The 59114-nt window shown below is 46.9% G+C and overlaps 2 protein-coding genes across 2 annotated transcripts in view; both read left to right on the top strand.

Moving 5' to 3' along the window:
- The first annotated feature begins 19988 nt into the window (after nucleotides 1-19988).
- Nucleotides 19989-38416, top strand: Hdhd5 (haloacid dehalogenase like hydrolase domain containing 5). Its single transcript, XM_020184806.2, has 8 exons — nucleotides 19989-20129; nucleotides 25500-25703; nucleotides 29021-29133; nucleotides 30610-30703; nucleotides 31982-32015; nucleotides 34009-34183; nucleotides 37206-37394; nucleotides 37570-38416. The coding sequence occupies exons 1-8, from the start codon at nucleotides 20013-20015 to the stop codon at nucleotides 37901-37903; spliced, it is 1260 nt and encodes a 419-aa protein (XP_020040395.1). The 5' UTR covers nucleotides 19989-20012; the 3' UTR covers nucleotides 37904-38416.
- Nucleotides 38417-56578: 18162 nt separating this feature from the next.
- The window catches only part of Tmem121b (transmembrane protein 121B), a 4659-nt gene continuing 2123 nt past the window's right edge, over nucleotides 56579-59114 (top strand). The window contains exon 1 of the mRNA XM_020184802.2: nucleotides 56579-59114. This exon is cut by the window's right edge and continues 2123 nt beyond it. Within this exon, the coding sequence (XP_020040391.2) occupies nucleotides 56678-58438 (1761 nt within the window). The 5' untranslated portion in view covers nucleotides 56579-56677 and the 3' untranslated portion in view covers nucleotides 58439-59114.

Raw genomic sequence — 59114 nt, 5'->3', positions numbered from 1 at the left:
TTAAAGGGTTTGCCACCTCCTGGTAGCACCATGGGCTGGGGACCAAGACTTCAACACAGACCTTTGCAGGAACACTTAAGATCCAAACTGTATGAACCCCTGAATAATTCACAAAAGGCCAAACACAGCAAAGGAGGCTGGAGCAAAATGGGCCTATGCCCCAAGGGGGAGAAGAAAGAGGGTGCTGCAAGCTCTGAGTGAGTGCTGCTTCTCCACTGCAAGACTGTGCAGTGGTAAAACAGCACTCAATCTGCTGTCTGCTGTCGTGTGCCAAGCAAGGCTATGACATTGTAGGAATAGGTATGAAAAACCCCAATACTGGTATTTGCTACACCTTCTTGTGACTTTCAGCCAAGCCAAATGTGAAGAGAATCAGCTCTGGGGTAAGCCAGTGTCCCAGGTCGGCTTTTATTAGTCACAGACCAGACACCAACAAGGCTACTTAAGAAGAAGAGCTTGCTTTTGTATTCTATTTATTTATATTTGGTGGTCCTGGGGTTTGAACTCAGGGCTTCACGCCTGAGTTCTACCCCACTTGAGCCACTCTGTCAGCCCTTTTTTGTGATGAGTATTTTTGAGATAGGGTCTTGAGAACTATTTGCTGGAGCTGGCTTTGAACTGTGATCCTCCTGATCTCACAGTTCAGGAGGATCTGAATCTGTAAGTAGCTAGGATTACAGGCATGAGTCACTGCACACAGCCTAGAAGATGTTTATTTAGTTTACAGTTTTGGAGGTTAAGAGCATGGCACCTGCTTCAGCTTGACTCTAGTTGAGGCGGGCTAGAATTAGGGCAAGTTTGGGACTCAGAAAAATATTACATCTCAGATTAACCATTCTTTTGGCTCAGGACCACCCTCACCTGGCAGAGAACCACCCACTCTCCTCCCCACTCATTGATTATTGGATGGGAATCACGTGGTTCTGCCCTTCCCATGGGTTAGCGTGGGTTTTGAAAGCACCTGAAGAAGAGAAGCATGCACTCTCTGCCTCCACATGCCACCTGCACCCTGCCATGCTCCCCTTTGTATTTCCTTTCCTAACTTTTAATAAACTCCCTTTACACCCACGTGTCCTGCTACAGATTCTTCCCATGAGACACAAAGAATTATGAAGTCTTCTGATCACAGACTGCACAGCACCATTAACATTTGTGGCGAGGCCAGCCAGGAGAAATAGTGAGCCCCCAGACCTTCACTTTAGAGGGTCATTTTTACTCTTTTTCTATTCTTCTTCCAAACAGCCAAGGGAATGGGCTGAGCTCCACACTCAGGAAAAGCAGCTGGGAGATGCCAGTTCCATGGAACCCAGTGTTGTCCACCTGATATGTGGGCCTCCCCGAAGGTTGCATTGTGGAGGTGGGCAATCCACAGAACCCAGCTGTGTCTGTCCACCCAATGCATGCTTCCCCCACAGCTTGGGATTCACGTGAACAGGCAGGATGCCATAAAGCTGCAACACCCTTCTCTCTTCCTCCTCTCAACCCCTCATTCCTCCTTCACCCTGTGCCATGCATGCAGCATGTGTGCCCGCGCTCTGGGTCTCTTCACCTAGCAGCCTATAGGCTTGCTCGCCAAAAATGTGCTGTGTGGAGAGTGTGCCAGGGTCTCTAAACCCCAGGCCCAGGTAGCCACATGGCCCAGGAGGCATGCTAGCCATAACGGCCATCTCTCCTGCCCCTCAGGTTGGATTCCCTAACCTGTCCCATGCCATGGGCCTCCAAGTGGGGTCTTGGAGGGCAAACGAAGGCATGCCCCACCCAATTGCCCCCAGGCCTTAAACTGCCTTCGAGGTGCTACCGAAAAAAATGGGCTTCACTGTTCTTGCCTCTGACAGAAGAAAATTAAGTAAAAGTGACAGTAAAGTTTGTTGGGAAGCGAATGTGCTTTTAGCAGACTGAAAGTGGGTTGTCTCTAAAGTGAGAACAATCAGGTCAGGTTTTAAGATTAAAATATTTACTAAGAAACTCTTAGCTTTGTATTCTTTTGGCCCCTGGGGTGATTTTCTGAGTGTGGGACATTGTCTTATTAAGAGAGACACTGAGTAATCTGCCAGTTCCTGTTCTAATTGAGAGAGAATTTCTGATTCCTAGCCTTTGCTCTGTCTAGCTCCTGGCTTGGGGTCTTTGTTTTGTTGTATTGTAGAGAGTGAATTAGACTTTAGAGCAGCAGCTAATGTTAGAACTTCCTGTGATGGTCTCTGGGCTCGGGCTACCTGATCTTGGATGGAGATTGGTGGAGTTGGAAAGTAAAGTGATTTCTTCCTGTGGCTGCCATTTATGCCTACTTGTGTCAGGAAGACAGATAAGAGAGATAATGAGTGGAACAGAAAACAAACAAACAAAAAACGGATTTAAAGAATGTCACCTGGGGCGAGACCAGAGAAGGGTCACCTCATCCCAGAGGTTAAAATGGCCAATGAACTAGTATGTGACCATGTATGGGACAAGTTGCACCCCCCCGTTTCTGTAACCTGCTCTAAATGATATATAAGGAAAGCCCCCTTTGATCTTGGAGCTCAGCCTTTGGACTCTAGTCCACTGAGTCACTGCCGGCCTGCTTAATAAACTTGGTTCCTGAAAGCTTTGGTGCCCCATCTCTCTGTCTGAGACATCCTATAACACTTCTGGGTGCTCATTTGGGATTCCACAGGTGGTATTTTCACCTTCTTGTTGCTGGCTCAGTGTCTTTGGCCCATCAGGAAGGCTGCACCACCAGACATGTTGATCCAAGGGGAGGAGGCCTCTGTCCTGGAAAACCAAGGAGGTGAGTTTTGGTCACACAAAGGAACCTGGAAAGGCTTGGGAACCAACTTGGGAGTCCTGCTAATCAGACTGATAAGAACCTGAGTTCTAATTCAGGCCTGCCTCAGAAGGCAGAAGGGGAGTCTGATCAACTCCCTGAAGAGACACCCTAGTAACTGCCTTTGGGGGTGAAATCATGTCTCTCAGGTTCAGGGAATAGGGTAGAGGTACTGTGCCATGTGAGAGTGTGTGAAAGTGTGAGCCTGAGATGCAGCCCAGCTGCAAAGCAAAAGTGGAGTCCCCATCTGCAGGTCTGTGGCAAACTCACTTGGTTCAGGGTGAGCTCTCACAGGGCCTCTGGTCTGGGATTTATATTGACTTACTATAGCTAAGAGATGCAAAGGGAACAGCTAGAGATGGATGAAGCAAGTTGTTTTCCCCTGTGTGCTGGAGAGGAGGACTCCTTACCTTCTCTCCACAGCCCTCATCCCTTCCGTCTCTGTCTTTGTCTTGATGTCTGGTAACAGGAGGAATGGGAGGAGGACAGACTAAGAACACCCCCCTAGAGTGCATGCTTAAGAACTTTAAAAGAGGATTTAATGGAAATTACGGAGTCAAGCTGACTCCTGCCAAACTTAGGATCTTCTGTGAAATAATTAGCCTGCTTTTGGTGTAGGATGGCCCTTGGAGGGGTCATTAGATAAGGTCATAGTCAATAGAGTTTTTGAAGTGGTAGTAGGGGAACCTGAACACCCAGAGCAGTTTCCTTATATTGACTGATGGCAGGATGCAGTCCTCAGTCAGCCCACGTGGCTAAAGCCACACCTAGAGGAAGCATGTAGGGTCATGGTAGCCAGGGTGGCAGCAAGTGCAGGGAAAAATGTACAAAACCAGGAAAACCCATATTAGTGGGGGACCCTGAGGAGTCCCCGTCCCCTTATGTGCCACTGTACCCACCACCTTCTGCCCCTTCACCTCCACCCTTGGAAGGGGAAACAGCATCAGAATGTGAAGCTCCACAGCAAGTAACCTACAAGGCTGGGCCCAGGAGTCCTTGAAACAGCAACAACCCCACCTTCCTCAGGCTCCATGAACCTCATGCTCTTTTCGAGCTCATCAGTCCTCACTTGGCAGCTCTCTGTGAGACTGGCCCCTGGGTTCAACCAGGAACATTTGAACAGTGATAATATGGGCCTAGCCTCTTCCCTTGGACCACCATCCTGCAGATGCCCCTAAGAGAGGTCCAGGGCTCAATATATTATGACCATCACAGTCAGATACAAGGAGGAAGGTGGACATTTCTCTACCAGCTTTTACCACCACAGCCCTCCTAAACTGGAAGGACTCTACTCTCTCCTTCACTGAAAAGCCTCAGGTTCTGATTGAACTAATGCTGTCCATCATCAAAACTCATAAGCCCACCCAGACAGACTGCAGACAGCTTCTTCTGAATCTGAATACAATCTTGGAAAGCATGAAGTAAGATATGAGTATCTTTACTTTCCTGATTGCCTTGTGGCCTTGATGGGCAGAGACTTGTGCAAACTAAGGGCACAGATAACTTTTGACTCTGATGGCATGGCAGCCTTAAAGCTGAGAGGGCCTGAGGCCAAGATTCTAACTCTCACAGTTGTGCAGGAGAAGGAATGGCAACTCTGTGCTTCTAAGAAAGAGATTCCTGAGCTTCCCTTTAAGATTCTAGGAATATGGGCTGAGGACAGCCCCCCTGGACTGGCTCGGAACATACCTCTGGTGGTGGTAGAATTAAAGCTGGGAGGTACCTGTTAGCCAGAGGCAATACTACATTCCTCTCAAGGCCCAAATTGGGATCCAAAAGCATCTTGACTGACTCCTAAAGTATGGAATCCTTTGGCCTTGTCAGTCTCTCTAAAACATTCCCTTACTGCCTGTCCAAAAACCAGGGACTAAAGACTTCAGGCCATTCCAGGACCTCCATGCAATCAACTCATCAACGGTTACTTTATACCATGTATTACCAAATCCGTAAGTGCTTCTGGGCCTTATCCCAGCTGAGGCAAATTTCTTTCCCTGCCTGGACCTTAAGTATGCATTTTTCTGCATCTGCCTGGCTCCAAGAGTCAACCCATCTTTGCCTTCCAACAGGAAAGTCCTAGTACTGGAAAGAAGGGACAATTGACTTGAACTTGGTTGCAAAAAGGCCTCAAAAAAACTCTCCCACTGCCTTGGCATCCAACCTAAAGGGTTTCTCAGCTGACAAGCATGGCTGCACACTTCTCTAGTATGTAGATGACGTTCTTGTTGGCTGGACCAACTCAGGAGGATTGTATGGAAGAAACTCACCTTCTTCTCTCCCTTTTGTGGAAGGCAAGATATAAGTTTTCCAAAAGAAAGCCCAGATTTGCCAGGATATTGTCAATAACCTTGGGTTTCACCTGTCATAAGGACAATGCAGACTGGGCCTTGAGAGGAAACAGGCCATCTGCTCCATTCCAGCCTGCTCTGGGCCTGCTGGATATGATGATGTCCTTCTTCTTATATGTACATGAGAGACTGGGGACAGCTGTTGGGGTCTTGACCCAGCTGCTAGGTTCCCAGCACCACCCGGTGGCCTATTTATCAAAGCAACTTGATGCAGTTTCCCGAGGCTGGCCACCCTGCCTGTGCACCCTGGCAGCCCCTGCCATCTTGGTGGCTGAAACAGACAAACTTACTTTGGGATGAGAACTCACAATCCAAGTTCCCCCTCTGTTTTGAAGTATGGACAAGAAATTCTGGAATTGCTAGAAGCTGTATGGGCTCCTAAGTGAGTAGCCATCATTCACTGCTGAGGGCACCAGAAGTGGGAGACAACAGCTGTTCAGGGAAACTGAAAAGCTGATAGGGAAGCCAAGTGAGCAGCCCTCACAGGAGGACAAACCTCAGCCTCACTGACAGCTGCCCTGTTCCCATTCCCTTTATCTGAATGAGACCCACAGTACACACCACAAGAATAGGCTTGGTTTAAGACTGAGGAGGGAAATTTTCTACCAGACAGAAGGTAGAAGTTTGCTGACAGCCATATTGCAATTCCCAAATTGCTAGCTACTACATTTGTCAGGCAGTTCCACGATGGAGTTTCATTCAGTGAAAACAGCTCTCAAGACCACCTTAGCCCAGCATTTTTATGTCTCCAAGCTCTCCAGCATAAGTAAGACAGTATGTGAAAGATGTAGCCTATGTGCCAAAAACAATCCCTGACAAGGATCAAGAGTGCTACCCCAAGTGCAAAGTGTTGGAGGAACTCCTTTTGAAAACCTGATTGTGGACTTTACTGAGATGCTATTTACCAGAGGATGTAAATATTTGCTGGTGTTTGTCTGCATCTTCTCAGGATGGGTGAAAGCCTTCCCGGGAAGTGGCCAGGTGTCTGTTAAAGGAAATCATCCCCTGGTTCAGAATACCTGTGTCTATGGGATCGGACAATGGGCTGGCCTTCATGGCTGAGGTGGTACAGTTGGTGGCTAAGGGCTTAGGAATAAATTGGAAGCTACACACAGCTTTCTGGCCCCAAAGTTCAGGGAAAGTGGAATATATAAACAGGACTTTAAAATTGCAATTGGGAAAACTATGCCAGGAGACCCACCTACAATGGAATCAGTTATTGCCCATAGCCTTGGTCAGGATTAGATGGTTTCTCCCCTTTTGAAATTCTTTTTAGGCACCCACCCCTTTTAGTCAAGGGCCTGCTAGGGGACCTTAAGGAAATGGGTGACCTCACCCTGAGACAGCAGCTGTAGGCCCTTGGGTTGACTCTCTTGAAAATCAATGACTGGGTAAGAGAAAGACCCCCGTTAGCCTGATAACTCCCACACACCCTTACAAACCAAGGGATGGTGTTTAGGTAAAGGAATGGAATGTTCAACTGCTGATGTCCCACTGGAGGAGCCCTTTTGTTGTTTTATCCACCCCCACTGCAGTTAAGGTAGCAGAGATCATTCCCTGGATCCACCACAGCTGAGTGAAGCCAGCTTCCCTCGAGTGGGAGTGCATCCCTGACCCAGCCTCACAGTGCAAGATCACCCTCCTGAAAGCCTGCACCCTTCCCTGGCAGGACCCCACTTCCCAGGAGACAAGCAGGACGCTGTAGTCACTCCAGAAGCTGACTAGTCTATGCACGGTGGAAGCTTGAGGAGTCACCCATCTCACCTTTGAGGATGAGTCCCTTCTGTGTTTTCTTCTTGCTAATCTTGGTCAGCTCTCTACCTGGGGACCCCCCAGGCCTTGGACTGTGACTCATGCATGTGTACTATCTGAGCAGGAAGTGTTGTTACCAAAACTTTGGTTTTCCATATTTATTATTCTTATGCAGGCACAGTTGTTGGGTCATGCACCCACAACCATACCACCTACTCAGTGTGCTTTCATGATAGTATATCTGTTTTAACCCCATCTTTCCCCCTCGGGAGCAATGGCTAGAGGTCCGAAGCTTCCCCAGCATTGGGGAGCTTATTACCTGGACACGGGTTTATGCCCCCAAAAGGCCACTATCTATATACTTTGATGTGTATACTGTAGTAGCTAAAAACTCCATCTATTGACCTCAGGGTATTGGAAACACCTGCGGAGGCCTAGCCTGGGAGAAAACTTACGTGTCACATGATAGTGTGCCTGGAATATAGCTGCTCATATAATGATGCTGTGGAAATATAAACCTCTAGATCAAGATGATGCTCTTTGACCAAGAAGAGGATCTGAGCATCAAAGGGGGGAATGCAGCAGGCAGGGGAAAAGGAGATAATAGAGACAATGAGGGAGATAATGAGAGATAATGAGTGCAACAGTGAAACAAACAAACAAAAATCTGGATTTGAGGAATGTCAAGTGGCACCTGGGGCGACACCAGAGAATGGTCATCTTGCCCCAGAGATTAAAATGGCCAATGAAATAATACGTGACCATGGGACAAGCTGTACTCCCCTATTTTTGTAATCTGCTCTAAATGGTATATAAGGAAAGCCCCCTTTGTTCTCGGGGCTCAGCCTTTGGACTTGAGTCTACTGGCCTGCTTAACAAACTTGCTTCCTGAAAGCTTTGGTGCCTTGTCTCTTTGTCTGCGCCCTCCTACAATGTACTTGCCGCCTACAAGAAGAACCAGGGACCTGCCTGTGTCCCAAGTATCTGGCCCTGCCTATCAGTGCCAGCTTGGGAGTGTCAGCTCGGAGGCTGGGAGGCTTGCGGCACCAGCGCAGGTCCTGCCAGCAGCAGCAGCAGCAGCAGCATCTATGCACCCACACCAAGAACCTGCTGCCACTGTCAGGAGCCATGTGGCCTAGTGGGCCAGAGGGAGTGGTGCCAGCACTGGGTGTGCCCTATGACCTGTCACCCACCTAGCCTAGGCTCCATGGCTGCTGTGACACCTCCACTGCTAAAGGCACCAGCTGTGCAGCTGCCATCCATCTGCAGCCTTTGTCTTCTTCCCCTCTGTCTGGCTCCCTTGCCTGCCTACCTGCCATGCCTGGGCACCTGGTGCCAGCTCTTGCCCATGCTCTCCTTGTCCCCATGGCCTTCAGGAGTCATGGAAGTGCTCACTCCAAGGTCACATTCTCCTGCTCCGGGGATACATGCCCTGGGTCCATCAGTAAGGGGCAGGCATCCTTCACTGATAGGAAAAATGGAATTATTTGCCAGATTCTAAAGATAGTTTCTAAGTCTTCTTTCTTTCTTTTTTTTTTTTAATACTTGAACAGAATTATTTGATTTTTATTTAAACTTGGGTAATGTTCTGCATGATTTTCTCACTTTTCAGCAGCTTCTCCTTTCTTTAGGGAAGCTAACAAGGACTTGCCTGTCTAACAAATGTGAGGCCATGAGTTTGCTTAGTTTGCTTCAATTTGGCCCTTTCATTAGGAAGACAAAGTCATATGGACACCTGTCTATATGAGGGGGCACATGTCTGTCATTCCTATAACAGATTGCTATTTTGAGACATGTTACATCCAACAAGTCTTTATGTTCCATTTGAGAAACCCTTTGGAAAGACCATGTGGTCACTGAAAAGGCTACCACCATGATGAAGCCACCACAGGTACAGCACCAGCTTCCCACTCCCTAGGGATAGGGACTCACGGATGCCAGCATCTTGCTATCCTCCAGGAAAATTATAACTGACTTGTGATGAAAATTCTCTAAATTAATATGGTTTTGCTATATTAATCTGTTAAGGATTGAACAAAAAATAGGATATTTGTATTAAAGATCTTTTATAAACTAGGAATTTAGCTGACTAACCTACTAAAGATAATGACAAAAAATAGTTTGAGTGTGCTCTGAATTAATGTCATTGTTTTGTGTGCCAGTGTTTTCTGTGTATGTCTTAGTTTGTCTCCTACCTATGTACTTGTAGCCACTAAATTTTTGAGCTCATTCATGCACGCTTGCATTTGACATTTTTTTTGGCATGCCTAGGTCAAAACATCTGTGTGTGTAGATGTCTTTAGGATGGTTCTTAAGCTACTTTTATAAAGTTAATATATACAGCTGCCTTAAAAGTTATCTAAAGTCCTAATGCAAACAGGTATAATTATCTGTTTTATTCTATTGTGAGTATAATTTACATTTAACTCTTTTATAATAAGGTTTATTAATCCATGTGTTCTTGTAGATTATTATAAATTTAATTTTCTTCCTAAATCTTTTAGGGTATATGCTTGCTAAGAGTTTTATTAAAAATAGTGTTATCTAAATTCAGGTTTTTGCAAAGGTTGTTTAAGATATAAATTAAAGTCTTAAAGGTTGTAAGTTTATATATGTGGAATTGGGTTGGCTACAGTTTAAAGTTTGCCTAGAGAGTTTTCTAAGGTCAAAATTTAATGTACTAATGCGTATTTAAAAATGTGTTTCTATTTTATCAAAATAACTGTCAGGGACTTTTGGTGCTATGGGCTGATGCAAAATTTTACCAAAACCAAACAAACTTCACCCTCCAGATGGGATGGTAGAACCTTAAGTTTTTAAGAGTCTACTAAAAGGTGATTAATCCTAGAATACTAAATTATGGTGTCATTAACTCCCAATGACTGAGCCTGCAATTTTGGGCTCTAGGGGCTGCATGCAGGTCCACAATAACCCTGCTGTGTGACCCAAGCCATTCTGTTAACATCAGCAGTCTAGGATGTGATTTCTTATCAATAGCCAAGCCATGACTCTCAGACATTGGGTTTCCTAACTTTATGCTTACTCCCTTATCATTGTCTCTGTATCTAATAATTTGAGACATTAATCTTATTGGTTTATTATCTTTTTAGAAAATATACATGTTCCTTTATTCTTCTCAGTTTATAAGCTGACTACAACCCCATGGTCTGATGTGTGTACATGCTGCTGGCTCTTTCTTCTCAGCCCAAATCCTGAGCATTCTTCCACATATTGTTACTGTAGCAAGCAAAGGACACAGGTCTTAGGGAAACTGACCATGGGCTGTGGCTTTGTATCAGCCAAGCTTACCTTGGTGTGATTTGGATTCTGTACTGGTTACAAAAGTTCATATTAAGATGTTTCCCTTTTAACAGTCAACAGATTGTTTTCCTTTATATTGTTATCTTTTCATTTTACATGTTGTTTTTGGTAGCAACCTCTTTGCCAAGTGTATAATAGTTCTGATACTCTAATAGTTGGGTTGGCGTTAAGGATCAGTGTCCCATTTAGAAACCCTCATGCAGGGGTGGAAGAGACTGACACTTTGGAGAATGGTAGGAGGTCAGGGTGCCCCACCACTTGTTCTGGCAGAGACATCTGTAGGAAGCTTTTTAGGCAAGCCAGTTCTAAAGGATCTGCAACTGAGACTTCCAAGATCTTGCTCTCTCTCAAAGAGCAATCTTCCTCCTACCCTTTCCCTCTCTCTCTCTACTAGCCAGCATAGGGAATTCCATTTAGAAGCCCTCATGCAGGGGTGGAGAGACTGATTTCCCTCTCCCCCCTTCCCTCTCTCTCTTTCCACCAGCCAGCATAGGGGAAGCCCACAAATCCACTTGTCTGTATCCTTAAAGATTGGGAGTGCTTTGATCCTGCTAACAACAACAACAGAAAGGATGACTAATTCTCTTCATAGCCCATTTAAAATTATTTAGTATTCTTTGCATCCTACCTAAATTAGTCTCTTGCCAAATGAAAAAACCTTAAGGTATTTTTCTGGTAACACTGAGAAAACTAAACTTAAACTAAGTAGAAATTCCTTTAAATGATTCTAATACTGCTAGTGCCTTGTACGTGTATCTAAATGTTATAAATCACAGAGTTAAAAGTGTACACATGTAAACAGCTATAGCTCTTTTATCTAAGGTACATTCTATCTAATAAGGTCTTTGACATTTCTGCTCTTTATGACAAATGCTAAAAGGTCTACCATTTAGGCCTGACATCTGTTTGTCAGATAAACATTTGTTTATCTAACTTTGGCTAGATAAACATTGTTTTATATATATAATATGCAATTGAGCATCATAACAGGGCTATTTGGAATTACTGACACTGCCTTCCCTTAACCATTGGAAAAATTTGGGTTTTAATTGTCAGTACTGTATTGACAGTACTGATAACCACTAACTTGTTACTTTACCTAACCAAAATTCAAGGTTTAAACTGTAATGCTGCTACTGGCTCCTTTATATGTTAGGTGTCTTTGTGTTTTTTAAGTATATAAGCCTTCTAAAATAAATATTAAAAGGCACTGTACTAAGCTGGTGTCTTAGCCTCTTTTCCAAATTGTAGTTAAGAAAAGTGTAATACTACTATACTAGTATATTAATTGCTAAACTATTAACCATGGCTATTTAAGTTTTGTCACTACAGTTCTGATCCTTCAGGAACATTTACAGGCAAGCCCATGAAAAATGACTTTGACAAGTGCTTATCTATCATCCAGGACAGACATTCTTAAATATTGGGCTCATTTTGTATTTTCCTTGTAAAAACTTTATAACTATTGTCTGCTGACACTATACAGCAATTTCAGGTGTCGGTAAATTTCCTATGGGACAGACAATTAGATTTAATGGAGCCCAGCCTAAGAGAAAATTTTAAAAGAAATCTCTTTGTTCCTTAACTTGGCCAGAAAGGTCACATTGGCACTGACTTCTGTTCTGTTTGATGTGTCACTTCTCCTCCTCTATGAAACAAAATCTAACTTTCCAGGAGAAGCTACTTCTGCTCCAGGTGACAAAACTGACAAATTAGCAAAATCTTCTAAGAGAACTGTTCAGAAAAACAGTTTAAGAGGACACGGCCCCTGAGTGGTCATCATCGTCCAACTTCTTAGAGGAACAAGTGGCATTCAGCCACCTGAAACAGTTCAAAAGGACTGCACAAATGAGAGACTTCTGCAGATCCAGATGGAGTCAATTATGCCAAATCTCTAAAAATAACCAAAGCCGAGAGATTTTAAAAAGGGGACTCTTACACATGTGCTCTAATATTTAAGCCTTCTAGGCTTCTGGAAAAAGACAAACTCATGTCTTTGCCTAAAGCCTTCTATTTAAGCAAAGGCAATATCACTTTCAATGGCGTCTCACTTCTGCCAAGGGACACTGTGAGTCATCTTTCTGTACAGAACTGACTCATTGATGTTTATCCTCTAATTAGATTGGCACCTGCTCCTGGTACACCTGGCCTTTAATGTAGATATTATCCCAAACCATCAGTCCTTTACTGCCCACTACAGTGGCAGTCCAAACAGAGGGCCATTCATGGGTTTAAAATAGCTAGAGGTATAAACACCTATAGGAAAAGTAACCATAAAACTCTGTCACTTTTCAAAATGAAAAGTTAGATTTTTTATCCTTCCTGCTATACCTGGCAGGGCCCCTTCTTGATGCTCCTGTCATTGTTCATGTTTGGGTCATGACTTCCAAACCAGATTTCTCTCTTCCAGTATAAAAGCCTTATGACCCAAATCATGAGGCAACAGGGCTGGCAATCTCTGCAAACGAACGAGATCTCCACGAGCAACCCAGATCTCCAGGAGAAACCTTGGCTGTGCTGGGCAATAATTCAGACAACTGTGTCCAAATGAGCCCCAAGGGAAAGAAGTAGGAGAAACAATTTCCCCTTATAGGTAGGGTCTACTGCCCCTTGTCAGCTCGAAGCAGATTCAGAGGAAAAGAGAACTCCAGCCTTTCAGCAACCTCAAAATGATTTTTTTGGGATCTTGTGTCTCAGAGGGAATTTGAGGCAGGCTAGAAATTAGGGAAAGTTTGGGACTCATAGAAATATTACATCTCAGATTAACCATGCTTTGGCTCAGGGACCACCCTCACCTGGCAGGGAATCACCCAGGCCCCTCCCCACTCATTGATTATTGGGTAGGAATCACGTGGTTCTGCCCTTCCCATGGGTTAGCTTAGGTTTTAAAAGCACCTGGAAAAGAGAAGCACGTGCTCTCACCCTTCAGATTCCACCTGTGCCTACCATCCTTCTCTGTGTTTCCCTTTCCTAACTTTTAATGAACTCTCTTTACACCCATGTGCCCTGCCATGGGTTCTTCCTGGTGGGACACAAAGAATTTGGAAGTCTTCTGATTACAGTGCCATTAACATGGTGAGCACTTCATGGCAATCATGGGGGCCAGGGGTTCTTTTTGTTTTTTTTTCCTTTGGTGATACTGGGGTTTGAACTCTGGGTCTTGCACTTGTTAGGCAGGAGAATCAAGAGTTCAAGGCCAGCTCAGCACTGGTGGCTTATGCTTGTAAAACTAGCTACTTGGGAGGATGAGATCAGGAGGATCTTTGTTTGAGGCCAGCCTGGGCAAATAGTTTGTGAGACACCCCCATCTCCAAAATAACTAGAGCAAAATGGACTAGAGGTGTGACTCCTGCTTTGCAAGCATGAAGCCCTAACTTCAAACCCCAGTTACACACACACACACACACACACACACACACACACAAAGAGTTCAAGGCCAGCCTGGACTACACAGTGAGTTCCAGGTCAACTTGGGATACACGACAAGACCTTGTCTTAAAAAAAAAAAAAACAGGGGTTGGGGGTGTCTCTCAGTGGTAGAGCACTTGCCTAGCATGTGTGGGTTCAATCTCAACAGAGAGAGAGGAGAGAGAGAGATGAGACAGGCACAAGATTAACATTTCTGTTCCAAAAGGGAGAAGTAAGAAGAAAGCAAGACCCAGAAAGGCAAACATCAACTATAAACCTCCAAGCCTGGCCCCCTGGTCACATGGTGGGTGGCAGGCAGTCACTCCCCTGTGGCTTTGCTAGTTGCACTCACATGGCTGTCCTCTGGGCTTTTGGATTGGCTCGGGTTAATACTCCAGAAGGTTAGAGGCAAACAGGGCAGGGAGGTCCTGGTGGCCTGTGGGGATGGGGTTAAGTTCAGGTTCCCACGTACATTCAGGAGGGTGAAACAGTCTTGTTGGTCTCTCCTCTGTGACCTGTCCACAGATGAGCAACAGGAGCAGCAGACAAATGGCGGGGGCATTAGTCAGTGTTCCCTGACTGTATACCTGAGATAATCAGCTTATAAAGAGTAAAGGTTTTTTTGGCTCACAGTTTTGCACATTTTAGTCCATGGTCAGTTAGTGCTGTTGCTTTTGGGCCTGTGGTGAAGCAGCATGTCATGGTGTATGTAGTGAGAGCAGGTGACAGGAATGCCTGTTCACCTCGTGGCGGGAATAAGAAAGAGCACAGTCCCACTATGCCTTTTCTCTTTCTTTCTTCCTTTCTCTCTCTCTCTCTCTCTCTCTCTCTCTCTCTCTCTCTCTCTCTCTCTCTCTCTTCCTCCCTTGTTTTCTTCCTTCTTTTTTTTTGTGGTACTGGGGCTTGAACTCAGGGCCTACACTGTGAGTCACTCCACCAGCCTTTTTGTTATGGGTTTTTTTCAAGATACAGTCTTGTGAACTATTTGCCCAGGCTGGTTTTGAATCACGATCCTCCTGATCTCTACCCCCTGAGTAGCTAGGATTGCAAGGTGAACCACTGGTGCCTGGCTTTTCTTCCCTTCCTCCCTCCTTTCCTCCCTCCCTCCCTTCCTCTCTTCCCTTTCTTCCTTCCTTTCCTTCTTTATTTTCCTTCCCTCCCCCTCCCTTTCTTCTCTCCTTTCTTCCATTCCTCTTTCCTTCCTTTTTCTTTTGAGACAAGGTCTCACTGTGTAGCCTAGGCTGGCTTTGAACTCACAGTCCTCCTGCCTCTGCCTCCCAAGGGCTGGGATTACAGACATGTGCTACCATCCCAGGCTCCTCACTATGCCCTTGAAGGGCATGCCTTCAACCACTGAAAGACCTCCCACTAGACCCTACCTCTTAGGTAGGGTCCTCTTAGAGTTTCCACCACTTCCCAATTGCACCAAGCTGAGGAATAAGCCTTTAACACAGGGCTCGTTGGGGGAAATTCCAGATCCAAACCATAGCAGGGTGTCACTTGGAGTCAGGGAATAGGAGGGACACCAATGGCACTGGGTAGCAACTCTGTCTGTTTAGCCACCATGAGGCCGAGCTCTGGAGATCCCTGAGATTCCCAGGAGCCCCTGCCCTCCTGTGGGGCCTGGGGACCTGCAGGAGTAGAGCCCCAGCCTGTGTGCCTGATCCCCCAGGAAGGATGGGTTAGCTGGTTGCTCTCAGAGGCAGCAACCCCCCCCACCCCCACCTCTCAGGACTGAGCTGAGTGTAATTCCCCATGGAGGAGAGGCCATAGGCAGGGCCAAATTTGGAGCATCCTGGCTCTGCACTGACCTGGAAGAGCTGCACCACCTGGGGAAGGGCCGGAGTTTACAGGTGTAGGAGGAGCAGGTAGTAGATATAGGAGCTGCACTTGTATGTCACATGCTTCCTTTTTTTTTTTTTTTTTACAACTTCTCTGCTCATCTCTTGCCTCTTTCTTTTCTCTCACTTCTCTCTTCTTTTTATTGCCCTTCCTCCCTTTCAGAAATCAACCTACATTCAACAGGACATCAGGAGAGAGCAGGCCTGGCAGAAGAATGAGGGGGTTCCTGTGTCTCCCAGCAAGGGGCTCTGACTTTTGTCCTCTGACCATTGCATCTCATGTGCCTTGGGCCATCTATCTCTGGAGCAGGTGGTAAGGGGGTTGGGAGAGAAAAGACACAGACAGCCAATGAGGAGACGTGGCAAAGGCAACAAGAGCCCTAGCAGGAGCATAGGTTGAAGGGACTGGGTTAGTCCTTTCAGACTCAGACTTCCTAGCTCTTGATTTTCTTCTACAGATGGGTAAAGATATGAGAAAGTGAGACCCCCCCCCACTTCATGCCCACTGGGGGGAAGGAGTGCAGCAGTCCAGGGTGGGTGGGCTTAGTGACAAAAATGCTAGTTTGGGTTTTTAATATCTTTTCTATAAATGTCACCTGGCTAGCGGCTCATGCCTGTAATCTCAGCTACTTGGTGGAGATTTGCGGATCATTTCAGGCCAACCTGGGCAAAAAAGTTAGCAAGACTCAACAGGCAAGCTGGGTGTGGGAGACAAAATGGGTTTGCAGACGCTACCCCAGGACCACACTTACCCGCTGGTCACAGGCACAGGTGTAACTCCTAGACCTCCTCGTTGTGTGCCCTCTTCCAAGCTCACCTGTCAGGTGTGTCGCCCTTCCTGTTGGGGACTGTGTGTGTGTGGAGGGGACTGTGGCAGTGGCATTATTCCTAGAGGTCCTGAATTCAGGAAAACACAGAGAGTAGAGATTGTGGAGGAAGAGTGTGTGTGTATCAGAGAGAGAGCGAGAAAGGAAAGTGAGAGAGAAGACAGGAGAGAAAAGAAAAAGACAGGAGAGGAGGAATGGGGAAGAGAGGAGGAACGGGAGGAGGAGAAGAGGAGAGAATATCTCTGTAGGGCCTGCAAGGAAGCCATAGGTGACTCAGAACCCTGCCCTGCAAGAGCCGCGAGTCTGAGGCACTGAGCTTGTCCAGGTGTGTGGGGCAGTCGGATGGGCACTCTTAGAATGCACCTTGTGCTCTGTTAACTTCCCTGCAAAGAAGGAAGCTGCCAGAGGAGCTGCTGTTTTTTGACATTCAGGCCACAATTGAGGCCAATAAATGAGGCTGACCCGGGAGCAAACTATGGAGCAGCTGAGACAAGGCAGGGACCCAGTTCTCAACCAGGGACATAATGGACAGACTTGAGTTCTGGCATGCAGAAGGAGACTAGAAATAGAGGGCCAGAAGTTCATGGTCTCCAGAACTTAGCTGGTCCAGTGTCGCTTAGACCCATGCTGACCCAGGGCAGCATTCTCAGGCCCATTTTAAATCCACCCAGGACCTGCTTAAATCAGACATGCTGCAGGTGGCCCTTTGTCTGCAGTATGACAGTCCTTCAGCTCATTCCCACACCTGGGCAAGTTTGAGAGCCCCTGATCCAGAAAATCCTTGACCTGTAAACTGAGACAGGAAGGGGAGAAAGGCAGCACCCAGGAGGCTGGGCCCTGAAGCCTCTCTGGGATTAAAAACAAATTTAACTGGGTGTGGTGGCACTTGGCTCTTGCGGGACCTACCAAGACAGGAGGACTGAGGGTGAGGAGTGTAGGAATGATGTGGTTGGGTGCTGGGTTAAGTGGCTCATGAGGGTTTTAGTCATGGTGTCTGCTCAGGATCTACCTCCAAGATCTTTCTTGTGACTTGGGTCTTTCAAAAAATTTCTTAGCCTTGGAAATCATGTCACTTCTTCCTCATTGTGTTTATTAAAAGTGAATTAAGTCCAGCCCACAAACAATGGGAGGAGAATTAGACTCTATTTCTTTTTACAATTACATATATATATACACACTTTGTGTGTGTGTGTCTGTTTGTGGTACTGGGATTTGAACTCAGGGCCTACATCTTGAGCTACTCCAGCAGATCTTTTTTTGTGTGTGAAGGGCTTTTTCGAGATAGGATCTCTCAGAACTATTTGCCCAGGCTGGCTTTGAACTATAAGTATCCTGATCTCTGCCTCCTGAGTAGCTAGGATTATAGGTGTGAGCCACCAGTGCCCAGCAGAATTTTTTATATTTTTACTGGGGTTTTAACTCAGGGCTTCACACTGCTATACCAGCACTCTACCTCTTGAGACATGGCTCTGGTTCATTTTGCTCTGGTTATTTTGGAGATGACTGGCATTGAACCTCAATCCTCCCGATGTCAGCCTCCCAAATAGCTAGGATTACAGGCATGAGCTACTGGTGCCCGTTTTTTCTTTTTCTTTAAGGGATAAACCTAGGGCCTGGTGTATGCTAGACAAGTGCTCTACCACTGATCCACACCCCACCAGCCTCCTCTTCAGAAAGGGGATAAGGAGATCCTTTGCCAAAGGCATGTTCTCTTAGGGGAGGTTGTCACTACCAGAAAGGATGTGGACATATTTTAAAATCATCTCACTAGCAAACCTTATCACTAAAGCAGTTTCTAAGAATCCCAATTCTGGAAAGCATGTCTTCTGGTAGGGTTTATGTGTTGGACTACTGTGAATTTGGCTAATATAAGTTAGTTTTCCAGATGTGATCAACTATGCTTGCACTGACTTACGAACTTGGCTTTCGAAGCTGAGGACCAAAACATATGACTAACTTCTTTTTTTTAAAATTTTTATTTTATTCATATGTGCATACAATGTTTGGGTCATTTCTCCCCCCTGCCCCCACCCCTCCTTTACCCCCCCCACCCCCTCCCTCTCCCCCCATACCCCCTCGCTACCCAGCAGAAACTATTTTGCCCTTATCTCTAGTTTTGTTGAAGAGAGAGTATAAGCCATAATAGGAAGGAACAAGGGTTTTTGCTGGTTGAGATAAGGATAGCTATACAGGGAGTTGACTCGCATTGATTTCCTGTGCGTGTGTGTTACCTTCTAAGTTAATTCTTCTGGAACTAACCTTTTCTCTAGTTCCTGGTCCCCTTCTCCTATTGGCCTCGGTTGCTTTAAAGTATCTGCTTTAGTTTCTCTGCGTTGAGGACAACAAATGCTATCTAGTTTTTTAGGTGTCTTACCTATCCTCATACCTTCCTTGTGTGCTCTTCCTTTATCATGTGCTCAAAGTCCAATCCCCTTGTTGTGTTTGCCCTTGATCTAATGTCCGCATATGAGGGAGAACATACAATTTTTGGTCTTTTGGGCTAGGCTAACCTCACTCAGAATGATGTTCTTCAATTCCATCCATTTACCAGCGAATGATAACATTTTGTTCTTCTTCATGGCTGCATAAAATTCCATTTATACCACATTTTCTTAATCCATTTGTCAGTGGTGGGGCGTCTTGGCTGTTTCCATAACTTGGCTATTGTGAATAGTGCTGCAATAAACATGGATGTGCAGGTGCCTCTGGAGTAACCTGTGTCACATTCTTCTGGGTATATCCCCAAGAGTGGTATTGCTAGATCATAATGACTAACTTCTGAGTTAGCAGAATCCCTGGTTCCTTCCTCTTTTCTTCCCTTTGAGTGCTAAATATATTGTAGGCTCACTGATTCTCAGCATGACTGTATCAAGGGCAGGTCAAAGGTCTGAAAACGTATCCTACATATTTTAAATAGTGGGAAATGAGACTTCTTCCTGCAGGAGAAACCCCCTTAAGTCCAGGGACTGCCAGTCCCAGCTCTGCCTAGATCCTTCGCTGGGCTCAATGACCAAAGTTCATTTTTTCCCAATTTGGGCAGAGTGCTCAGCTGTGCTCTATATGTGCTTGCTCAGTTAGTTATCTGACCCTCTCTCGGGAGAGTTATTTTCTACCTTGTGTTCTATACCTGTCTCAACCTCCCTAGAAAGTGTGAGTTTGAGGGATTTATTCTCATAGTCTTCCCAGGCGTTAGCTCCTAGCCTGCAGGAAGTAGAAACTTCAGCGAATATTTACTGAAAGAATACAAGAATTGGCACCCGGCCAGCATTCCTTGATTGAGTGGGACTCAGAGAACTTGAGCATCAACAGAAAGGTCTGCCTCCCCAGGCTGGCCTCGAAGTCAAGGTTATGTTCAATCCGCAATCTTCCCGGTCCCTAAAGTCACCGTGTCACCAGGAGCCGGGACTTGGGTCTGACATCCATCCACCTGGCCCTGCCAACCGCGCCCTCATGCCTGCGCACCCCATGTCCTTTGGCTGCGAAGCGAAGGTATCCCGCGCGTCTTCGCTGCACCAGAGCTGAGGAACAAAGCAGTACGCACTCTCTCAGCTCGGCGCGCGGTGGACTCCCTTCCGGCTCGATCCGCCCTCTCCCGGACTTCAGACTACAACTCCCGAGAGGACGCGCGCACCGGAGGCCGCTGATTGGCTGCACGGCGGGGCGGGGCCTCGGACCCGGAGCAGTGTGCGCGTGCGCGCGGCAGGAGGGCGTGCGGCCGATGGCTGGGCTCTGCGGAGCTGTGGCGTTCAGCGCGGCGCGCTGGCTCTGCCGGCAGACGCCTGTGGGGCTCCGGGGCAGGTGGTCCGGGAGGGGCTACGCCGTGGGCCGCGCTGAGGTGAGAACGCGGTGCTCATGGCTGCCGGAGCCGGCCCCCTAGGAAATGGCCTTGAGATTTGCTGAGCCTGGGCGCACTTCGTCCTCCCTGCCTCAGTGCGGCTCGGTGCCTGCAGGCGGAGAAGGTCGCACGAACCCCATTCCCCCTCGGGACGGCTTTTCAGCCTCCGTCACATCTCTCGAGTCCCGTGTGGTTCCCCCTCCTCTTGCAGTTTCACCACCAGACATTTAGATTTTGATTTTCAAGGATGTTTGAAAGATCGCGGGATCGCGGCGCAGCTGCACCAGTGCAGGTGGACTGTGCGGAGATCGCGGGGCCTCGCTTGCCACGAGCAGCTGGTAGTGCGGGACCGTGCGGGAACAAGAGCACGGGCGCTTCCCCCCGTTCAGAGTCTCAGCGACCTCGCAGGCATGGGGACCCTGGTGGGGTTTGAACTCAGGGCCACTCAACCAGCCCTTTTTCGTGATGGTTTTTCTCCGAGATAGGGTCTGGCAAACTATTTGCCTGGGCTGGCTTCGAACCGCGATCCTCCTGATCTCTGCTCCTGAGTAGCTCCTTTCTTTACTTTCTTCCTTCCCTTTCTCGCTTTCTCCCTTCCTCCCTTTCTTTCCCTTTCTTTTCCTTCCCGCCATTCCTCCCTCCCTTTCTCTTTTTTCCCTTCCTCCCTTCTTCCCTCCTCCCTCCCTTCCTTCTTTGAACCCAAGGCCTTACAGTTACTAGCAAGTGCTCTACCACTTGAGTCACAGCCCCTGGCCCTATTGCCTTTTCTTTTTCGTGGTACTAATCATTTTGTCTTCTAAATCCAGTCTCTATGTGATAATGACAATATCGCTCATGGCAATCCTTTTATGTATTTTTGTGATTAAAAAACACATATTGCTTACTCTGTGACAGGTATTACTCTAAGTACCTAGCAATCATTAATTCGTATAATTTTCATAACAACTCTAAGGTAAGTACTATTATTATTATTCCCACTTTACAGATGGAGGAACTCAGGCAGAGAGGTTAAGCAACTTGCCCAAGGGCACACAGCTGTAAGTGGCAGAATCTGGAACTCAGGTTGTGTGGAGCCAGAGTGCAAGCTGTTAACAGTGTTTGTCAGTTATTTTTGCCTGTGGTGCAGCGAAGGCTCAAAGAAGTTATGTGTCTTGGCTATTGTTAGAGCTAGCAGTGGCTAAACTGAAAAATGGGACATGTAGATGAAGGACTTTGTAAACTAGTGACTGATGCTTAAAGAAGATGCCTCTGGCATCTTTGCAGGTCCCAAGTGACTTTTCTGGTAGAATAGAAAACAAAGAAAGAGTTGTGGCTTTAGAACCGAGTCCTGGCTGCACTGATTATTAGCTCTTTGGCTTAAAGCAATGACTTACTTGCCTTGTAGGCATCAGATTCCCCATCTGTGTAATGGGAATATTACCATGCAGTGTTTTTGTGAGAATAAATAGGGTGCTGAATGTTGGGTACTGTGCAGTGGCGGTTGTGTAATGAGTCCTCGAATGTGGTCACAGCTGTAGTTGTAGTGATTGTTATTGCCATTGAAAATGTGCCAAGCCACAGAGCAGCGTCTTAGTGGTCCCTTCATTTCAACTAATGTTAAATATCACACACTTTTTCACCACCACAAAAAAATTTTAATTTACAGGGTCTGGCCTAATACCTAGGAGTAGTTAAAAAGAAAAATCAAGTGATATATAAGAAAAGTCAGAATACAGGCACAGAAGAGGATAAAATAAAAAGGGAAAGTCCAGGCCTTTGCTGTAGGCACTTTCACTTAAAAAAATTAAAGACTGTGTTAGAGCAGTTCAGGTGTACAGAAAAACTGAGCAGAAAGCAGAGTTCCCATGCCCTCCCCCACCATCGCCGGTACGATTTTCCTACTATTATTAACATTATTGTGCTAGGACTGGAACCCAGGGCCTTGCGGCATGCTAGGCAAATGCTCTTCTGAGCCCCAGCCCCCAGCCTGGTCTCCCCTGTTATTAACATCTCGCATGGTACGTATGTTACAGTTGAAGTGTATGTGGATGAGCACCTGCTTCTCTGTACATTCTGAGGTTTGGAGAGGGGATGTAGTGATAGTTGAGGGAGCGCCAAAGTTATTGCTGAAGTGTCCTGAAAAGCCATCCTAAGTAACAGGAGCTGAGGATTCTTATTTTTAAGAAAGCAGATCTTGTGATTATTTAGGATATGACCAGTAAGACATGTCTTCTTTCTTTCTTTTTTTCAGTCAATCTTTTTTTCTTTTTCTTTTTTTTGGCAGTGCTGGGGTTTGAACTAAGAGCCTCACACTTGCTAGGCAGGTGCACTACCACTTGAGCCACACCTCCAGCCCTTTTGTTGTATTGGGTACTTTTTGAGATAGGGTCCCAAGAACTATTTGTCCAGGCTGGCTTTGAACCTCCTGATCTCTGGCCTGACTAGCTAGGATTATAGGCGTGAGCCGCTGGTACTTGACCCTTCTCTCCATTCTTATTACCACTGCCCTAGGTGAAGCCACCCTCATCTCTATCTTGGATGCAGGTGGTCCTACCTGGTCTCCTTCAAGTAGACTCCCTTTAGTCCTCTCGATCGGCTTTTCTCAGCAGCCCAGATTTTCTTACAGGGTGGGTTGGATGATGCCGCTTTGCTATTTCAGCCCCTTGCCCACAGGACGTGTGACAGCCAGGCCCCCACCTCTGGGTGAAGTGCCCTGGTTCAGGCCCTGCTAACCCCCCATGACTCACCTCTTGGTGGAGTGCTCAGAGTCCATGGCCTGCAACTGCTCATCTCAGGGTTCTCCCTACTCAAGTGTGAACAAGAATGGTGTTTTCCTTTTGCCTGCCTGTCTAGTCTGGCACCGATGGGGCTTGCAGGAGAGTTTCATACAAGCAGCATGTATCTTACTCTTTGATTGTCTCGCTCAGAATTTCCTTCCAAGTAACCACCTCTGTTTAATTCTGGGTATTTACTTAGAACTTACGTACTTAGAAGCGATTCGTACTTACAAAAGTGCTGCATTTTAGTAGCTTGTTCTCTAGACTGGCTGATTGGTCTGTCAACCCAGGGAAGAAAGGAGAAACTGGAGCATTGTTTAAACTGTATCTCTGGCTGCTCTTCATAGATAGAGCCCTGTGCATAGAGTAGGAGTGGCTTGACCTAGAAAAATAGCAGACAGGTTGGGTTAGGTTTTTTGTTTTTTTGTTTTTTTTTCCCCCCTTGGCAGTACTGGAGTTTGAACTCAAGGCCTTGCACTTGCCAGGTAGTTGTTCTACCACTTGAGCCTCGTCCCCAGCCCAGTTCAGCTGTTCTTTTTTTGCAGTACTGGGGCTTGAACCTAGGGCCTACACCTTGAGCCACTCTACCAGCCCTTTATTTTGTGGTAGGATTTATTGAGATAAGGTTTCATGAACTCTTTGCCTGGACTGGCTTTGAACTGTGATCCTCCTGATCTCTGACTTCCAAGTAGGTAGGATTACAGGCATGAGTCACTGGTGCCCAGATAACTGTTTTTGACAGTTGAAAACATCTTGTGGGTTAATAGTTTATAAAAGAAGAAATGGACTGAATTTTCAAAAGATATTTTTTAACCTTATGAATCAAGAAAATGCAGATTGAGGTTTCTTTTAACATTGAAATTAATAAAATGTTTGATAATTAACAGCTGTTTGATATAAGTGAAAATCAGAATTGTAAGAGTAAGGTACAGTGCCAGTGGCCGGGTAAGTTGATACATGGTTTTAGAAAACTGTGTCAGTAGGTGTTGGGTAATTACAATGTTCCTACTCTTCCACTCCCACTTTTTTGTTTATGTGGTACTGGGGTTTGAAGTCAGGGTCTCATGCTTTCTAGGAAGGTGCTCTGTGAGCCTTTCCTCCAGCTTTTTTTGCTTTAGTTATTTTTCAGATAGGGTTTTACATTTTTACCTGGGACCAGTGTCCCACACAGCAGGGATCACAGGCGTGTATCACCATGTCCAGCTTATTGATTCAGATGGGGTCTTGCTGACTTTTTGCCCAGGCTGGCCTCAAACTGCAATCCTCCTGATTTCCATCTCCCAAGTAGCTGAGATTACAGGCATGAGCCACTGTACCTGGCCTGTTTCTTCTTTTGTGATAGGGCCCTGCTATGTAAGATTCTCTTGCCTCTGCCTCTCAAGTCTTGGAATTACAGGCATGCACCACGATGCCTGGTGCAAAGTTAGTTCTAGTAGTGTAATTATATGCTTGAATAAACATGAAAAAGGAATAATTCTTTGTTATTGCTGGATTTGGTCAATCAGAAATCGCATGCCTTGGTACAGCTCAGTGTTAAGAGCACTTGGCCTAGCACATACAAGGCCCTGAGTTTGGTCCTCAGCACTGCAAAAAAAAAAAGAATGCCATTTATTGGCGGGGGCACTGTTTTTCGCTCCCTTCCTTGTTGGAGTGAGCTTTCGCTCCATGGTTATTACTGAACCTAACTGGGCTTAACTAGGAGCGACTGGAGATTCAGAAAAGACATAGGATAGACAGACAGAAAGTGGGGTCAGGTGGAGACGCACAACCCTTATTGCTTCTTTTCTCTATCTTCATTTTTTAACTCCCTGCAGTTCTATAAAACCTTGCTTAAAACCTCTTTCCTGAGACTCACTCTGTCCTATGTTTTCTCTTAGCTTATCTTTAGCTTAATCGCTCTTAAAGTCTTTTGCCCTGAGGCTTGCACTGTTGCCATCTCTGTTTAGGTCTCTCAAAGCCTTGGTGCTCACACTTGCAAAGTCTTGGTCCTCTATCTTGCACTGTCCCATGTTCTCTTTGGCTTTTCTTTAGCTTCTAAAGCATGTGTTAAAGTTCTTTCTTTGGGTTAGCTTTCTAAGGCCTATGTTAAAGTTCTCGGTGCAGACTTTCTATCAACCCCTCTTTAGCCATTCTTTTCCCTTCAGCAATTTCCCTTTAGCAATTCTTTTCCCTTCAGTAATTCTTTTCCCCTCCAAAAGCTTCCCACACCAAAGAGCCAAAGGCAAAGAGTAAAAAGCCTCAAACCCTCCTTCCGTGGGCCTGTTATAAACAGCAGCAAACTGGTGGAGCTTAGGCTCCCGGTGAGGGCGTGACATTGGAACTGGAGAAACCTGGTAGGAGATGCAGCTGTTCTGCTTTTTTGGCAAGCTTAGGAGATGCAGCTGTTCTGCTTTTTTGTTTCATGGACGGGGCTGTGCCTATCTTGGCCTACAGGTAAAAGCAACTAAGTCGCATCTTGCCTTGCTTACGTCCATTTCTCATAGGCTTTTCAATCCGCTCTCCATAATTTCTCAAGGACCCTGGTAGCTTGAGGACAAGCCTTTCTCAGTAAGGGTTGTTTCTCTTTTCTTGTGCCTCTTGACTCGTGATGATAATTTTCTTCTCTTTGGTGCAGAGCCCACCAACCTTTGGGTTCCTGTTGGACATCGATGGCGTGTTAGTACGGGGTCACAAAGTGATCCCAGCTGCTCTGGAAGCATTCGGCAGGCTGGTGAACTCCCACGGGGAGCTACGGGTGCCTGTGGTTTTTGTCACAAATGCTGGGAACACCTTACAACACAGTAAAGCCCAGGAGCTGTCAGCTCTGCTGGGGTGCAAGGTAAGAGGCAGTCAGAGGCAGTGATGTCCAAGGATGGGGATCCTAATGGAACCTCTACTCCAGCTCTACGTCTCTTTTCCGGGTCTGCATATAGTGTGGATAAGCCCTAGGTCATGGCCAGCTGCGTCAGTGGAAATCTTTTAACCCTTTGGGAAGAAACTTGAAGTTTGGGTTTTTTGGTTTTATTTTTGTTTTTTTGAGAGAGGGTTTTGCTATGTAGCCCAGGCTGGCTTCAACTCATGATCCTCCTATTCAATCTTCCAAGTGGTGGGATTATAGAAGTGAACTACCATGCATGATCTAAGGGAAAAATAATTTAAAGTTCAAGCCTAGCTTTACAAGTAGACCCCTCACTTGTAGGGTCTTTTACACACACACACACACACACACACACACACACACAGAGTTGAGTGAGCACACACACACACACACACAGAGTTGAGTGTGCACAAAAATCTTCCCCTTGTTTTGGCAGTTTTAGTTTATCATCTTCATGTCCTTTTCTTCTGGGTATCAAGGTTGACTTAGAATTTTAGCCCCTGAAAGACTGGAGGTATAGTTCAAGTAGTAGAGCACCTGCTTACCAAGCATGAAACCCTGAGTTCAAACCCCAGTGCCCCAAAACAAACCCCAAAAAGTCAAAAGAATTTTAGTCCCTGGAAAGCAAGGATCACATTTGTTTAACACTGCACATCCTGGATGGGACTGTGCATTAATATCTAGTTTTTTTCATAAACAAGAGAGGTATAAAATGATGTGGTAATGCATGCCTATAATCCTAGCACTTGGGAGGCTGAGGCAGGAGATTGTGAGTTTGAGGTCAGCCTGGGCTACAAGTGAGTTGAAGGACAGCCTGGGCTATCTAGGGAGACTTTGTCTCAAAAACAAGCCAGGTGCTGGTGACTCACCCCTGTAATCTTAGCTACCCAGGAGGCAGAGGTCAGGAGGATCATAGTTTGAAGCCAGCCTGAGCAAATAGTTCATGAAACCCTATCTTGAAAAAAAAAAAAGCATCATAAAAAAAGGGCTGGTGGAGTGGCTCAAGGTGTAGGCTTTGAGTTCAAGCCCTAATACTGCAAAACAAAACAAAAAAACAAAACAAAACCAGGGGACCCAGTAAGAGCTATTGGAGCCAGTACCTCTGTAAACCAAGGTTTCAGGTAAAAACATTTGCATAACCATATGTGTTTCTGTACATTAATAATAAACAACACAAATGTGAAATCAAGAAAGCAAGTACTTTATAACACTACCAAGAAACCTAGCATGTAAGAGTCCTTGGGTTTTATCCAACACTGCTAAACAAACGAGTGAGAGAGGGTATGTTGGGGGAACTAAAGTACTTAGGAATAAATTTAACACAGGAAGCATCAGGTCTGTACCCTGAGTGAAAACTACAATCACTGTTGAAAGCAAGTGAAGAAATTCCCAACTATGAATTTCCTTCATGGTTGAAAGTAAATGAGAAGCTATCACATGTTCATGGATTGGAAGTCTGCGTGTTAAGATAGCAACACTCTCCAGTTGGTCTGCAGATTCAATGCAATTCCTATTACAACCCCAGCTGACGGTTTTGCAGAAAGTGACAAATGGTTCCTAAATTCATATTCAAAAATAGCCAGTTTTGAGCAGGGCACTGGTGGCTCACACCTGTGACCTTAGCTACTTGGGAGGCTGAGATCAGGAGGATTTCAGTTTGAGCCCAGTCGGGGCAAGTAGTTCTTAAGACCCATCTCCAAAATAACCACAGCAAATAAGTGTGAATCCCTGGGTTCAAACTGTAGTCTTACCAGAAAAAAGCAAAAAAGAAAAAAAAAGCCAATTTTGAAAAGGATAAAGTTGGTAGACTCACAGTCTTAATTTCAAACTTTTTACACGGCCATCAATATCAAGACACTGTGGTACTGGCAGAGAATAAGCAGGTAGATCAATGAATAGAAACGATAGCCCAAAACTAAAGCCTAGTATTTATGGTTAATTACTCTGTGACTAAGGGGCCAAGACCAGGGGAAAGAACAGACTTTTCACCAAATGGCGCTGGGACAACTGCATATCTGCTGGAGAAAGCATGGATTTGGGCCCCGCCTGAACTAACACACTAAAGAGTTACTTTTTTTTTCTGGTGCTGGGGATGAACCCAGAGCCTCCTCCTGCATGCTAGGCAAGTGCTGTACTACCAAGCTGGAGCCCCAGCCCGATGGTGAGCATTTGTATATCTTTATATTCTTTGGAGATACATCTAGCCAAGGCTTTTGTTCTTTTCTTTCTTTGCTGGGTCTGGAGTTTGAACTTGGCTTCATGCTCTACTGCTTGAGCAGGTGCTCCATCACTTGAGCAGTACCTTCAGTCCTATTTAAGTCGTTTGACATGAGATGATACTTCACATCCACTAGGATTGCAAGAATAAAGAAGACACCAGTTGTTAGGGAGGATGGGATAGGCCTAAATTAAGAGCTAAATCTACAAAACTCTTTAAAAAGAGAACACAAGAATAAGTCTTCGTTACCTTGGGTTAGGCTGTGATTTCTTAGACATGACACAAAAAGCACAAGCGATAAAAGAAAATAAATGGATTTCACGAAAATTAGAAAATTTTGGGCTTCAAAAGATATCAGTAAGAGCTGCTACAGTAGATTACTTCTGTAATTTCAGCTGCTTGGGAGATGGAATTGGGAGGACTGAAGTTTGAGGTCAGCCTGGGCAAAAAGTTACCGAGACCTCATCTCAACAAATAAGCTGGGCATGGTGGTATGTACCTGTCATCCCATCTACATGGGAAGGATAGGTAGGGGGACATCTGTCTAAGGCCAGCCCTGGGTAAAAATGAGACCCTGCCTAAAAAAAAGAAAAAAAAAAAAACCCAACTAAAGAAAGAGCTTGTGGTTCAAGTTGTAGATCACCTCCTTAGCAAAACAAACTGGGTATAATGGCACATGCATGTAATCCCAGCACTCAGGAGGGAGGAAGGAAGGAAAGTTGTGTCTTTAAGTAGAACTGAAAACAAAAAGTCAAGGTCCAAGGCAAATATCTATGACAGAACATAAATGCAAAGCCTGTGGTTCCCAAGTGGAGACTGGGAAACTCAAAGAGGTCTTAGCTGAGCCCAACAGGACTGGTGGGCAGTCAGACTGTGTCTGATGACATTTCTTGACAAGAATCAAACTAGGAAGCTTCTCATTCTTATTTGGATAAGTTTTAGAGTGTCAGATGCTGGAAAGGGTTTCCCCCTTCATTTTCTGGATGTTTGGTTTTTTTTTTTCCTTTTCTCCGCCTTTCTCTCCATTATCTTCTATCAACTGTGTGTCTTCCTCCTCCAGGTGGATCCAGACCAAGTCATTCTCTCTCACAGCCCCATGAAGCTCTTCTCCCAGCACCATGACAAGCGGATGCTAGTGTCAGGGCAGGGGCCCATGGTGGAGAATGCCCGAGCGTATCCTTTTGTCTTCTTGCTATGGTTGGAGAGGAAGGGGCAGGACTACGACTTCTCCCTTGGCCATGCGGGAACCAGAGTAGGGAGTGCTGTGGCCCATGGTGAGCTCTTGGGGAATGAGGACAGCTCCTGCATGTGGTCAGTCCTTGCACCTGGTGGTTCCTGAAGGCTAGTCACATGCTGCTGCATCAGTCTTATGCTGAGCTCAGAGTCCTGGGCCTTCCTCTTGGGGAGTCTTGATTCACTAGATCTAGGATAAGAGTTAAGAATCTGCATTTAAACAAACAAACAGCTCTCCCAGGTGATTCTGTAATTGGGTTTGGAAGCACACAGCTCCAGACGCCTCCTTGGGTGCTCTGCTGGCTTCTCAGCACCTCCTGTTAGTGAAAAGTGAGCTCCTCCTTTTGGACATGCATGTACTTAGGAAGCAGAGCTCCCTGTTCTAGGCAGCTTGTTCATTTGTGCTTGTTCAGTTGTGTGTTTCCTGGGCGCCATGCTGGGCTGTGTACTCGGAAGCAGGCGGGGGACCAAGTAAGAGCATTTGGATTTTGGCCCAATCAAGGCGTCCATACTTGAGAAGGCAAGAATAACACACCCATGAACAGTAAAGGATAGTTAAGATAGCATATGAAAGGCTGGAGGCAGCTCAGTAGTAATACTTACCTAGCACATTTGAGGCCTTGGTTTGGATCTCTAGCACCTCAAAGAAGAAGAAAAAGTTAGCATATGAGTGAAGGCTACAAAGAATGAGATAGGTTCTAAGTTTCATGGGTGTCGAGGGAAAGAGATTCTCCCTGGGGTAGGAGTGGCCTGTGGCTTCATGGAGAATTTGTACCCCAGGAGGTAGTTAAGGCAAGAGAGGTAGAAGGTCAGGACTGGATAGGGTGAAGAATTAGAGAACAGAAGAGTGGACTTAGGTGGGAACCTTGGAGCAAACTCGGGGCAGTAGGGCATCATTGTTACTGGGGGATTGGATGGGGAAGTTCATTTTGGGCATCACCCAAAACCATGTCCAGTTAAGATTGCAGGTTGGAATTGGGGACAGAAAAATGGAGGCAGGTCTTAGAGGAGAAAAGGCTGGAGCTGGCTTAACTTTCCACATGGCCTTCCATTCTTTGCTGAATTGGGCTTGACCATCAAGGGTTTAGCTCCTGTCTAAACCCTTTGTGACTGCCAGGCTGCCCAGCACTGAGGCAGAGCTGTTAGTGGCCACACTGTTGATGGATGGGCTCTGAGCATGGTGTAAGCTCCTGGAGGACACCCTGGGTTGTGCCTGGCATAGGACCTGGCACATGGAATGTGTCCACTGCTGAGGGTTACTCTCGCATGGCTTTTGTCCACTCTGCCTATGCAGTCACAACCTGCCTACTGGCCCCTGCAGTATCTGGGTCCGGTTTCCCTCGCTTGTAATCTAATGCTTTAGAAATGCATCTTCCTTCAGAACTGTGGAGTTTTACTTCCCTGATCTTGCTCCAGACTGGGCTTCCGAGACGTGGTTACAGTGGATGAGCTGCGAATGGCCTTCCCAGTGCTGGACATGGTGGATCTCGAGCGGCGGCCAAAGACCACGGTAATGAGGAGTACAGGATGAGCAACGCTCTTGGGCTATGTGCAGCTCTGACCTCCTGTTCCCTGATAAGAGTGCACTGTGTCTGTGCTTCTGTAGTGTGGTCTCTTTGGAGAGGGACATCTGGGCAAGGATTATGTTCTTGGATAAATGTGAGTAGCCCAGAGAAGCAGCGACTACAAGTCCTTGCTTTTCTGCATTGTTTTTAGTTAGCTTGGAACTCCTTTCAGAGCCACAGCATCTCTTCCAATGATTAGTTATGTATTTACCAGCTGACTTTCCCAGTGTTGCACAGGGAGCATTAACTTTGTTTAATACTCACTGCTGCTCCTGAAGCATGGGCCACAGAGTTGCCCTCTTGAGAAGCAGCTGCTTGTAAAGAATGCTGGAGGTTTTGCATGTCTTCCCACATGCCTTTTGGGTTTAGCTCAAATTTGAAACCTCGTCTTGATTTCTTTTTGCAGTTCTGAGGATGGAACCTGGGCCTTGTCCATGTTAGGCAGGCACTCTGCCTCTGAGCTGCACCCAGCCCGTGATGTCTTTAACTCTCATGATCAGCAGCTCCAGGCCTCTCACTGTTCCTCTAGAGTGTGATTGCCCACATCTCCTGAGGTCTCTGTTGGCGCATTGCTTCTAGATATCACATAACTTAAGTTTTAAGTTAGGCAATCCTCCGAATTTGACGAAATATAGTTATAAACAAGTAGACTTGCTTTCATTTATGTACATAGCATGTCCTTTCACGTCCTCTCTTTTGAGAGCTTTCTTTTTGAATGATGCAAAGTCTGTGGAGAACCAGCAAACAGAGTGGGAACAGATCTTAGAATAGCTCAGCACCCCATGCAGAGGAAGTGACCCACCCCAGGTTACGTAGCCATTTGGTGGTAGGGCCAAGACTAAAGAATGGACCCTAAGAGGCTGGTTAAGTGCAGGCTCCTTCTTCACAAACTGATGTCAAGACAAAGGATCCATCATACCCTGAGCTCTTTTCTCTCTATAGGCCACCTGCATCTTTAGCTACCTGATTCTAGAGGCTCTTGCTTTCTGGTATCTTGCTTCCTATCCTGCTTTGCTTGTGGTATCCCTCAGCCTGTGCTGGCACCAACCTGGTCACTGTCTTTTCTCCTTTCTTTATGAATCATCTTCTTCAGCCCTGTCCAGCTTCTTGGCTTGGGTTGCTCAGTGAGCATGGTCTCTGACCCACCCACCTCTAGAGACTGGATGCTCCTGGAGTGGAAAGTGACTGTGGCATTGATGGGCCTCTTCTTTGTCTTTTGGCAGCCCCTTCTGAGGAGTGACTTCCCAGCTATTGAAGGTAAAAGAGATGCTGCTCATGTGTGGGTGCTTTCAGGCCTCAGGCTGTTTTAGTGTGACTGTTTGCCTAAAGGCTGCTAAAGTGACAAGGTGGCATTGTGCAAGACACGTGGGTTCTTGCCCCAGATCTTCACTCACTACCTCTGAGAAACTTGGTAATTTTTCTTTCCCCACATCACTCACCTTGTTATACAGAAAAATTGTAACCTTAGAGACTCTTGCAGTGGAAAGGTATTGAGAGGCAATCTAGTCCAGTGCTTCTCAATTCTCCCCTTGTACAACAAAAATATTGTAACATCCCTTTATATCCTGAGATGAAATGTGACCTTCCCATGTACATACATCAAAAAGTAATTAGTGCCAGGCATTGGTGGCTCATGCCTGTAATCCTAGCTACTCAGGACGCAAAGATCAGGAGGATCGCAGTTTGAAGCCAGCCTGGGCAAATCGTTCTGAGACCCTATCTTGAAAAAAACCTATCAGAAAAATGGGCTGGTGGAGTGGCCCAAGGTATAGGACCTGAGTTCAAACCCCAGCACCACAAAAAAAAAAAAAAGTAATAGTGCAGTGTAAAGCCCTAATGCAATGGGGGAAATAAAATGAAAATATTTCAGTAAGAGGATTATGTTCTACACAAGTTCAGGAGGTGGAGGTGGCTCCCGTTTATTTTTATTTTGTCTTCTCTTTTTTTGGTGTTGGGATCGAACCCAGGGCCTCACGCATGCTAGGCAAGCGCTGTACCACCGAGCTACATCCCAGCCCCAGTAAGAGGATTATGATGTGTTCCAAAACATAATAATTACCTGAGAAGTGAAATGATTGTCCTAAGGACAGAATCACAGACTGACTGTGTTCATAGGTATGATACAGGTGTGTGTCATTGGGGCAGTGTTGCCACTTGTGAAGTGTTTTCCAAAATAGAGAACAACTTGGTGAAGTTTTAAGAAAAGGTAGTATTCTCTTCACTTACGTGCTCATTGTATTTTTGGAAAAACTCAGTGTTTATTAAGACTGTGTAAAAATGCTTTGTTATTGTATATAAAATGGAATTGGCTCAAATAATTATGAATAGGTGTTCACCTACATGACTATCAGAAGAGACATTCGAATGCTGTAGTAGAGCACCTCCCTAGCAAGCATGAGGCCCTGAGTTCAAACCCCAGTACCAATGGAAAAAAAAAAAAAAAAGAACAAATGCTGTTAGGATGGGGGATTTTTTGATTGTTCAAGACTGTCCTTATCTGCCCAGTGTGTCTGTGGTTCTGGGGGTGGACCCCAGGACCTCACTCATGTTAGGCAACCCCCATGTCCTCATCTTCCAGTTTCTAAAGCACCTCCCACAGCTCACTGGTCTTGGAGCTGACACTGGCAGCTGCTGTTTGCTAAGTGCTTACTGTGTCCGGCCCTGAGTTAGGTGCTTCCCATATCTTATCCTTACAATACTATAAGTAGGTGTTGCTATTATGTAGCTGAGGAAACTGAGTCTTTCAGGTAAGTCACCACAGTCTTGCAGGAAACTTGGCAGAGTCAGGATTAGAATTCGATGCTCTCTTAGTCTAAGCCCCTGCTTAGACATTAGGCTGTATTGGCTGCTGGGGCCAGAGACCAGATCGAAGGAGGGAGAGCCCCCTGCAGAGCATATGTGGAGCAAGGAGCTGTGGGGAGAGCCCCATCAACAGGAGGAAGCAGCCTGAGACTTGCCACTTTCATTTTTTTGGCTTTTCTGTGATGCACCAGTGGACACAAGTTAAGATGGAGCCCGTAGGGCACTCCTTGCTAGGCCCTAGGCTCTGTTTACCTAGGGTATACTGGCAAGTGGCTTGGCCAGGACTGGCTCAGGGAATAACACCCTTGCCCAGGTGCATGGACCATGATGAGCTCTGGGTGGATGGTACCACTTGGCCTCACTGCCTCCTGAGGCTTCCACCTGCCTACCTCCCAAAGGGCAGACTCAGTATCCTGCATAACTCACACATGTGCCTTTGCTCTTTAAGGGGTGCTCCTCCTTGGGGAGCCTGTCCGCTGGGAGACAAGCCTGCAGCTGATCATGGATGTCCTCCTCAGCAATGGGAAACCTGGGGCTGGCCTGGCAATGGCCCCCTATCCCCACCTTCCTGTCCTGGCCAGCAACATGGATCTCCTTTGGATGGCTGAAGCCAAGATGCCCAGGTAGGACTTAGGCTCCTGGTTTTGACTCTGGTGGCCCACTTCCAGCTGCTGCCTTGGTAGCCCTGAAGACAGCTTGCTACCTGACATTCTGGGTGATTGGAACCCATCTAGCTGGGCTATGTAGCTGCCACAGTAACTTGGCCTCTGGGAGGACTTTCAAAGGTCACACCACATGTTAATTATTAAACTAAAACTACCAATTATTGAGTATGAAGATGTATGGAGATTTTTTTTTTTTTTGGTGGGACTGGGGTTTGAACTTAGGGCTTCACACTTACAAAGAAGGAACTCTACTGCTTAAGCCTTACCTTCTGTCCATTTTGCCTGGATATTCACAAGGGATCTTAACTCTTCGCCCAGACTGACCTTGAACCTCGATCCTCCTGATCTCAGCCTCCCAAGTGGCTAGGATTACAGGTATGAGTCTCCTGTGCCCAGCTTGGAGATGATTTTTAATATATGTCTCCTGCCCTCATAATCTAAATAGAGATGCTCTTGTCTAGTGGAACCCAAATGTACAGTTTTTGAGGTATATCAATGCAAATTATTTACCACCTCTTCCTTCCTGGCCTCCAGCCTATTGTACTGGTTCTTTTACTTCCTTGTTTGCTCTTATCCTTGAGATGCAGGGGCAGGGAAAGCCAGAACTATTTAGTGGCATATACCTGAGAACTGAAACCCAGTGGATAAGGCACACAGGCACTGAGCAAGTCCACACTCCCTGCTCAGCTATGAGGATGACTGTCCTTTTCTGGCTGATGGGTAGCTCTTTTCTATCCCTTTGGCCCTTGTCTACTGCAAGGCCAGCAGACAGCTGCTTTGTGCTGTTTGGCTGCTTTTATCTGTGACGTCAAAGTCTTGGGTCATCTCATCCTGCATTGCCTCCTAACGGACTCTGTGAGTGTTTGGGTCAACAGCGGAGGGGGGCGGGGAGGTCAGGGGCCAAGACCCCCACAAGTCAAATGGTGGCTTATGGCTATTATCCTAGCTACTCAGGAAACAGAGATCAGGAGGATCATAATTTGAAGTCAGAAAATAGTTTGTGAGACCCTATCTAGAAAAAACCCATCACAAAAGGGCTGGTAGAGTGGCTCAAGGTATAGGTCCTGAGTTCAAACTCTAGTACCCCCTGCCAAAAAAAAAACATTTTAAAGTGTATTTCTGTAGCTTGATAGTTTATCTAAAATATTCCTAGAGTTTAGGGTATGCTGACACCAGATGTAGGGGTTTGGTTATGTAACTGAATAGCCAGGAGAAAATATCAGTGCATAAGCCAGATTTGAGATTAATTTTTCACTCAATAACTTAAAAATTGAAAATAGATTTCTTGATATAAATAAGCAACAGTGAAGTGTAACTAATATGTAGCATAGTATTAATTAGAATTTGGCTTAGCAGCCAGGGATGAAAACCCAAAACACAGTGTCTTTAACAAGGCAGGCATGGTAGTACATGCCTGTATTCCCAGATATTTGGGGGGTGGAATAGGAGGACTGTAGTCCAAGGCCAACCCTGGCAAAAGCATGATACCCCATTTGACAAAATAACTAAAAGTAAAGGATTTAGGCTATGGCTCAAGTGTTAGAGCACTTGGGTAAAAGAAGTTGGGTTGCTGGGCGGGCGGAATGACCCAAGTGGTAAGAGCACTTGTCTAGCAAGTGTGAAATCTTGAGTTTAAACCCCTCAGTGCCACCAAAAAAAAAAAAAAAAAAGTTGTGTTGGCAGTCAAGGGCTTGTATGGAGGCTGTTTGTTAGGGACATAGGCACCTTTTGACTTCTTGCTGCATAATCCTTAGTCTTTCACTACATAATCCAAAGTGGCTGCTAGAACACCAGTCATCACTTTAGGTGGCATTTTAGTAGTAGAGGAGTATTAGTAAGCTTGCATCACTGACAAAATACCTGAGGTAAGCAATTTAAAAGGAGAAAGATTTTTTTATTTTGGCTCAGTTTCAGTGCATGGTAGGCTGGCTGTATTTCTTTTGAGCTTGTAGTGAAGCACACTGTGGAGCAGAACTGCTCACTTCATGGCACCTGGGAAGCTGAGAGCCAGACAGGAAGTGGTGAGGCTCCCAATAGCCTCTTCAAGGACACACCCTCCTACTAGGCCCCATCTCTTAAAGGTTCCAACACCTCCCAGTGACACATGAGCCTTCTACACATGAGCTTCAGGAGGACATTTAAGATCCAAACCATAACAGGGGCAGAGAAGAACACCCCTTCCCCAATTTTTTTAAAATTTAAATTTTGATTATTTTTTATTGTTGTGCTGGGGGGGTACATTGTAATTTTTTTTTCTTGACAGTACTAGGATTTGAACTCAGGGTCTCATGCTTGCTAGGCAGGTGCCCTACCATTTTAGCTATTCCACCAATCCTTTTTTGGGGTGGTATTTTTGAGCCATGTCTTGTGAACTACATATCAGGAATATATGTTCCGCTTCGAACCATGAGTCTCCTGATCTCTGCCTCCTGGATTATAGGCATGAGCCACTGGCACCTGTTCCCCTTCCCCAAATTCTAAGGACACTTAGTAAAAGTTAAACTCAGTTCCTCTCCTTAGTTGCATGGCCACAGCTAGCTGCAAGGGAGGCAGGGAATATACTCTGTACATTTAGGGCAATAGGCTTGGCTGAAAATTGATGCTAGCAAAGAGGGGAAGGATGTCAGCCAGCAGCCTGCCCCAAATCTGGAGTAGATTTAAGTTTAGGTTTCTTCAGTCATACCACCTGGGTTATAATCTTAGCTCTACTACTAGGGCAAGTTGTCTCACTAGGCCTCAGTTTCCTCATGTGTAAAATGAGGATAAAAGCATCTGCCGTGTAGGGTTTCTCAGAAGGTTAAATGTTACATGCTGTCCCAATGCTAGGAGAGTATGCATTAAGTGGTTGCTTTTACTAAAAGTGATTTAATGGTGGCCCATTGCCTCATGGGTCTGGAGTACAAGGTAGGGATACACAGGACTGCTTAGAGGATGGCAGAAGGTCTAGAAGGCTAGGCTGCTGAGTGCTTTTCTTGGGCAGGTTTGGCCATGGCACTTTCCTGCTGTGCCTGGAAACCATCTACCGGAAACTGACGGGCAAGGAGCTGAGGTACGAGGGCCTGATGGGCAAACCCAGCATCCTCACTTACCAGTATGCAGAGGACCTGATCAGGCAACAGGCGGAGCGGCGGGGCTGGGCTGCCCCCATCCGGAAGCTCTATGCTGTAGGGTAAGTCCTGCTGCATCTCATCCCTTTCACAGCTTCCCTTCCTTATCTGCCCCCACTGCCCTTGTTTCTCTATCGCTAAGACACTTCTCCCCCCCAAACTGATCTCCCTTCTCTTTGTCTTGTGACACTGAACTTGGGTTTTCTCCTCTTTCCTTTCCCGGTATGCCCCTTCCAGTGATAACCCCATGTCTGACGTCTATGGTGCCAACCTGTTCCACCAGTACCTGCAGATGGCGAAATGTGGCAAGGCAGAGGAGCAAGAGGCTGTGGGCCTGTGGAAGCAGCGACCCTCAGCAACCCAGAGCTGCACCTCCATCCTGGTGTGCACTGGTGTGTACAGTTCCCAGGTCCTGGGGTCCACACAGCCTTCCCTGGGAGGAGCAGAGCCTCCATTCCATGGGCACCGGGACTTCAGCTTCAGTCCAGAGCTCATGCAGGCGTCCCACATTGTGAACGATGTGAACGAGGCTGTGCAGCTGGTTTTCCTCCAGGAGGGTTGGGCTGGATAGTGAGGGGCTGCATTGGAGGCAAGGGGCCTGAGGAAGCCTGGGCCACAGAGAAATCCTATCTGCTGGGCCCTGGCCTAGGTCATGTGTCAAGTCACGTCTGGTTCCCTTGCCACTCTCTTCCTGGGATGTACTGGTCAAGAGGACAGTGGCGTATTTTTTTCCTGCTGGGCGTAGCCACAGAAATATCCCTTGGGCAGCATTTCATGTGGAGCTGCTGGAATTTCTGGGCAAAATTGCTATGTGCCTTGCCCTGCAGTCTGAATTCATGCCAGTCCCTTTACCTCTGTGCCTCAGTTTTCTCCTCCTCGCAGCAGGGACTTCTAAACAAAGGGGAGGCAGTATGGAATAATGTGGAAGCTTCTGCAGAGCCTTTGCTCAATGAAGTAACCACTGCATGTAAGCAAGGTGTGTAACGCTTACATGCTAGTTTTTACTGTATTTTAGTTTATTACCCAGAGACTTTGGGCTTATTTTTTTAAATTAAAATCATCCTAATAAATATTCGTTGTGCTATCTCTTGTGAAGCTGTCTGGAATGTAATAAAGTCCCATGGGGAGCAGACAGTGGGTGAGTGGTACCCATGGGTAATCTCTCTGGAGGCATTTCACTTCATAAGGTGTGGGGTGTCCAACCACTGTCTTTCTGCCCCTGCCCTGAACCCACACCCAGCCTGGGCTGCTGACTTTACCTGAGCATAACTATCCAAAACCCAGTGCACCTGAGCTGACTCTTCTAGTACTCCGAGCATAACCCATTCTCTCCTGTAGTCTTCCCTGGGCATCTCCTCATTGTCCCCAGTGACATCACACTGCTCTTGTCTTGTCCCCCATATAAACTTTGCCTTCAGAACTCATCCAGCATGGGAGCACTTTGCACCCACAAGTCACCCGCCTGCCTGGCCCTAGCATGTCCTACTTGTATCATTGTGGTCCTCTCTGACCTGCCCTTCCTGTCCTGTCTGGTCCCTCTCCCTCCCACTGTTCTCTATTCCTTGGCCTATACGTCAGTCCAAATATAAGTTGATGTATTTGGCGGTTAAACCCTCCTGGACTTCCTGTCTCACTGAGTAAAAGCCAAAAGTTTCTCACCACCTGCCAACTTCCCATCCTGTCATCCTACCACCTTCTGAACTCGCTTGCTGTTTCCCTCTGTCATTGTCAGTTTATGCCCACCCACCAGCACCCTCTGCTGTTCCAAACACACTCCTGCCTTGGGGCCTCTGTGCCTGCGGTTTCCTTCCACACTTGCCTTGTTCCATCCCTTTCTGTTTTTCCATTACTTCATTTTTTTTGTTGTTTTTGGGCTGTTTTTGTGGTGGTACCTGAGTATGAACTCAAGACCTTGTGCTTGTTAGGCAGGCACTCTACCACTTGAGCCATGCCTGGGGCCAAAAAAAGTGATTGGTCCTCCTACCAATCCCTTCCACATAGCTGGGTGGGGTTACAGGCATGTACCATCATGAGTAGCAAGTTTGGTGAAATGGGATTCACTTAACTTTTTTGCCTGAGTTTACCTTGAACCGTAATCCTCCCAATCTCTGCCTCAGTAGCTGGCATTACAGATGTGAGCCACCTCGCATAACTTCCTAAAGATCTGGTGGGCAGGTGATCTCATTGACTTATATGACTTCCTCTAAAAACAGCCCCTTCTATCTCCCTCTGCTTAACTTTTTCAAAGTTCTTACCACTTGACATACATACATACATATTTATTTTGTGTCCTTTTTGTGTCCTTTTTACTAAAATAGAAGCTTCGTGGTTCTGTCCATGTGGACTCGTGGCCACACTCCTGTGTGTGGCACTTAGCCAGATTCAGTAGATGTGTATGGAGTAGATGGCCCCTGGTGGCCTGCAAGTCGTCCTATAGTTTCCTTACTGACAAACATGCTTGTCTTTTCTTCTTTTCACTTGGGGAGTTTGCAGGCCTGAAATGGAAGCCCAGCTCTGCTACTCACTACCTGTGTGACCTCGTACAATTTCCCTCACTTCTTCAAGCTTCTGTTTTCGGTTACAGCTTGGATCTGGAGTGTCCTCCATCGTCCTGTGTATTAAAGGCTTGACTGCCAGTCTGAGGTGCTACTGGGAGGTGAGATGGGAACCTTCAGAAATTGGGCTCTAGTGGGAGGAAGTTAGGTCATGTGAGTGTGCCCTTAAAGGGGATATGATGACCCTGCCCTTCCTCTCTCTCCTTGCTGTTTGGCCACCACGGGGTGAACAGGTTTCTTCTGCCACATGCTTCCTCCGTGATGTGTTGCCTCATCATAGGCCCAAAGCAATAGGGCCAAATATCCATGGAGTGAAAATGTGAGCCAAAGTAAACCTTTCCTCCTCCTAAGCTCCTAACCCCCAGTATTTTGTTACAGCAATGGAAAACTGACTGACACAGTACAAGTCTGCTGTGAAGTCTCATGTGCATTCCTAGGAGGGAGGAATGGACAAAAAGCACAGCACATAGAGCTGATTTCCTCTGAAGAACTTTCCAGAAGTCTCTCCAGGACTGTCAGTTCTGTTTGGTGGGCTGCAATGTAGCCACCCAGGCACCACTAGGTGAGGAGGTGGGGACATGGTGCAGTGCTGCTCAGACCAAATTTAGGTTCTGGAGCTGGGACAGGGCTCAAATGGTAGAGTAAGCTCAAGGCCCTGAGTTCAAACCTCAGTACTGCCAAAAAAACCCCAAATTTTGGACAGGCACCAAGCAGTACCAACTATAGTGCCTGTACCCAGAAGGCAGTGAACACTGAATTGTGATTAGTATTATTGTAGTGTGTGTGCGTGTTGCTTGGAGTAGAAGCCAGGGCCACACAAAAGCTAGACAGGTGCTCTGCCACTGAGCCACACCCCTAGTCCCTGCTGTGATTCTCAGGGCCTCACAGTTGCTAGGCAAGCACCTCTATCACTTGAGCCACTCCACCAATCCTGTTTTTTGTGTTGAGTATTTTTCAGGCAGGGTCTTGAGAAATATTTGCCCAGGCTGGCTTCAAACCGTGATCCTCCTGATCTCTGCCTCCTGAGTAGCTAGGATTACAGGTGTGAAACACTGGCATCTGGCTGCTGCTGCTGCTGCTGCTGCTGGGTTTTTTTTTTTTTTTTTTTTTTTGAGACAGTCTCACTATGTAATCCAGCCTGGCCTTGAATTCTTTTTTTTTATTTTATTTCCTTTATTCATATGTGCATACAGTGATCGGGTCATTACTCTCCCCTTCCCTGGCCTTGAATTCTTAATGCTTCTGCTTCAGCCTCTTGAGTGCTGGGATTACAGACATGCACCACCTTGTCCAGCCTGCAATATTTCTTAAAGTTCTTTGAGGACCTGTGTCACGTACTGGCCTGTGAAGCACCTAACAGTTGTTTGAGCTGCTAGCTGGGTCAGTTTTGGTAGCTGATATTGACACAGCAGTTATCATTTTTCAAAGCATTTAAAAACAAGTATCGATTGTTCAGACTTTGTTGGAGCCCTCCAAGTCCTTGGTAGAGAGATGCAATTCATACCTATTCCATTCTTTGAAATGAGGCACCAAGGCAAGGGCCATTCATTCATTCATTTCAAAAACACTGAAGGCCTACCAGCTGACAAACAGCACCCTGAGTGGTGACCAATGTCACAGGGCCTAGAGGTGGTCTCCTCTAGTGGTCTAACTCAGTGGAAAGCCCCCCTCTCCTTGCCCTGCCCCCAACCACCATCCTCATTCAAGCATCACTTGGAGCAGCTCCTGATGTATGTGCAGCTGGGCCAGCGCTCTTTGGGCCGAGATGCCCAGCTTACCACCAAGAATGCAGCTGAGAGTGGGAGGGTGCAGAAAACAGCCAGGTGTGACCATGTGGAGTGGGAGGGGCAAGACTCTTCACTCAGATGGAAGTGACAGGAAGACAGCATCTCTCTGCCTGCTCCCTCTGGCTCGGTCCCCTTGGCTGCCTGTGGCTCTGTGGCCATTTCTTCCCCTCTTTTACTTGTTGGGCTTCCTAAAGATACCATGAGCTATCCAGGCTCAGTGGACACTTCTAATGCATCTGTAGGACAGGGCAGGGATGTCATCAGCTCCAGTTTCGGTCCGGCTCTGAGGGGCTCAGCCTAAACTCATACCCAACTGCCTTCATTTGCTCAATCCTTAACTGAGTGAAAATGGGACATTTTTGTGTCACTACTTGGGAGGTAGAGATTGGAAGAACTGAAGTTTGAGGTCAGCCAGGGCAAAAAGCTTAGTGAGACCCCATCTCAACCAAAAAGCCTAATATGATGATGTGTGACTATAATCCAAACTATGCAGGAGGTATAGGTAGGAGGGCAAAAATGTGAGACTCCATACAAAAAATAAAGCAAAAAAGGGTTAGGGGTGTGGCCTAAGTGCTAGAGTACCTGCTGGCTAAAGGCCTTGAGATCAAACCCCAGTATTGTTAAAAAGGTATGGGTTTTTTTTGTTTTGTTTTTTAATTTTGAAGTGCTGGGGATAGAACCCAGGGCCTCACACATGGTAAGCACTGAGTCCATATACATTTTTATATTTTATTTCTTGAGGTGGGGGGGGTCTCACTATGTTACCCAGGTTGGTCTCGAACTCCTGGACTCAAGTGATCTTTCTTCAGCCACATGCCCAGTGAGTACGTATTTTTAACAAAATATTAACCTGGGACAAAACTACCATTGAATGTTCATGGCGAACAGATTTTGTGATCATGTTGGATCTCAAAGTCATTACCTAGGTGGTCGTTGGTGGCAGACCTCCTGGCCTCCCAAAGACACTTTGTGCCTCCTTTGGGTTGCTTGAGACAGGGGCACTGGCATGCTGGTTAGCGGGCCACTCTTACAGAGCTGGGGTTGCTGTAGCAACCGGAGGCTGCCTTGAGGGCGGAATTTTAAAATATCTCAGCTATAATAGTTTTGTTTTGTTTCTTTTGGAACTTGTGCTCTGTCACTTCCCAGTGCTTCCTCCTGCTGCTGAGGTGGGCTATGCTGGGAGATAGTTTCTCTGCCTGGGGCTCTTGGCATCTTCTGGGGATGATGTGTGCTGTGTGCAGGTGTGAACTGCTGGGAAACTGACAGAGCCTCAGCTTTCTGCTTCCCGCTTAGCTCTTGGTTCCAAAGCCTGTGTCATTTTCTCTTGAAACTTCCTCCCCACCTCCTCCCACTCTCACTTAAGCCTTCTGCTTTCCAGTCCTTCCTGAGCAGAGCAGCCGAAGCTGTCCTGGATTGCTCTCTGGAGAGGGGCAGGGCATGTTCCTTCCTGTCTGCTACTTCCAGCTTCCTTTTTTTGGCTCCATTTCTTCACGCAACAAATGACTGTTGAGTATTTGCTAAGCCCCAGGATAAAAAAACTGCCTTTGTCTTGGAGGAGTTCATCACTGTCCTGATCCTGAACTTGCCTTTGCAACTGTAACTCTATAAAGTTATAGTTCCTTAGGACCAGTGGAGTGGCTCAAGAGTGCCTGCCTGGCAAGCATGAAGCCCTGGGTTCAAACCCCAGTGCCACCAAAAAAAAAAAAAAAAAAAAGGAAAAAGACAGTTAACTAAGACAGAGGGGACAAGAGGACACCTATAAATAGGCCATAAATACATGAAAATGTGGCTTAATATATTATAATGATGATGATTGCAGTGCTGGGATAGAACCAGGGCCTCACAAATGCTAGGCAAGTGCTCTGTCCCTGAGTCACATCCCCAGCCTAACATAAATACTTATTTCTTGCTCACTTCAATGTGGCATGGGTCAGGTGGCTATTGGCCTTTCCTCTTCAAGTGGTGACTCAGGGACAGCCTCCAGCATCTCATTTTTGAGCTTTTTATCTATGTTTTAGCCGAGTCAGGCAGTTATAACAGAATACCATAAACTAGTTGGCTTATAAAAACAAATTCATTTCTTATAGCTCTGGAGACTGGCAAGTCCAAGGTCAAAGCCCTCCCCCTCCCCCCTTGAATCTGTCTGGGTCCTTACACTAGAGACCTGTGAAGGAATTGGCAGCTCTGAGGGTTCTCTGAAGTGCCTTCAGGGTCATTCTTCCATGTTTGGAGAATGGCTCCTGGCCTCTGTGGAGTTGGCCGATCCATACTTTGCTAGTTAGTTTTTAGTCACTGTAGCAAAATACTGGAGAAAATTAACTCACAAAAGAAAAGGTTTATTTTGACTCATTTCAGTCCCTGGTCCCTGGATGCTGTTGCTTTGAGCCTGTGGCGAGGTAATGTATCATGGTGGCAGCACAGGGCAGAAGAAAATTGTTCAGCTTCATGCAAAGCAGAGATAGGAAAAAGCTAGGGTCCCAATAGTCTCTTTAAGGCCACAATCTCAGTGACCTAACTTTCTCCCTTAGGCCCCATCCACTGAAGGTTCCATCCCTCCCAATAGTGCCACAGGCTGGTGACCAAGCCTTTAGAACACGAGCCTTCGAGGGACACTCCAGATCCAAGCTAAAACACACACCAGTCTGTTTTATCAAAGGGGCACGCCATACCCTTAGTGTGTTTGTTTTCTCCCAAACAGGCTGTCTCACTCTTGTCAATGCTGGTAAATCTTCTTTAAGTTCATGTTTCTTTCTGCTTAGCAGTTCCAACATTTATTATTACTTTTTTTGAAACAGGGTCTTGCTGTGTGGCCCAGGCTGTTCTCAAATATGCTATGTAGTCTATAATGAGTTATTATGGAACTCATAGTCCTCGTGCCTCAGCCTCCTGGGTGCTGGGATTGCAGATGTGGTCACCATGCCAGGCTAACAGTTCCATCTTTAGGTTAGGCAGTCAAGAAGAGCCATGCTACTCTTTCAATACTTTGCTTAGAGATTTCCTCAGCCAAATATTCAATTTCACTGCTTACAAATTCTACGTTCCACAGAACACTAGGACATGAACACAGTTCCGTGAAATTCCTCATTTCCGTGTACAGTTTCATCATTTACTACCAATATTTCTGCCAACATTCTGTTCAGGATCACTTAAGTTTTTGGTTTTTTGGTTTTTTTTTTTGTAGTAGGGTTTGGACTCAGGGTTCATGCTTGCTAGGCAGGTACTCTTCCACTTGAGCCATTCCACCAGCCCCACTTAGGTGTTTTTGAAGAAGACTGGGATTACTCTAAGAGATTGCCTCTTTTCTTTCTGAGCCCTCACAAGAATCATCCTTAGCATCCACACTTCTCAACTGCACCTCGAGACGCTTCCATCCTCTACCTAATACCCCGCTCCAAAGCTGCATCTCCATTTTTCAGGTATCTGTCACAGTGGCACCCTGGCTTCTTTGTACCAGTTTCTATCTCAGTCAGTTCAGGCTGTTAAGCAGAATGCTATAGACTGGCTGGCTTCAAACAACGCAAATTTCTTTTTCACAGTTCTGGAGGCCGAGAAGTCCAGGATCAAGGCATTGGCAGATTTGGTGTCTGGTGAGGGTGTGCTTCCTGGTTCATAGAGTGCCATCTTTTTGCTATGTCTTCATGAAGTGGAAGGGGCAAAGGATCTCCCTGATGTCTCTTATAGGGGCACAAGTCCCATTTGTAAGGCCCCATCTCTCATGACCCACTATTGCCTCCCAAAGGCACCACCTCCCAATACCATCTTCCTGGGGTTGGGTTTCAGTAGGTGAATGTTGGGGAGATAGAAACAGAGCAGCCTACCTTAGGTCCCTCTCTCCTCTCTATTTTAGCTTTTTAAAAGCCATCTTTGTGGCTGTTATTACACTCAGAATAAATGGCAGCTGCTGGAATGTCACTCAGTGGTAGAGCACTTGCCTTGCATACTTGAGGTCCTGGGTTTGAACCCTAGCATCCCCCCACCAAAAAAAAAATTAAAAAATAAGTAACTAGTGGCCTAGTCTAGTTTCTGGAACAGTTTAAGATGGTATTATTTCCTTGAGGACTGGTGAAACACAAAACCATCTGAACCTGGTAAGTTTTTTAGAGGAGAGACTTTTAATTGCTGATTCAATTTCTTCAACAATTAAATGTATATTCAGATTTTTCTACCTTTCTTCTGTTTAGGAAAGTCATATTTTCCTATGGGATTTTCCACAAGTTTCTAAATATAACTGTATAAGATTGTTCAGATTTTTATCATTTAAAAAATCTCTACTTGGCTGGTGGAGTGGCTCAAGTGGTAGAGCACCTGGCTAGAGAGCGTGAAGCTGAGCTCAAACCCCAGTACTGCTAAAAAAATCCCAAAAGTTTATAAAAAATTCTAGCTGGGCACTTGTGGCTCTCGCCTATAATCCTAGCTACTCAAGAGGCAGAGATTAGGAGAATCACTGTTCAAAGTCAGCCTGGGCAAATAGGTCATGAGACCCTATCTTGAAAAAACCCTTCACAAAAAAAGAGTTGGTGGAACAGTGCTAGTGATAGAGCGCCTGCCTAGAAAGTATGTCATCTTGAATTCAAACCTCAATATCACAAAAAAGCAAAACAAATAAACTCTATTTCTTTAGTTTGAGCTTTTTTCCTTCTGAATATTGCTTATTTCTGTTTTTTCTTTTTCTTAATAAATTATGCCAAAATTTGCATACTTAAATGTCAGTTTATATTATTTCTGCTTTTTAAATTATCTGTTATTATTATTGGTATTTTATTTTTTTGAGACAGGGTGTCACTATTTAACCTAGGTTGGCTTAGAACTCATTATCCTTCTGCCTCTACACAACTGAGATTACCGTTATTTCTGCTTTTTTTCCTTTTTTTTTTTTTTTTTTTTTGTGGTACTGGGGTTTGAACTCAGGGCCTACACTCCACCAGCCCTTTTTTGTGAAGGTTTTTTTTTAAAGATAGGGTCTCGGGAACAATTTGCCCAGGCTAGCTTCAAATGGCAATCCTCCTGATCTCTGCCTGTTAAGTAGCTAGGATTATAGGCATGAGCCACAGGCACACAGCTCTAGGATTTCCTTTTTTGTATTTTCTTTGCACTTATTCTGTTGTTTCTCCAATTTATTAAGTTGGATGCTTAGCTTATTAATTTTTAGACTTTCTGTTTTTATAACAAACATTTAAGGCTACAAGGTTTCCTCTTCCCCACCGGCTGTATCCCCTCCATTTTGTTTTTATGATCATTTAGTTCTAAATATTTTCTAATGTTTGGATGACTTATTTGGAAACATGCTTTTAAATTTCCAAACAACTGAATGGCTAGTTTTGTTATGTTGTTCCCATCTAATTGCTGTGAGGTCAGGGAGATGGTCTGTATGTGGTTAGGTTTTGTAAATGTTGCACATATATTTCTAAACAATGTATAGAATCTAACATATTGGAAACAGAGTTCTAAATTCAGCTGTTAGATCAAGCTTGTTAGTATGTGGCTCAAAAAGCATCTATCTTTACTATTTTTTTTTTTTGAGATAGGGTCTCATTATGTAGACCAGGCTGGCTTTGAACTCATGATCTTCCTGCCTCTACCCACAAGTGCTAGGATTACAGGCATTCATCACCATGCTGGGTAGCTTTACTAATGTTTTATTTGCTTGATGTATCTACAATTAAGTAACTTGTCCAAGGTCATGTGGCTTCTAAGTGGTAGAGTTAGGATTTGAACTGAGATAGTCTGGCTTTAGAGTGTGTATTCTTAACTATTACGCTGTATTGTCTTTTGAATTCTTATATGGTGGCACCTGGGTACACTCTACCACTCGAGCCACTCAGCTAGCCCTGGTGAAATTCTTTATACATAAGGATATTCTTGGGCATGCAGTTTATTTTTTCTAATATTAACAAAGCCACACCCATTTTCTTTCCTTCCTTCCCTCCTTCCTTCCCTTCTTCCCTCCTTCCTTCCCTCCCTCCCTCCCTCCCTTCTTCCTTCCTTCCTTCTTTCTTTCTTTCTTTTCTCTCTCTCTCCATCTCTCCCTCTCTTCCTCCTGTGCTGGGGATCAAACCCAGGGCCTTAGGCATGTGAGACTCTTCCACTAAACTACATCCCTAGCCCATCCTATTTTCTTTTAGTTAATATTTATCTAGTTTACATATATACATGCATTAAAAACATATTTATAGGGCCAGGCATGATGGTACATGCCTGTAATCCCTGTACTTGGAAGGTGGAACTGGGAGGATTGAGCTCTAGGCTGGCCCCAGGCAAAAAGCACAAGACCCCACCTGAAAAATAAGATAAAGCAAAAAGGGCTGGGGTATGATTCAAATGGTAGAGCAATTGCTTAGCAGGCTTGAGATCCTGAATTCAAACTCCAGTACCACCAAAAAAATTAGATACATACGTACATATTATATATAATAATAGTATATAGTGTAGTATTTTTTCTCAGTTTTTTACCTGAAATATCTTTATGTTTGGGGTGCTTCTTATAAACCATATAGCTGGACATTAAAAAATTACAATTATATTAATTTAATAGAACATTGTGATTACTAATTACTTAGCTTTTTTTGTGTGTTGTGTTAGGGATTGAACCCAAACCCTTGTATGTGCTAGGCACGTGTTCTACCACTGGGATACACCCCCAGCCCAATTTTAGCTTCATTTCTACCATCCATTGCATTTTGACTTTTATTATTTCTGATGTGAAGTCTATCCTCAATCTAATTGTTTCTTTTTTTTTTTCCCTTCCCTACTGGGGTTTGAACTCAGAGCCTCATACTTGTTAGGCAGGCATTCTACCACTTGAGCTACGCTCCCAGCCCCTTTTTGTGTGGGTATTTTTGAGATAGGGTCTCACTCTTTCTGCCTAGGCTGGTCTGAACTGCCAGCTTGTTTTTTATTCTCTGGCTTCTCACAAGACCTTTTCTTTTTTTCTAGATGTTCTGCGGTTTCACTTTAAAACATATGGGAACATGTTCATTTTTATTTATCTTACTTACAATTCATTGTGATTCCTAAATCTGTGGATTGGGGAAGTTCTTTCCACCATTTTAGGAAATTCTCAGCCAAAATTTTGTTACTATCTTTTCCAATTATTTTTATTTTCTTCCTCCCAAAATTCTGTTACATTTTTTAAAATCATTTTTTGAGAAGGACCTCCAATCTTTTGTGTCATATATATTCATATATAATATAATGTTTTCACATATAATATTTACATATTTATATTTTTTGATGTGGGGTTTTGCTATAACTCAGTCTTGTCTTGAATTCTCTTGCCTCAGACTCCCCAAATACTGAGATTACAGGTATATATCACTAGGCTCACCCAATTCTTTTATATATTGTCAATTTCTAGCTCTCTTTACTGCATTCTAGAAATTGTCTTCATCTAGCTATCTGTCCATCTATCCATCTATTATTTATATTTATATGTATATTTTTATACATATAAATATATTTATATTTATATATATATATAAATATATAAATATATATATATATATATAAAACATTTAGTTTCTGAAGTTGTGTATAATTTGGTTTTTATCCCACTTATTAGATTTTTTTCAGTGGATATATACTTAAAATTTGATGTTTTTGTTGTTGTTTTTTGTACCCCAAGCATGACTGAAGTTCTTATTGGCAATACTGGGGTTAGAACTCAGATCCTTGCACTTGCTATGCAGGCACTGTACCCCTTGAGCCACAGCCACAGCCCTTTTTTATTTTGGGGGGAGGGTTTTGACAAACCCAGGGCCTCACACATGCTAAGCACATGCTATACCATTGAGCTACACTTCCAGGTCAACCTTCTTTGTCTTTCTTTTTTTTGTGTTACTTGAATTTTTATAATGTAGTATTTTAATTCCTTGGATGGTTTAAAAGTTACATTTTTAGTTATTTTCTTATGGTTGTTCTAAGGTTATTTTCTTATGGTTGTTCTAAGGCTTATACATATCAGCTTATCAGAATCCACTTCAGATTATACCACCTTAATCCCAGTGAGATACAGAAACTTTTATTTCATATTTCTATTTTCTTCTTCCCTTCTTGGTGCTATTATTGTCATCCATGACACAGGTGGAGCAGTCCTTATCTGTAAATGTGAAGCTGGAATCTTTGAAAGCTGATGTTTCCTGCTTCAGTGTTTATTCCTTGAGCACGGCTAGAGAGCTTCAGCAAGACTATATTCCTGCTGTGTGAAGCATCTGATGTCACTTGTCGTTGCCTTGTACGTGCAGTATCCCTCCCCCCATGGGATGACTGAACTCAGCCGGGGTGTCTTTCACCATTCTCCTCCTTCAACTTGTAGCTGCTCTGCCCTTATTGCCGTCTTACCCACTTGCTCAGCCTCCACTAGTTGCTAGCTGATTTCTTTTGAAGATGTCCTAGGTCATTGATTGCTCCACAGTCTGTTGTCAAGTTGGGCCACCTTGTAGGGGAGGTTCTTGAAAGCAGCCTTTGAGGCTCTACCCAGGAGAGCCCTTTAACTGTGTCTTTCCCTACTTCCCTCCATTAAACTTCTCTCTGGCCTTACTGGAGCTGCTAGCCTCCTCCAAGTCACTTACACCAAGAGCTCCACTGTTCCTAGCAGAGTCTTAGGCTTGACATCTCCTCACTGTGTTCCAAATACTTAGTTCTGTTAGCTGAGCTGCAGAGCTCAACTTCCTGCACTGCCTCTGCTCCAGGCAGCCTACTTTTAGAAGTGACACCTCTGTGAGTGGGGAGGGTGGCAGGAGGGCGTGGTGTCCTTGGTCTTCTCAATGTGCCTCTCCCTAACGAACCCTTTACCCTATGAGTAAGCTGGTACAGGTGACTTAGCTTACTACTTTGGATCTATTTGCTTGGGTAGGGACTGGGTACAGATGAAGAGCCTCAGGCCTCTCAGCTGTGCTTGCTTGACACAGTTTCTGTTACATGAAGCTGGTGTGTGGAGGGTGATGAGAGATGCTGGTAGCCAGCCCCTCATGGGGAGAAACTAGTGTTCTAGATTGAGAACTGGGGCCTGGGCACACTTGGAGTAGAACTTCTGTCACGCAGAGGGGCAGGTTGTAGCTCACATGGCACAGACTGCTGCTATTCTCACAGAAATTTTGTAGGTGTTTTTGAACAAGTGTTTTCCCATTTGCTGTATACCCTAGAACAATTTTTAGAAACTCTCATTTTTTTTTTTTGAGATGATCTCACTATGTTGCCCATAGTGTTGAACTCCCAGCTTCTCAGGTGATCCTCCCACTCCAGCCGCCCAAGTAGCTGTGACTATAGATGTGTGCATCACCACGCCTAGCTCTCCATTTTTCCGTAACTTTAAGTGATCATTTTTCATTGTGCCCACCATTATTTATTTATTTATTTATTTTTACTGGGGCAAGGATTCACAGCGATCCAAACTGTGCCTTATTCTTTTCTATGCTATTCTTTTTCATAATTATTTTATTCTTTCAAATATTCTTAATTATATAATCATGATAAGCCAACTGATATTACAGCCTTCATCATCTGAAGTTCTTGGAGGTCTGATCTTTATTTATTTTTTTCTTTTTTCTTTTTGTGGTGTTGGGAGTTGAACCCAGGACCTGTGAATACTCTACCACTGAGCTACATCCCCAGCCTTTGGGGTTTTTTTGAGTGTCTTGCTATATATGGCTTGAACTGGTGATCCCCCTGCCTCCACCTTCCAAGGGCTGGCATTACAAGTGTGCATCACTATGCGGGGCTTAAAGATCTAATTTTACAGTGTGTTTCATCTGTTGATTTTTATTCATGATAGGTTGTTTCCTTGTGTAGTTTGTAATTTGGGATTATGAGCTCACTTTTCCTGGTGTTTTATCTATGGAATATTGTAAGCCCTGGGTTGAAGGGGTGTCCCTTCAGGATTAATTTACACTTGCTTTTTCTAGGCAACTCATGGTTATTACTAGCCTATGACCACGTTTATGTTACTTTCTCACCATGACATTGTTCACATCACAAATTATGTGTAGTACAGGCCCAAGGTTATAAGGTTATGAAATTTCCAGGAGAGAGTTTTATTTTACTTTAAGCCTAAGCTAGGGTCACTTACTTCCCCAGAGTCTCCTTGTTTCAACAGGCTTGTTTTTCTACCCATCCCCCATCACTGAGGTTCATGGGCTTTCTCTCTCTCTCTCTCTCTCTCTCTCTCTTTCTGGCAGTACTGGGGTTGGAACTCAGGAACTAGGCAGGTACTCTATCACTTGAACCACACCCCAGCCCAGAAAGCAGTTTTTCAAATGCCTGTCTATTCATGTTATCTTCCTTCCTTCCTTCCTTTCTTCTTTCCTCCCTCCCTCCCTCCCTCCCTTGTTTGAACTCAAGGCCCAGAAAGCAATTTTTCAAATGCCCATCTATTCATGTTATATTTCTTCTTTCCTTCCTTCCTCCCTCCCTCCCTTCTTCCCTCGTTTGAACTCAAGGCTTCGAGCTTGCAAAGCAGGTGCTCTGCTGCTCGAGTCACTTTCAGTCCATTTTGTTCTAGTTATTTTGGAGATTGATCTCAAAAAGTATTTGCCCGGGCTGGCCTCAAACCTTGATCCTCCCACTCTCAGCCTCCCAAGTAGCTAGGATTACAGGTGTGAGCTCGCAGTGCTTGACTTCAGAGGTTTCTTATACCCTCCCAATGCAGTCCAAGCTCAGCCTATGACTGACACTGAGATGGGCTCATTTCCTCCGCCTCATCTTTGTGTTTTCTCCTTGTCCTTCATATTCAAGCAGGGCCATCTCTTAGCAATTCCATAGAGGCCAACTGCTCCCATGCTTGTCTCCTCCTGGGATGTTCTGGCTGCTCCACCCACTCCCTGCTCTTCGGCTCATCCTTCAGGACAGCTCTCATCTACCAAGGCTTTCCTGACCTGCCCCTTTGGTACTGTCTAGACTGTGTACAGAACTTGACATATGTTACACATCACTTTGTCATGCTTTGCTGCTTATCTACTTCCCTCCAAGAATTTGCTTTCTCTTTCCTTTTTTTAAATCTCTGGAGCCCTAGCACATAGCTCTGGGATTGACCCCTGGAGACCCCAATGCAGGGACTTCCTCCTTTGCCCCTGTGGGTGGTGGCATCACCATAAGACATCCATGGGGCAGCTCCAGGCCCAGCACGGCTGCAGAGGAGCTCTGAACTTGGAGAGAGGCAGTGTCTGTACTCACAGAGCTCTCAGAGTAGTTTTAAAGCTTCACCTTCCTAATAAGCTAAACTTTGCAGACTCCAGCTTCAGTCACGGTCCCCCACCAGCTTCCCTCTTCAGAGAGCCAGTGTATGGTGACTTTGTCACTGGGAACCGGCCGACTGCTTTGGCTTTTCTTGTATTCACACGGGGAGCACCATGGGGCTCCACACACTCTTTCACAGGTCCCTGTGGACCTGGCCTTTATTCTTGCTCTGAAGGTGAGAGGCAGTGATCCTGAGCAGAGAGTGGCTCAGTCAGGAACGGGGTCACAGTCAGTCCTATGAGAGGCTGGCCCTGCCACACAACCTTCCTTCACTGCTGCATGGGTCAGGGCCCCTTCTTCCTCCTGGCCATTCCCTGTTGCCGCAGGAAGATGAGGAGCCATTGGCCTTACAGTTCAGGAGGCCAAAAATGTTGGTCCCACAGGAGCCTTGTTCAATACCCAGCATACACGGTCCTTCGGGAAGTAGCTTGTCCCCGTCCTAGGTGCCCTTGAGCCACTGCCATTTTGTTGCATGAGGAGAGCTGGCAGCTGGCACAAGTGCTGGGATGAGTCAAAGTCTAGATCTGATTGGAACTCTTCCCTCAGCTAGCTGTGTGACTTGCAGTAAGTTGCTTTACCTCTCTGTGTCTGGGTTTCTAGGTATTAGCATAGACCCTCAGTGCTTAAGAGATCCTCGGGGACCATTTCTTTCCTTTTGCAAACCCTTGTGAGATGTCTGTACTTACTCTACATAAGAGAATGTTTGTCTCCCTTGATGTCACCCTTTATCGCATCCTTGTTACACCTTTGTGACGTCCTTTCAAGGCTGAAGAAAAGGCTGTGTGTGTGTGTGTGTGTGTGTGTGTGTGTGTGTACAGGACACTGGAAACAACCAAGTGTAAAGAGATCCTACCAGCACTCTGGCTACCCTGACTCCTAGTGTACCCTGACTTCTCATCCTGACTATTGGTGATTTAGTTATTCAGTGCTCAGGAATGAAGGAAATTATGTTAAAGAATCTCTTACAGGATGGCACTGGTGGCTCACGCCTATAATCCTAGTTGGGAAACTGAGATCAGAAGGATCATGGCTCAAGGCCAGCCTGGACAAACAGTTCCAGAGACCCAGTCTCCAAAATAACCAGGGCAAAATGGACTGGAGATATGGTTCAAGTGATAGAGCACCTGCTTTGCAAGTGTGAAGCCCTGAGTTCAAACCCCAGTCCTACACACACACACACACACACAAAATCTCTTACAGAGAGTTGATCTGATTACTTCCTGAGAAATGCAAAGAATACCTTCAGAGGACTATGAAAATCCAAGTAACCAAGGAGGAAACCTGTCCTCACAAAGGCTGCTGAGTGGGCCTGAGGACAGGCTTTCCAGGGCGGGCGCAGTGGCAGGTTCCCTCAGGGATCCCAGTGCTTTACCTTTGCTTTTAATTTTTCAGCTGCTTCACTGACCTGAGCAGGAGTCTTGGACCAGTTCCCACGTTAGCTGTTGGCTGGTTTTCCCTGGGGGGAGACTGGGAGACTGGCTATAATCACTCCCATTAGCAGAGGGCAGCTCCCCAATCAGCCTTTTTACCTGGACTGGCCTAGCCCTGACATGTACCTGACCTGCTGAGATGTATACGAGTAGAGTGGGGGCATTCCCCCTACGGCCACATAGGTGTCAGCACTAGCTGATACAGCTGAACCTTTCACCGGGTGAGACCTATGAAGCCCAGCTCCAAGGACCAGGACTCCTAATCACAGCAGCTTTGCTCCCTGGCACTGACCAAAGTGCAAAGCTCTGGGGGAGCAGAACTCAGACTGTGGCCATGGAAGGAATCCAGCTTAGAAGACAGCTGCTGATGGCCCTGCCTATGAGTAAGTGCTCCCTGAGAGGCGTGAGTAGCATGGTGTTACAGTAATGCCAGCTAACACTGAACGGAGTGCACCAGCACTGGGCTGCTCCCCTGACACACGTGATCACGCACAACAACCCCTTGAGGTGGGCATCAGTCCCTTTTGCAGTCCCGTAGGCAGGAGTGCAGAGAGATGGAATAACCAGGCTGAGCTCACATAGGCTGTTCAGTGGCAGAGCTCGGGCCACCAGCCCCAAAGCTCATGCTTTCACTCTTACACCTGCTCTGCCTTGCGTGACAACTGGACATAGAATTGATCACAGCTTTCTGTGTCAGGGCAAGAGAAAGTAGTGCAGGCTGTGAGTTCTAAATCCCATCTGTGCCATGGATTAGTTTTACACACTGACCTCCCAGAGCCTGGAGAAAGCAGGTTTGGCTGGGACTGGTCATTCTTCAAGAGGCAGGTTTTGGGCAGGGCCTGGGTCAGTAACACTGCATTATCTTCCTGTGGCAGACAGGCACACAGGCCAGCAGCGGCAGCAGCAGCTCTGAAGCAGTGGAATCAGGCTGGGGACTTGCTGCCTGCAGGATGTGGAAGAAGAGAAAGGCACACAGGCAAGCTTGGTTCAGGGACTATATAGGGACCAAGAAATCTTTCTTGAATTCCAAGTGTTCCAATCATTTCCTTCTCCCTTATCACCATAAAGGCCTCCCAGAGCTGCTGTCTGGATAGCCAGCCCTTGCCCTGGACTCGGTCACGGGGTGTCAGCGAGTTCCCCAGCTTGCTGGTGCAGGGCTGCATCCCCATCCCTTCCAGCATCATTTGTCCTGTCCGCTGCTGGGCAGCCCCCATTTGAGCCTTTGTTTTTATCCAAGTACCCATACCTCTTAAGGTCCTTTCCCCCACTCTACTAGACACTTCTTCCTAGTATTTCCAATTCCTTTTTTTTTTTTTTTTTTGGTGGGACTGGGGTTTGAACTCAGGGCTTTGCGCTTGCAAAGCAGGCACACTCTTGAATCACACCTTCAACCCCTCAATTCCTCTTTAAAAGCCTTTGAAGATACCCATACCCCTATTCAGCAGGGGCCGCTTGACCAGTCTCTTTACCTAGTCTCTTCCAAACAGTTATATTCAGGGAACTTCTCCATTTACTGGAAATTGGGACCGCAGTTGGGAGTGCTCTGAGCCCAATGGAGGTGTGTGAATATGTAGAACTATTTGGGGCTGCATTCCTGGGTATTTTTTTTTTTTTAATCAGTATGGCCTGACTGCCCCATGAGTTTTCAGTGTCTTAGGGAGAGGCAGGATGGCTCAATGGCAAGGGCACTGGGTGATGTAAAGGGGAAAGCTGCCCAGGTGCTGCCTGCTGTAGGAACTGAACCTGTCACCTGAGCCTGGTTTTTGGAGGCGCAGACGCAAGGCGTACCCTGAGACCAAGGCCATCCAGCCACTCATGCTCCAACGTCCAGCCCACGGGACTGCGGAGGGGCTTCTTTAGGAACCTTGTGCTCGCTCTAACCTCCGGCCACCTGCTCTGCGTTCACCCTCCAGCCCACAGCCCCCGCACTCCCACCCTGGCGCCTCAGCTCTCCCCTCCGCCTCTCCTTCCCGCTGATCCAGCGAGCCAGGCTTTTCTCCTCCTCTGGTCTCCCCTCCTCTCCCCCTTGAATCCAGTCCTGGTTTCCCCGCCGTCAGCTGCCTCTCCCGCCTGCTGGGCTCGCTCCCCGCCTCCGCCCCCGTCACGCCCGTCACCGCGGTCGCCTCGGCATCCCGCCTTCCCCGCGCCCAGCCACCCGGGGCTCGGCTCGCCCAGTCCAGTGGCTCCAGTCCGGATCTCGCTGCTGCCCGGCCCGGGTACGAGTCCCAGCAGCCGGGGAGGGGGCGGCGGCGGCGGCTGGCCCCGGCTCCCCTCGGCCGCCTCGCCAGCTCGAGGTTGGCGGGGAGGGAGCAGCCGGGCGGCCCACGGAGCCCCTCGGAGGACAATGCACCCAGCGCTCGGCCGCCCTCGCTCGGTCTCGTCCGCGTCCGGCTCCTTCCCGCCGCCCCCCGCTGCCGCCCGGCTGCAGCCCCTCTTCCTCCGGGGGGGCTCTTCCCGCGGCCGGAGAGGCTCGGGCGACAGCAGCACCAGCACCAGCACCAGCCGGGGGGGAGGCGGCGGCAGACGCGGCGGGGGTGGCGGCGGCTCCCCGAGCAGCAGCACCGGCGCCGAGCGAGAGGACGACGACGAGAGCATCAGCATCAGCAAGCCGCTGGTGCCGGCCACCGCCGCCACGCTCCCGGGTCCCCCCGCTCAGGGGGCCGCCCCGGCCGCTGACCCCGCGCCCGCCGCCTTCTCCTCCTCCTCCTCCGCTGCCACCTCCTCCTCCACCTCCACGCCCACCTCCTCCTGCAGCATGACAGCCGCGGATTTTGGCGGGGGCGCAGCGCCCGGGGCCGTCGGGGGCCCTGGGGGACGCGGGGTCGCGGGCGGCCCCGGGACCGGCAGCGGTGCCTCCTGCTGCTCGTGCTGCTGCTGCTGCTGCTGCGGCCGCCCTGCGCGGTCGGGCCGCAGGGGTCGGCGCCGCGGCTGCGCCCCCAGCCCCGGGTGCCACTGGGGCTACCAGGCGCTGTCTGTGGTGCTGCTGCTGGCGCAGGGAGGGCTACTGGACCTGTACCTCATCGCCGTCACTGACCTGTACTGGTGCTCTTGGATCGCCACCGACCTGGTGGTGGTGGTGGGCTGGGCCATCTTCTTCGCCAAGAACAGCCGGGGCCGTCGGGGCGGCGCGGCGAGCGGCGCGCACAACCATCACCAGCTCCACCACCACGCCGCGCCGCCTCTTCACCTGCAGGCCGCCTCCGCCGCCTCCGCCGGGGCCGGGGCCAAGGCGCGCGGCGGGCGCGGGGGCGCCGGTGGCCCGGGGGGCGGCGCGGGGACCACAGGGGCGGCGGGCGAGTTCGCCTTCGCCTACCTGGCCTGGCTCATCTACTCCATCGCCTTCACGCCCAAGGTGGTGCTGATCCTGGGCACGTCCATCCTGGACCTCATCGAGCTGCGCGCGCCCTTCGGCACCACGGGCTTCCGCCTCACCATGGCGCTATCGGTGCCCCTGCTCTACAGCCTGGTGCGCGCCATCAGCGAGGCGGGCGCGCCCGCGGGCTCGGCGGGTCCCCTGCTCCTGCAGCCGCAGCAGCACCGCGCCGCCGGCTGCTTCCTGGGCACGTGCCTGGACCTGCTCGACAGCTTCACGCTGGTGGAGCTGATGCTGGACGGCCGCGTGCCGCTGCCCGCGCACCTGCGCTACCTGCTCATCGCCGTGTACTTCCTCACCCTCGCCTCGCCGGTGCTCTGGCTGTACGAGCTGAACGCGGCCGCGGCCGCTCCGTCCTGGGGCCAGGCCTCCGGGCCTGGCAGCTGCAGCCGCCTCCTGCGCCTGCTGGGCGGCTGCCTGGTGGACGTGCCCTTGCTGGCGCTGCGCTGCCTCCTGGTGGTGAGCTACCAGCAGCCGCTGTCCATCTTCATGCTCAAGAACCTCTTCTTCCTAGGCTGCCGTGGCCTGGAGGCCCTGGAGGGCTGCTGGGATCGGGGAACCCGGGCCTCTCCTAGTCGGGCCAGAGGCAGCTACGGTGCTGCTCCCTCCGCCCCACCGCCCCCGCCGCCGCCCCCACCTCAGGGAGGCTCGCAGCTGGGCCACTGCATCTCAGAGAACGAGGGGGGCCCCCATGGCTATGTCAACACTCTGGCTGTGGCCTCCCAGAATTGAGGGGTGAAGGGCAGAGGCCTCGCTTTGGGGTTGAGTTCCCAGCTCCCTTGGCCTCGTGATAATCACTCACCCAGATTTGGTCAGGCTGTTTGGAAGAGGTGACTGTTAATGAGGCTAAAGGCCAGTGCCCTTCTTAAGTAAAGGTGGCTTGGAGGGAGACCAGCAGCCATGGTGAGGAGGCAGGCCTCCTGTCCTGACTTCCAAGGGGCTGGATAACTAGGCCGGCCACCTGCTTTTTTCATTTTCACCCTACTTCCCATTCATTGTGGGGGAGAGTGGAGGATAGGGATGTCCAGACAGGAGGCCTTTGGGCCTTCCAGCTTCTCTTAGGCTGGCTTCACTGACCTGGAATCCACTCTTCCCTGTCTCTATTCCAGAAGGTAGATGGACTGTATGTCTCTGTGTTTCCTTGTGTTGTTTCCTTGTGTCTGCCCTGTGCCCTTGCAGCCAGTAGGAGTTCTGTCACACATACCACCATCCTTTTTCCAGCCCGAATTCATGACCATGAATTCCCAGGAAGAGCTGGGCCCCCGAGAGCTGCCCTCCAAGGGAGATGCTCACCCAGGGTCTTCCTCAATCCAGCTTCTCTCTTTCTAGCTAGGGGAGGAGTGGTCCATCCTCTAAGGACCAAACAGCACCCTTCTTGGGTGAGTGAGCATTTTCTACCTCCGTGCTT

This window comes from Castor canadensis, chromosome 6 (genome assembly GCF_047511655.1).
Source record: "Castor canadensis chromosome 6, mCasCan1.hap1v2, whole genome shotgun sequence".
Taxonomy (NCBI): Eukaryota; Metazoa; Chordata; class Mammalia; order Rodentia; family Castoridae; genus Castor; species Castor canadensis.
Note: the sequence above shows the minus strand (reverse complement) of the source record. Positions and strands in the feature narration are given on the sequence as shown.

Coding starts and splice junctions, on each gene's coding strand:
- Hdhd5 (XM_020184806.2), top strand. CDS start 20,013: ATGGCTGGGCTCTGCGGAGCTGTGGCGTTCAGCGCGGCGCGCTGGCTC. Junction 25,704..29,020: donor CAGCTCTGCTGGGGTGCAAG/GTAAGAGGCAGT, acceptor TTCCTCCTCCAG/GTGGATCCAGACCAAGTCAT. Junction 30,704..31,981: donor AGCGGCGGCCAAAGACCACG/GTAATGAGGAGT, acceptor GTCTTTTGGCAG/CCCCTTCTGAGGAGTGACTT.